The 72,089-nt window shown below is 34.7% G+C and overlaps 1 long non-coding RNA gene and 1 pseudogene across 1 annotated transcript; one reads left to right on the plus strand and one right to left on the minus strand.

Moving 5' to 3' along the window:
- Positions 1-30,335: 30,335 nt before the first annotated feature.
- LOC149561632 (uncharacterized) lies at positions 30,336-56,782 on the minus strand. Its single transcript, XR_016363455.1, has 3 exons — positions 56,479-56,782; positions 55,652-55,768; positions 30,336-30,570 (listed from the first exon to the last, which is right to left on the minus strand). It is a non-coding gene; the product is annotated as an uncharacterized LOC149561632 (long non-coding RNA).
- Positions 35,270-36,065, plus strand: LOC149561633 (protein DMP3 pseudogene; annotated as a pseudogene).
- Positions 56,783-72,089: the final 15,307 nt, after the last annotated feature.

Genomic DNA, 72,089 nt, shown 5'->3' on the forward strand with positions numbered 1-72,089 from the left:
CTGGAGTGAATCTTTTTAGGGTTTTTCTTGAGCTTCTCGGTGAATTTTTTAACCTTAACCCTAACCACACTATGCATGAGATCACTGATATGGATGATTTGCAAGCAAGATAAGATGCATAAAGAATATACTTGAGGACAGGGCCATTGCAAGAGCATGCTGCTAAAGTTGGAACCTTGTCTGTGATTACTGCTAGCACACCCGAGTCATTACTGAAAAGGCATTTTAACCCTAGGGCTCAGGCATTATATATTTCTCTTCGTAAGATTTTTGGAATGGATGAAGCCGAGCAAATCCCAAGCTCAATTGTCCTCATAATGGCTCAAACTCTTCAATTTGGGATGAGCACCATTCTAGATTTTGCTACTTTTCTTGCAAAAGAGATTCACAACGGTTTGTTGGGGATAGCACGGGGAAAAGTGGATAAACCTTTCTGTTGGTATTCATTGCTCATGTATGTATGTTTGTATAAGGGACTTGCCTTCTTTTCTAAGGGTATGGAGCTGGAAAGAACTGGGAATGGAGAAAGGAATTCAATACAATTGTGGAGTGTGGATATGACTTCAGAAGCCACAGATGCCAGTTATGTGAGGTTTGACAGATATTTTGCATCAAAGCTTAGATTTCTTTTGAGAGGAGACAGCCCTAGAATTCCACAAGCACTGTTAGAATTGGTCAGACCCAAGGACCATGCAAAAGGGCTACAGGTTAGTCATAATTGTGGGGATATAATTCCCTATAATGTTTCAACAGTAATAAGAGTATATGGCTTTTTGGAAAAGCCTCATGTGCTACCATTTCATTTGCCTCTGAAGATAGGAATAGCTGAGCTGTTATGGCAAATAGGCACTATAGATGAGAGGGAGTTGCCCAAGAAAGGCACATTTTTTTCAATTGTTACTGTGGCACATGATTTTGTCTTTGTAAGGAAAGGGTGGAAGCATTTGAATTTGTTCTTAGATAGATATAACATGGCAGAATCTCATGCCAAGTTTATTGATCTTGAAGGATTCTATGACCTCTTAAGAGAGAGAATAAAAGCTTCCCGCATGGTGCAACAAGTTTACTATCCAAAGGATGTGATTAGAAATGTTTTTACTTTGCAAGAACAAGAATTGAGGAAAGAGAAATGGATAGTATTTAGCAAAACTCTAGAATTTAATAATGCTTTTGACCTCCATTATGATCCATTGAAAGAAAAGAAATACTGGGGAGCCAAGATGCAGGCATTGATGAATAATTTTGCTGTGATAATACAAGTCATGAATGAGAAGAAGGATGCATATGCCAAGGCTTATCCAAACAAGGCTGCAGAGGTGCAGAGGAGAATAAATAATAGAAATAGTGTGTCTCCAGGTCAGTACACTTTGCAGAAAAGGGCAGGATATGTAATGATCCAGAACGTGCAACAGGTTCCTCCTCAGTAGAGACCAAGGCCAGAAAGCCCATCTACAGCCAGTGCTCCAAAAAGAAAAAAGTTAGAGTAAGGATCTTCTTCTCAAATGGAGCAATATTCCCCGAGCCAGTCTCCCATCAGAATTGATGATGAAACATCTCTAAGAGAGCAGCTTAGACAAATTGGTGGAGAGGGAGATGTAATTGTTACCTCCACAGATTTGGAGATTGGAGAGCCACGAGAACCACCTACACCTTCCTTGGATTTAACTGTTGCTGATTACCAAGGTAAGGAAATTGATCCAATAATTGCCCAAGCCTCTGAGAGGTTTATTAATGATGAAAATTTTGTGAAATCTAGGGCATTTGCTCAATTTTTATGTAGGCTAAATATAGGAAATTTTGAGAAGACTTGTGAAAAGATAAAGGAAGAAAAACCCGATAAATCAGATTCTGCTATTAAGGAGGAGATAAAGTCTAAATTTTTGAATGATTTTTCTCAATTTACCCCTGAGGCCGGTAGGCAAGTAGTTAGACAGTCAGGAGTCCTTATTTTACCTGAATGGGATATAGTGAATTCCATAGTTTTTGATTCAGTAAGGAAACAAAATGACATCCAGTTTAAGAGGAAGAGATATTACAGGCTCATAGGGGAGTTGAGTTTAATGATGACCACCAAGCCCTTGTTATTTGGTCAATTGAAAAAAGAGACAAGACCAAAATGCAAGAAATCTCTACTGCATAGTATACTGGTGCATTGATAGTTTTCAGGGCTGGTGAGGTAAGCAGTAAGCAGATAATAGGAATGGCCTCAGAAATGTTAAAATTTGGTAGTGTTGTATCTGGCCAAGAAGAAGATAGATTTGCCCATCTCAATGCTAGGTTTGAAGAAGTTTTGAAAGCATATGAGGAGAGGGGTATGCAGATACAATCATTAGAGAACAAACTATCTCAAATGGAGAAGGTACTTGGGAAGAGAAAAATAGAAGAAACCAGTAAACCAAGGATTATATACCCTCCACAGCCACCTATTGAGCCTTTTAAATCAACTCCAATTGTTGAAGTACCAGATACCCCAGAAAGGCCACAGTTCTACACTACAGAGGAATTTGAGGAAGAAAAGAATAAATTATATGCACTGCATGTGGAACTAAATGATCAGTATGAAGAAAAATTGAGGCAGGGTGTCATGTATTTGGTAGATAGAATTGAATGGCCATCATCTTTTGATTTGTTATCAGGGATTGCAACCAATGAACTGAAGAAAAATGAGGGTAGTTTCAGATCCCTTATGCAAAAATGGACAGAAAGGAATAAAGATATCACTATTATGTGTATATCTGTCATTCAACTACCATGTCATCAAATAGAACAGATCTTTGATTTGCTAAATAAATCGCAAGGTTTTGATGACAAACAAGATTCTTTTCAAAAAAGATTAATTATTTGTTTTTCCAAGTATATTGCAGAGATGTTTGATTTATTTCCTTATGCTTTAAAGACCATTGATAAAGTGAAGGAAAAGGAAGAGTGGAAAAGAGAATTAGATGAAATTCTTTTTGAAAGGATGAATAAAATCATTAATGAGATTGGTCATTTGTTGTGGGCAAGGACAAATGAGAAGCTGGTAAAAGTACAGTTATTTTACAATGATGCTAGGAAAAACCTTGTTGATATAGAGGCAATTGCAAATTCTTTGATAACTATGCATAGAGAGGTTCTAAATTTTGATTGGCCAGATGACATTGCTTATAATGAGTGGAAAGATAAGTTCATGTCCATAGAACAGATGTTAGAAGATGACGAGGCAGAAGATGATGCAAGTGTAACTGTTACTTTAACAGTTGATGATGAAGACAGAGATAATCCCCAAGTGAAAGTAAACTTGCAGGTAACTGAAGAGGACACATCACTTTCAAGCCTCATGGTCACTTATTTCGAGGAATTAGGTTGATAGAAGAATCAAATCATTGTACTTTGCCGATTCCAAGGGATGTAACAGAAAGGGGCCCACAAAAGGAATTTTTGATGTGTAAGTCTTTCTGTTACTCACATTTTTTCATTTTGTGATAGGTGTATGTAAATATCTCTTGTAAAGGATACCTGTCAAATTCTCTTAGCTTGAAGCTTGTTGCATCTCACATTATTTAAGTGAGATTTCAGGGCTAGAGAATTGTCCAATTTTCTAATGCTTAAGTGATATACTTAGTCTGTTTTCGGTTCAATGTTTGGAGCAAGTTTTATGATGTATTATCTCTGTTAGTTCCTGAGAATACATTAATATAGAATAATCTCTGTGTTTTTCCTAAGGTCATTCTGAGTTTACTCCAAATGTATACAATTTTCAAAGAAAATGAATACAAATTATGAGCTGTTCCCATATCAGTTCTTTATGAATTTTGTCTTCTTTTAGTTACTTGGTCATCTTGATATTGTATGAGTAAAGGCTTGTGCAATTGAATGCAATTCAGTTAGGTTGTATATCTGTTCACCACTGCTATTGGTTCAATGGATTAAGTAAAAGCTTTGATGAATTTGATAAGGTTGTTACAGTAGTAGGAAGGATTTTTTGAATGATGAATTCTGATAAGAATTGCTGATAATATTTGTTGTAAGGCAACAAATTAGATCAATGGATTTGTAGTAGACTCTGAACCCTAATGGATTAGGCACTTGTCAAATTGATTCAGCTGGAAGAGAAATATGTCATAAATGGTTTTCAAATGCAAAATTATAATCAATTTTACTTTTATTTTCTAAAGATCTTCAAAGTTGGCCGGTAATTGTTTGCATGGAATGTTTTAGCTTCAGTTAGCCACTATTGCTGAGAACACGTGTAGATCTATAGAAGAATTGTGGCCATATCTTTTATATGGAATGTGTTTATCAAATTGTCAAGAATTATGCATGTATTTGAGGATTTGAGATGAGAATCAGAATGAAACTAAAATAATTCTCATACAGTGTTTCCCAGTCTTGAATCATCCCTGGGTATACCCACTCTTGTTTTGTAGAGCCTAAAGAGTAGAAAACCACTCTTGGTTTTGTTGAAGTTGGGTCCAAATGGTTTGCACATATAATTGTTAATAGGAATTGGCTAATCTTTAGATTGTGTTAGTGATATCATTTTGGTATTGAGCATTTTGTTGATTCAATAGTTTTAAAACACCAACAGACTACCTTATCTCTTATTAGCGAGCTAGGCTGAAACCCTTGTGGGAGTCTCATTTATGTCCACTCGCTAATCAGAGCCATGTTGTTTCTCGTGAAACTAACTAGTTAGAAAACAGATCAGGGTTTGGGTTTAAAAATGTGAATGCGTGTTTGGGTTATAACGATGAGATATGCTGGTCATTGCTTAGATACATTGAATCTAATTCCATCTTTTCATATGATTGCAGGATTTGGTGTTGGAATGCAGGAAAGCAAGATCATGCATGGCCAAAACGAGCAGCAACATTGTCAATCATTCAGGCAATGACTGACCCCTATGACTCTTATGCCCTTTCTTTCTTTTCACATATGTATTCATATTTTTTAAATTAAAAAATTGAATTTGTTGTTTAGCTAGTTTCATAGCATTTGTGAACATTTGAACATATATGATCAATAAAGAATTACACTTTCAGAAAAAACTCGTAAGATTTGGTATTGTGTGATGCTCTTCTTCATCAAATGTAATGTTTCAGCTTCTTGTTTTACATGAAATCAAAGCTCTTGAACTCGGCAAAGCACAAGCACCTTTGATCGGCATAACTATGGCTCTACCTGAATTTTAATCAAGAGTGAAAATTTAGGTAACATGCACAATAACATGCTTTTGAGAGACAAAAGCACATAAAAGAATATCCACTCTTTAAAATTGTTTCCAGTCTTCAATATGTAAAATGTGAATTAAAAGGCATAATAACGGGTTTCAAAGGAAAAAACATGTGCTTCGGGTTCAAAATATCCACCATAGAGATTTTTGAATGAGAACTTAGTCAAAACAAATAATTATGTGCTTTTTAGAAGCAAAAACACATGTATTTTTGTCTAAAAAGCCACTTTTTCCTTTAAGTCATTAAAAATGGGCTTCTAGAATCCAAACACTTGTCTTTGGATTAAAATTTCCCACTACAAAGCCCTTAAGTTAAAAAGGTTTATAATAGCATGCTTCTTATATACAAATGCATTTCAAAACTCCATTTACACATGCAATTATATGTTTTAAACTTAGAACATGTATTTGCATTTAACAAGTCCATTGTTTTGCTTTTGGGACTTCAAATTTATTGATAGTGGGATTTTAAAAGTGACTTGCATGATGATGATAAGCAATGTGAAATGAAAGCACCATTTCATTGCATTTAAAGTGTCTCATGCAATTATATTTATATGTAACTATAGTTTTTAGTATAATAATATACAATTGTCCTAGTAAAACCCGCCTTTGCATTAAAAGATTCATAACTATACTCAAATCATCTTGAATTTAGAAACGACATAGATTTCAAATCTAGACTCGATCCTCTTTAAATAAATGAATTTTGGAATCAAAATTCATTGCTAGACAAATGTGTATCATAGAGGAATAAAATGCATAAAAATAACAACCGTTTTGAAGCATTCAAACCTGAAAAATATTTGAATATATTGCAATGTGTGTAGACAATTGAAAACAATATCTACGGCATCAAAATGAAAGTTTTATGGATGCAAACAAGCTAGAATAAAATGTTTTTACATTTCAAACCCTCCTCAACATCCAACATTGAGTTTGCAAGTTTCAATATCCTCTCTATGGGCCATTTTTGGTCAAAATGTGTTATGATCCTAGTGAGCGGCCTTCACTAGCACCTCGGGGTTTTGGTGCAATGGTTCGTACCATGTGGTATTAGAGCCTCCGCCCAGGTCCGAGTCTCAGAGCAGGTGGCAATGCCAGCATTGCAGTGTTCGTTTGAGGCTCATACGGCTAAGGAAAGGCCCACTATATGGGCGCACATCCAGCCAAGAGTCTGGACTACGGAGTGTGGTGGGATGTTATGATCTTGGTGGGTGGCCTTTACTAGCACCTCAGGGTTTTGGTGCAATGGTTCGTACCAAAATGTGCCCTAGGACAGGCTGTTTTGGGTTTGAAACATATCAATCTCTTGGAAAATCATCCCCCAAGAAGTAAGAGGTAAAATGCATGAATAAAGAGAGTAATGACACGTTTTATGAAAGCAATTACATATGCAAACACCTCCAAATCCAACATCCATCTCAAATGCCCAAGGAGAAGAGAGGAATAAAATGCAGAACGTTGTGTTTTCTCTTTCAAAATCACCACCCTTGTGTTCTTTATTCAAAACATAGAAAAGAATGAGTAAAGACAGGCTTTCTATTATCAAAATATGTGACTCCCAAATTGCAACTTTTCCCTATTATGCACAATAACATACTTCTGAGAGACAAAAGCACATAAAAGAAACATGCACTCCTCTTTAAAATCAATTCCTAAAAGATTGCAAAAGCGAAAACATGTGCTTCAAGTTAAAAATTGCCACCATAGACCTTTTTAAATGAGAACTTAGTCAAAACACATAATGATGTGCTTTTTAGAAAGAAAAACATATGTGTTTTGGTCTAAAAAGTCACTTTTGCCTTTAAGTCATTAAAAAGGGGCTATTAGAATACAAACGCATGTACCTTCGGATAAAAATTTCCCACTATAAAGCCTTAGTTAAAAAAGTTTATAATAGTATGCTTCTTATATGCAACTGCATTTTAAAACTCCACTTACACGTAGTTATATTTTTTACACTTAGAACATGTATTTTCATTTAAAAAGTCCACTTTTTTGCTTTTGGGACATAGAATTTATTTATAGTAGGATTTTAAAAGTGATTTGCATGATGATGATGTGCAGTAAGAAATGAAAGCCCTACTTCATTGCATTTAAAGTGTCTCATGTAATTATATTTATGTATAACTATAGTTTTTAATAAAATAATATGCAATTGTCCTAGAAAATCCCACCTTTGCATTAAAACATTCAAAAATATGCTCAAATCACCTCAAATTTAGAAAAGACATATAGATTACGACTCTAGACTCAATCCTCTTGAAATAAATGCATTTTAAAGTCAAGATTCATTGCTAGACAAATGTGTACAATAGAGGAGTAAAATGCATAAAAATAGCAACCATTTTGAAGCATTCAATCCTGAAAAATATTTGAAGAGATTACAATGTGTAGACAATCAAAAACAATGTCTACAGCATCAAAATGCAAGTATTAAGGATGCAAACAAGCTGGAATAAAATGTTTTTACATTTCAAACACTCCTCAACACCCAACATTGAGTTTACAAGCTTGAATATTCTCTCTATGGGCCATTTTTGGCCAAAATGTGCCTTACGAAAGGTTATTTTTGGTTTAAAACCTATCAATCCCTTGGAAAATTGTCCCCCAAGAAGTAAGAGGTAAAAGGCATGAATAGAGGGAGTAATGACACATTTTATAGAAGCAAGAACATATGCAAACACCTCCAAATCCAACATCCAGCTCAAATTGCCACCATAGACATTTTTAAATCAGAACTTAGTCAAAACACATAATGATGTTCTTTTTAGAATCAAAAACACATGTATTTTGGTCTAAAAAACTACTTTTGCCTTTTTGGTCATTAAAAATGGGCTTTTAGAATTCACACGCATGTGTCTTTGGATTTAAAATTTCCCACTATAAAGCCTTTAAGTTCAAAGGTTTATAATAACAGGATTATTATATGCAAATGCATTAAACTTACACATGTAGTTATATGTAGTTATATGTTTTAAACTTAAAACAAGTATTTGCATTTAAAAAGTTCACTTTTTTTCTTTTGGAACTTAGAATTTATTGATAGTGGTATTTTAAAAGTAATTTGCATGATGATTATATGCAATGGGACATGAAAGCCCCACTTAGTTGCATTTAAAGTGTCTTGTGTAATTATATGTAAATGTAACTATAGTTTTTCATAAATAATATGCAATTGGCCTAGAAAAACCCACCTTTTCATTAAAACATTCAAAAGTATGCTCAAATCATCTCAAAATAATGTGAAATTTGTAAATGGGGGTCAAAACCCATGTTAAATATAAATAACAATTATAATTCGTGCAATTATCAATAAAATTCACACTTTTGAAGTATTTTTAATAAGATGTGTTGTCATGTTGGGAAACCCCACCTTTCACTCAAAACCTTAATAACTTGAGCTAGACAACTTTGTTTAAGGCCTAAAGATAGCTTGAAATGAGCATAATTTCAAGGGCTATAATCCTAGGACAAAAAAAAGATTAAAAACTAAACAAAAATGAACAAAGAAAAGACTTGAAGGTTACCCAAAATCAAGTGCTTACAAGTTGAGAAGAAAAACTCATTTTGACAAGCATTAAGACAATTAGCTTGATACAAACCTTCAAAAGCAATGTTCTAAAGACATGAAACTAAAGCCAATTCAAGGGATGACGAATTACTTTTATGATGCATCACTCAAAACATCAAAGCTCAAAGGTAACACCTACAAATCCACGAGAATATTGAATAGGGTTGCCTCAATTTTGTGATATCAAAATTGAGGAGTACATTGAGGATGCAGAAATCCCAAATGTCAAGCTTAGATTATCTTGACTATAAGCAACATCTTTTGGAAAATGCATTTTAGTCAAGTCACACCCCCTTATGGTGGCTCAAACAAATGGTATGATCCACATTTGCATTCTCTTGGATGAGGTTTCTCATGCGACACAGTAGAATACAACATTATGCCATAGTAATAACTTTTGCACAAAGATATAATTTTCATAACCCAATGTGGCAAAACATGCAAAATATGGTTGAATGGTCTGATTTAAGAACCTCAAGAGGACCAACTTAGAGAATATGATTCCCTTGTGAAAAGTCATCTACATGGGCAATTTTTAACAAGTCCAGTTCGAAGATAATGAAATAATGATTGAAATACAGGAATTATCGATCAATATGATTCACAAGGAGTTATGTCTTGGTATTCCCTTTATGAGAGAATATCATTCCTTGTCAAAAACCAAATACCAACCTAGTTATACACAGACTGCCATTTTCATAAACAAGATCAAGACTAAGGTGTATGGATTTGGCATCACCAAATCTATGAGAATTCATCAAAAATGACGAGTCATGCCTTGGACAGTCGATGGAAGAAAGATTAGATTGGGCGCTCACATCAATACCACTGTCCTCTAATGAAAGGTATGATGAAAGAAACAATTATGACTATTCAAGCTAGTGGATCACAGTTGTTATCAACAGTTGTTATTGTCATCCACTTTTGAAAAATGATAGCAGATTGATCCACAAGTTTAACGGTCTGCAAACCCACTACAATAATGTAGGCACAAGTTTGAATCTCATGATCACATATTCCTTGTAGTATTCACTTTTGGTTGTGAAGTGACGCTTCACGTGTAGTGGTCCCATACATTTGTCAATAAAAATGAATTGTACAAAGAGAGTCTCCACTACTTGATGCCATTTCTCTAATGTCTTTCATGTGTCTTCAATATGTTGCCTCAAACTACTCCTAAACTATATATAAGGATCTCAAAGGCAAGAGGAAAGAGATTCATAACTTAGAAGAATCTAAGTATTAGAGAGTATGCTCTATTTGATTTTCAGATATTAGACATCAGATCGACATTATTTAGTGTGTGTTTAGTTTTTTTTTGTTTTCAGAACTAGACAATTATGAAATTTCAGGCATTTGGTAAGCCCATGCTTTACCCTTTTTTCATTTCCTGCCCTTTCCAAAAGTTGTTATCAAAGCCTCAAGCTTTTTCATTGTAACCCAAGAGAGGGATTGGACACTAAACCATAAAGCCCTACCCCTAGTCAATAGGGAGAGCATCTAGAGAAAAAGACAAATTCAATATTCAAGAGAATATTTTTGAAGACAAGTCCATGGAAGCAACTAGTACCCCTAGACATCCCATAGGCTTACCACCCACTCCACAATGAAAAGAGAAGAAAATGTACTTTGTCATTGAGAAGGAAGAGAGCTGTGGGAGTGAGAAAAATGAAGAAAAAATAAGACAAGAAAGATGAAGTAGAGGGATCCTGAGCTTGAAGGAAGTTTGCAGACTATGGAAGTAGGATGTGAGTAAACCAAGAGCTACTGGGACCTATAAATACAACCAGATGAGGACCTATGTTAAGTTCAACACAGCCACAATTAAGCTAGACAAGATCAATGCTAGTGTGCTTGAGCTAGAAAGGAAAATTGATAGAGAATATAAGCTCATCTTGCATGTAATGTGTGATGGTGTTTTAAAGGTCAGCGGCTACTATGACAGGAGTCATAACTATGGGCTGCTTGAACTTTCCAAAACCCAGAATATGAGTACCTACAAGGACCAAATCAGATGTCATTGAGAGGGTAGGTCGTGGGAATAGCAACGGTGTTGTGGTAATGACTTCAACTTCATCATCCTCCATATCCCCTTCCTCTTCATCCATCTCATTGATATCATCAGATGACATCTCCTGTCAACTGCTATCTATATTCCCATGTTCCAACCCTACGTCCAACTCCTTCTTGGGTCGCTTCTGCCTAACCATGGCCTTCTATCTGCTTGGTGTATCTAAATGTTTCCACTGTATGATGGGGGGCTCACCTCGAGCGAGTGGGCCAGGCTTGACCTCCAGCCTGTCAAGGGAGATCATTCGTGTCGTAACATCAAGGAACAACCCAATGGCATAATGGGGCATGTAAAATGTCCTGTGTTGTAGTATCATGAACTCGTACATGTGTTATGCAAGTAATGCAGCCCAATCATACACCTTCCTGTTCATGATCCCATTCATCATTGCTACCTGCGAGAAGGAAATATCAGACGAGTGGCTCGATCTTGTAAGCCTACTCTTAACCAAGTCCATGAGGAAACACCATTCTCCTTCCTAAATATTAGACTTTTTCAGTCCTCTGCCTTTAGAAGTGTCCATCAATGCTTCTTTTTCTAGCTGAGATAGTTTATCACACACGAGTTCTATCAAGTACACCTTGGCCTTTCGACTTAATTTCTTCGGTTTGCCATCAATATTCCTACCTCCCTACACATGGCCAGGTATGCCAAATACCCTAGTGAAGTATGTTGCTCTGAAGGAAATCACCAAGTCTTGCCCTAAGTAGGAAAATGAGTTGGTTGGGGAAAACCTGTCATAAGTGTCAATCATGGTGTGCAAAAAGCCCTCATACTCTAAAATAGAAAGACTGGCATTCAAATTGCCCATTCTACTTATGCCATTCTTATGTTATTCTTTATTAGGTGATTATCGGGAGTCTTTTGCGACCATTTCTAACGCATTCAGGCCTTCAAAAGGTATTTTTGAGGCGTGAGCTGCACTATTGCAGCCACTGCCTATGCTTACTATTTGCCCTTCTTTTTGCTTGTGCTTGTGCCTCCTGCAATGTAGATGCTTAAAGGCAATGTCTTCACATTTCTATTCATTCTCTTACTGGTAGCCAAATCCTCTTCCAACTTTTTCTTCTAGGCTCCCTTTTCAGCCAGCTCCATAACTACCTTCTTGTTTGTCTTTTTGTGTGCAAAAAAATGATTAGGGCATTTTGCTTCTCTTCTAAAACAACTCCACCATACAACTCCTCCGAAAGGCTCTTGCTGGCTTGGACAGTACAACTTCTTCAACGCCTAAAAGTTTGTATGGTACCTTTGACTTCAAGCAAGTTGCAATTAGAAACTTGTTTGTGATATTTTTCTCCTTATATATTTTTTTTTCTACACAATCCATATGGCTCGGAGACTCCAGCTATGACTCCCTTGGTGACCATACTGTCCGTGCCTCTCTCCTTATCTCTTCCTAGATGGCCATACGATTGTACGGTATACGCTAATGTTTATCTGTATTAAATCTCTATGCCTTTCCCTTTGTTGACCATACAGCTTCCTTTCCCTTTGTACTGTCGTATGGTGATCTTCTTGTCTTAGTCGCACTGTGTTTGTTTTTGCTTTACTGTACAATGTTCGCATGGATGACTTTATGTTATTCCTTTCCTAGCTCTCTTATGACAATACGGTACTCTGGTTTCATTTCTATTTTACCCGCACGGCCTCTGTATAAAAGTCCACCCTATTTGTCCTCTTGCAAGACCGTATAGTCCAACTCAATCCCTTATCTTGCTTGAGTAATGAGAGAAATGAGAGAAATGTAACAGTTATTGCTCTGCAATTATAACTTTTCCTTTGAATGTTCTCTGTCATGTGTAGTGGTATTATATGCTTTCGGTGTTCTTAACATGCCGTAAACGATAACCGTACAATGTACGGAGTTGTGCTTTCCTTGGGCCGTACAGTGTAATCATGTGATGGTTTCTCAAGATCGTACGATGCTTGCTAATGCCATACATTTCTTGCTCCCTATTGCAATTACCTCAATGTCACACGACATCTAACATTACTATACAGTGTGCTTCAATTGACTTGTTAGCCTTCTTGTTTTGTACAGTCATATGATACCTACTTAGTTGTGTGGCTCTTTAAATTTTACCTCTTTTAGTCATACAGTACATTTTGAACTCCTTTGACACCATACGGTTTGTGCTCAGAAGTGTGCATGCGGTCTCTAGTTTCCTCTTATGGTGTTTGATATATTGCCTCAAGTCATACTTTTATATCGTAATGCCAGCAACCGCTTATAGTTTTTGTGAAACATGTATATATGTTATTATTATTATTTACTTACTATTATTATTAATTATTCACATTCGATCTAAATCATTCGTCTAGGTATCATCATTTCCCTAGGCTTCATTCCTTTCATGGTAAATTTTTAACTTTGAGCCATTTACTAGGTTGGCCATTTCCTTCTTGTCCAACATCCAAAGTTTGATAGCTCCATTATCACCAACTTCACGGATCTTATGTGGTCCAACCCACATCACTTCGAATTTACCAGGTTTACTCTCATTACGCCCATTATATTTTAATACTAGCTGGCCTTGTTGAAATTTTTTTAGTTTTAAATGCTTGTCATCCAGACCTTGCGCCTAAGCTATGAAGCTGATGTGGCCCATTGTGCTTGTAGTCTCCGTTCGTCGAGCTTATTTAGGTTATATAACCTCTCCCTAAGACTCTCCATGTCTCCCAACTTGTTTTCAATTGCTATATGTAAGCCTGGTACCATAAACTCTATTGGTACTACGGCCTCCTGACCATACATTAATTGAAATGGAGTGTGTACCATGGTGACCTTGTAGGAGGTATGGTAAGCCCATAACGTTGATGGTAACTTCCCTTCTCAATCTTCACCTTCAACACTGCATGATTTATATATCACTAAAACCAAGATTTTATTTGTTGATTATGCATATCCATTCACTCTTGGGTAGTACGAGCTTGAAAGTGAATGGTAGATTTTAAATTTCGTTGTAAGTAGTCTAATGACATGGTTGACAAAGTGCCCTCCTCAGTTGCTTGTCAGCTGATATGGTATGTCGTACCTTGTAATGATTTGTTCATAGATGAATCTCGTTGTATTGAGTGCAGAGTTATATGGTAGTGCCCAAGCCTCTACGCACTCTATGAGGTTCTCTATTCCTACAATGATGTAATGACATCTATGGGTTTTGCTTACCTTCAAGGGTCCAACAAATTCCAATCCCCACCGTTTGAACTGTTCTTGCGCATGTGAGGGATTTAGAGGCATAAAATCCCTTTTCGGTGGTTCTCTAGCTCTTTAACATGTGTCACATCCAACGAATCACTCCCTGGCGTCATTGTGCACGGTAGGCCACCACAATCATGCGAGAAGTAGCAGTTGTGTCCAACCCCATATGTCCGCTTGTGGGCCCTTCATTTGCTTCTTTTAATACTCAGTATTTCTTCCTCAAGAACATATCGCCGAAGGATATGGTCAAGTCCCATCTTGTATAGTAGCCCGTTGATCAATTGGAATGTTTGGCTTCTCAGTATGAGTTTTTGTCTTTCATTTGTTTGCATTTCCCTAGGGAACTAACCCATTGAAAGATACTCTCAAATACTTGTGTACCATGATGGAAGTGTTACAATCTAAAACAACTATGCATCTGGAGAGTCATCATTGACTCCCTCAGGTGGTTCCCCTGACCTGGTTTCAGAGAGGTGGTCTACACTCACATGGCTTTTTCAGAGCCGTACTATAATCTTAAATGTGAATTCTATAGGAGAAGTAACCATCTACTTATATGTTCCTAAATAATTGGTTTATTTGCCAAATATAGCAATGCCTAATGGTCTACATAAAACACGAACAGGGTTGTCAATAAGTAATGTCTAGACTCTAAACTTATGCACAACATACACCATCGCGAGAGCTTCCCTCTCAGTCATGTTGTAGTTCCTTTCTACTATTGACAAAAGTCTACTTGCAAAGTAAATTGGGTGATCCAATCCATGATCACCTGTCGATGCCAATGTTTCTTCGATAGTGAAATTTGATGCATCAACATGTACGTGGAACTCCTTGTCCTAGTGGGGGTAAGCTAGAATAGGTATTGGGGCTAATCATGTTTTCAACCTCTGGAAGGCTTCATCTTGCTTTGTTTCCCACTTGTAGGATTCTCCTTTGCAAGTTAGTCTATCGAGAGGGTAAGATATTTTGGCAAAATTCTTAATGAACCTTCTATAGTACACAATGTGTCCCAAAAATGAATTTACTTTGGTCACATCTATTGAAGATGGCATTTCCAGTATCACTCAGACCTTATCCAGGTCCATCTTCAAGCCTTCCTTGCACATGATGTGTCCCAACAATTTTCCCTGGGGCACCATGAATCTGCACTTCTTAGGGTTTAGTGCTAGCCGTACCCATTTGCATCTCTCCATACACTCCTTGAGTGCAGTCAGGTGTTTGTCCTCCACGCTGAAAATTGACCAATCGTCTAAGAAAGCTTTGAAGTTTCCTACTGACATCTTGTCAAAGATGTGCAGGATGATCCTTTGAAACATTGATGGGGTGTTTTACAGACCAAACGACATTTGGTTGTAGGCATAAACTCCATCTTCAACCACAAAGGTTGTTTTCAGCTTATCTTCCTTGCTGATGGATATCTTATTGTAGCCAAAAAATTCATCCATGAATGAGTATATTTCGTGCCCGTCAACTTCCTCCAAAATGCTATCAACAAATGGTATTGGGAATGGATCCTTAATTGATACTATATTCAAACAATGAAAATCCATGCATATTCTTCAACCACAAAAAATTGTTTTCAGCTTATCTTCCTTGGCGATGGATATCTAATTATAGCCAGAAAATTCATCCATGAATGAGTATATTTCATGCCTGTCAACTTCCTCCAAAATGCTATCAAAAAATGGTATTGGGAATGGATCCTTAATTGTTACTACATTCAAACAACGAAAATCCATGCATATTCTTATTTGAGTGCTATCCTTTTTTAGTGAGATTACAATTACAGATACCCACTCACTTGTCTATACTCGAAATATAATGCTTGCATCGAACATTCAATTAATCAAGTTTGTGACCCGTGCGGCATAGTTTTTATTCATGCAGTATGGTCGCTTCCATACAAGCACCGCTCCTTGTATCAGTGGGATCCAATAGATACATAATTCTAGTGGCACTCCCTTTAGGTCTTTCTACATCCATACGAAAACAACTTTATACTCCATGAATATTTTGAATGTCATTGCTTTCAGTATAGGATTCTAGTCATCTCCCACAAAAAAGTTTCTTGGGTTAGCCCAGTCTCCTAAGTTCACAGTCTTCACCTTAAGTTCTTCTTATCCAATAGGTTTCTCTTTGTTGAATGTGTGCGCAGGTCTTTCATCTATTGATTTGTCCTCTTCCTTCAATTCTCTATATTCCATCTAAAATTCATTCTTTTTTCATCTTTCTTGCTTCCTTCTTCCACCTCTAACATTTGACAACTTGGGATGAATTCATAGTCCTCCATTTGCCAATGAAGTAGATCATTCAATGAGTCCAAGTCATCATCGTCGGATCCTCCTTCCACTTTCAGGATTCCTTCTTTTTTGGGTTCCATTCTTTTCTTTCCTTTGTCATCTCCTCCGCCTTTAGAGTCTGACGATTCCACATCTTTGTGTAGGTCAATTATGAACCTACGACCCCCTTTTTCCATGTAAAGAGTGTTCCTTTTCCTATCATGTTGTACCTTTTCCTATACCAACCAACCCCTTTTGAGGATGGTGTCATAACCTTTCCTTTATAGCAGAATGACCACAAAGTCGAGTAGGAGGGGTTGTGTCCCGATTGTTACAATTTGCGCCATTAAAGTCCCGAGGGGTTTGATTCCACATTGGTCGGCACTGAGCAATTGGAATGTGGATGACCATAGAGTTGGTTGTCCCAACTTTTTCCACGTTTCCTCAGGTGATACATTTACGCCCGACCCTCCATCTACAATGGTGTCTGTTAGGATGATTCCAAGGTTACCCATTTCAACTACTGCAAGGTGTCTTCCTGTGTTTAGTGCGAATAGCATTGGGTTTTTTGTGGTAGCTTTGCTTCCACCATGGGTGTTCTTCCCTAGCTCATTCACTGCCTTTGGGGATGGTGTCATATTTAAGATTGATGTCTATAACGAAGGCATTGCAAGATGAAGGTCGATTAATTTCATAGGAACCTCAGCTTGCACTACCTATTGTATAGTGTTTTCTTCTGCCTAGTTCCTCCTTGAGCTACCTGCAATGTCCTTCAATTGCATTCTTTCGACCACAATCTCTTCTTCTATTTCTGCTTTTGCATGTTGCATCCTTTTCTTCTCCTCTTCACGATCTGAGTATGTTGCCTTTTTCACTTGTGTGTGAGTGATTGCTAATGTTTCTTCCTCACATCTTTCTATAGTCAACACGTTCACCCTGAGCTAAAGGCATTTCGAGTCATCATGGTCTCCAGGACCAAACCAGTTGCACAATAGTTGTGGTGTGCCCTTCATGGTACAATCTCTAGCAAAGTGGCCCCATAGGTTGCACATGCAACTTTGTATCACTGGTCGTCCAGTTGGATCATATTGTATCCAGCTACAACCCCCGTTATTGTTTTTGATGTTGCCTCCTCTTTCGCATCAGTTGTTGTTTCGATACCCTCCTCAAGTTGTCGCGTCATTGTTTGTATTTGTTCCTATAGCTCCTAAGGTGGACACTTCTTGCATCAATAGCACTTGTCGGTGACCTTTTTTTCCATATTGAATGGGCATTCTTTGGTGGAATGTCTGACAATCTGGCAGATATTGCAAAACTGGTTCTTGGGGCAAGAGCCTTTTGTGTGGCCCTCCTCCTTGCAGTCTGTACACCATAGTTCCTTTTTTCTATTTTGGCTAGGGTCCTTTTCATGTTTTTAAATTCTTTCATCATACGGAGCATATTTTTCTATAATGCCTAGACCTTTTTATTCGATTCCTCATTGCTACTTTTGGAGGATGAGTCTTCTAAATCTGAGGATCTTTCTTTCTTCTTTTTCTTGGATTGTGTCCTCTCTCTAAGTCTGTTGTGCAGTTATATGCATCAATGTACCATGTCAAAGGTACTATTTTCATCTTTTTTCTGTAGTGTTGGTCGTAGCCCTTCGACAAACCATCGTTTCTTCAAACCATCAGGTGGTGGGCTTTCCATCTTTCCCAACAACTCCTTCAGTCTCCTCGTATATCCACAAACTGTCTCATTCTTTCCTTGCTTTGTACTTCATCCCTGAGTAGTCGGAATTCTACTGTAAATTCTTTCTTGAGTTCTGCCCATGTGGTTAGCTTCTTGTGGTCGATTTTTGAAAAGCAATCTATTGCTATGCCTCTTAAGGTAGCTAGAAACTGACGAATCCAGCTATCTTCATACGTTATGCCATCCGCAGTCCATATCCTTCCACACATTTTATAGTGTCGAACTGGGTCAACCATTCCGTCACCAATAAATTTAGGTAGTTTCTCCTTCGGCCTTGTCATCGTTAGCTTTTGTTTGGTTCTACTTGAATTTTGTGCTTATTGTGCACCTACGTTGTTTTGTGCACCCGCATTGCGTACCGGCATTGTTCTACGTACCCGTGTTGTTGTGAATAACTGCATTACTCTGTACAACTATGTTACTCTGTGCTAGTGTGATGAGTTCTTCTAACAACCGAGTTGTTCAATTATCAAATTGTATCCGTTCATCTAGTGTGTCGGGGACAAAGAGTTCACCCCATGCTCGTGCTCCTTCAACACCTCGAGCAATGTTGGTTCCTTCTCTTGCTTCCAGATTCTTCACCCTTGGTGTATACAACTCCAAGAATTCCATCCTTGATTTTTTTGATCAACCTCAATCTTTGAAACTCTTCCCTTGTCTCTTCAACCAAATTTAACCTTTGTTGCATCTCCTCAAGCAAGTCCTTCGTATTTCTCGGTTAGTTAGGTGAATGCACTTCGTCGATCAGTAATCCTGTGGCACCATGTTTAGCTTCAGTGACACCACCTCAGTGCCCATTAGCGAGCTATTGAATTTTTTGCCTTTGTTAACCTTGTCGTGTGCGAGTTAATACTTCCTATGTTGTGTGTACATCATCATTGTCCTTTCTTTTATTTTGATCCTTATTAAGTTCAACTTCAATTTTTAAGACACGCCTTTTAATACTAGATTTGACAAGCAACGGTGCCAGATGTTTACCGTACAGGGTAAACAGATAGTTATTGCATTCATAAACTAGAATATGACACAAAACAAGATAGTACTTTATTTAGATAAGTAGAATATACAATCATGAGTATTATGATGATCCATAGCTCCATTGGACATTATACATATATATCTCGAAGGGGTGACTCAACCATCACACAACCTTTTGGATACTAACTAATCATGTTGGTTGTGCTTAGAATTCACCAATAACACACATTACATTATAATTATTTGTAAGCTAAGCTGCTACTATGACATGAGTCATAACTATGGGTTGTGTCATGTCCCCATTTTTAAATAGAATTTAAAAGTTAATCATAAAAATATCTTTATAAAAATAGATACATAATAAAGCAGAATAGAGTAATGATGAAATATATAAAATATTAATAAATGAATATAAAAACGATATAATATAATATACTTAATCAATATTATCATTATAATATATCTAAATAATATAATGATAATATTACTATGATATACACTATAAGCACCAAATATTAATTATATTAATTAATACATTATTGAATGAAATTGATATATTAAACAAAGATTATTTAATTATGCTATAATGTGAATATCAAATAATCATGCATTAAATTCTATATTAAATATATTTAATAAATTAAAATTGATATGTAATCTATACAAATCAAATCCTAAATTGTAAATTAAAAGGTCACGACTTCAGAAAGGGTGTCGTCGGTAAATATTGAGTAGCCGATGGGTTGATGTCATCGGTAATTGTTATGTAGCCGACAAGCCCCTTCGGGAAGGTTCTTGTTAAGTAGCCGACGGACCCCTTCGGGAAGGTTCTTCGGAAAGTATATGTACACCATCCAAGATCATTGCAATGATCATCAAGCATAATGTAATGTATGTGGCATATGCGAATAATAAAAGGAGTACTGTTGTTCTTGTCTATTATCTGTGTGCATTAATCTATTTACCCATACGGTAAACAAAGGGCATGACCATTCGATGATGCAAAGTATATATGCTACCACTAGTACATCTGACCTCATTTTTCAACCAACCAATTGGTCGAAGTTTTTCTCGTCGAAATTTCGACCAACTTACTAGTTGGTCGAAATTTTGACCAATCCATTGGTCAAAAACTTTCCAGAGCCCTGGTACAATTTCTACCAGGCATTGGTCAAAATTTTGACCAATGCTTGGTCAAAAACTACCAGGCATTGGTTGAAATTTCGACCAATGCTTGGTTGAAAACTTCTAGGCATTGGTCGAAATTTTTGTTTAAGTTGTGATTGTCCTGGTAGACATGCATGCAAAATTAACAATATCAGATTTCCACAATCCATTTGTAATGCAAGTTCGTTTTGGATTTGATTGTGTGTGTTTTTTAGCATCATCATTTCAGATCACTCTCTGTAATCCATCATCAGGATGAGAGAGTGCAGGATGCATGCAAAATGTCAAATCATAGGCAAGGCATGTGAACTGTTTTATAGAATGCCTCAAAGAAATGTGGTCTATTTGCAAGCCATGATTGTAGGATACACAAAAAATGGATTAAGAACTCCTCCTGACTGATTAACAAAGATTGTTCCTATCTATACATAAGAGCACCCCCTCTCCCATCACAGATAAAAGTCCAGCCATTTTTTCATCACTCACTGCTTGTCCCTTCCCATGGCAGGAGCTATACAAATTGTTATGTTTGGTAGCTTCTGCCAAATAACTCTATGGTTATTCATATAATTATATATGAGATATATTATTATGTGAGATATAAGCTTATTATTTGAGATATATATATAACATAATTAAGTTTGTATTATTAATTATCTGTTTATTGAATAGACATGTCTATTTATTCACCCATGCTTAATATAAATGAGAGGATGTTGCATATGAAAAACATATACCTCAATACAGGCAATGCTATTACACATTGCAGCAATCCAGAAACCTTAACATGGTATTAGAGTAGGTTTCAATTCTAAAACCTATGATAATAATGAAAGTTCTCAGTTCTACACTTTGTTATTCATTAAGTCTTTCTCAAGTGGAGATATCTAAGCAACAATGATGATCACAAGGATTTTGAACTTTATATATTCAACATTGAGCCCATTTGAAATCTCGCTCGATTTGGACTATCTACTTGGTGTTGTCAAATCTGGCCAAAGACGCATGCTTGGCACTCTAGATGCAATGGAATCTTGACTGATAAACTTAATTCAATGGAAGTTTAGATCGGATCTGCTAACCTGTTCTATGTGTGGCATTTTTTTGATATGGAAGGAAGGAAAGTTGGGGTCTCTGTCTTTAATGGTTGGGAGCCCCCATTGTATTGGACGTTCCCTTTAAATGTTGATCAGGCATCATGTTTGAATGTCTTGATCAGATCTGACCAATGTTTGGTGCAAATGCCACTTGAATGCTCATATAACTGATGATCAAAATGCAAGAGGATTTTGTGAGAATTCTGACCGTTGGATTCACTTACCCTTTGCTAGTTACAACTCTATTGGTTTTCTTCTGCCTAGACTGATAGCACAGGCTACGAATAAGATGGGAAAAGGAAAGAACACGAGGAGATCTGACAAAAGCGTGATAGCCCCCAATACACGTGGTTTGCTATTAAAAGAAAGGAAAGAAAGAAGAAGGGAGTCGTAAGGACAAGATTGGTGGTCTCATTTTCATGTGCAACTCGAAAACGAAGGATTGTTTTTGATATGGCATATTTGGATTTCCTGCAAATAAGAAGGATCTGGTGGAAAAGGTTAAGTTGGGGATGAAATTGTTTCTGTTTGATTAAAAGGAGACAAATGATACTGCAAGACCAACTCAAACAACGCTTGAGGTAAGTCGCCAAATCCCCACAAGGAGTTTGATGTACATATAAAAGGTATGTGTTCACATGTTAAATTTCTATTTTAAGTAATTTCTATTACTTCATAAGTAAATAGAATTGATATTTAAATTTTTAATAATCAATATCTATTAATATTATAAAGAATAGTATGAGATTTATTAAATTGATAGATTTTATTAATTAATTGATATGTGGCAAGATAGCTATATTATTATTTATCATGATATTAGTTGAGATAGATTTATAAGTAGGCATACGTGATTATAATATATCAATGGATATATAATATGCTTATGAAAATAAATCATGATGATATATTAATAACTACATCGAATATTGAATAAAATAAAATTAGTAATGAATAAAGAAGTCATGTGAAGGAGATTATCTTTTGACTACATAAGATAAATTCACTTTTGAGTAAATTTTTCATGTACTCTATAGTAGATCTCTTTTCTTATTTTATTACTATATGAGCTATTTGCCTTGATCTTTTTCTCTGAAAATATTCTTCGAGGAAAAGGAGGGAGATTAAGATTCAAAGGGAGAAGACTGAGGATGCTATTTGGTTAACCTTCAGTGAACCCGATTTTATTGATTAAGAGGGAGTAAACCATGTTGAGATGGTTTCTATAATGATCATTAAGTTGTCATGGTCAAGAAAACTGTGACCATGTGACTTTTATATGGGCCTATCCCCTGTATACATCATGAGGAAGTGACGAATTCCAAATGATCATCACTTGTATTTGGAGAAGTTGTTGTAAGGTGACAATCTTACAATAAACTTGTATTATGAGATTAAATAAATTGAGTAAATGGTGAATGTCTTGTATCTCAACATTTTGGGAGGCCATTACTCTTAGAGTACTCGGTGAATATCATTGATATGTAGGAGGCCAATACTCTTGATATCAAATGTGATATCTAAATGTTTTGAGTAAGTGGTAAATATCATTGATATTCTGGGAGGCCAATACTCTTGATATCAAAACGTTTTAAGTGGTGAATATCATTAATATTCTGGGAGGCCAATACTCTTGATATCAAATGTGATATCAAACCTTGTTTTTGAGTACTTGATGAATATCAGATGTCAATATTCGAGGAGATCAAGACTCTTGATATCAAATGTGATAGCATACCCTAGTTTTAGTAATTGATGAATATCATATGTTGATGTTCTGGAGATCAATACTCTTGATATCATATGCGATATTAAATTGTGGAAACGAGGGAGTGTTAATGTTTGGTAGCTTCTGTCAGATAACTCTATGGTTATTCATATAATGATATATGAGATATATTATTATGTGAAATATAAGCTTATTATTTGAGATATATATATATATAGCATAATTAAGTTTGTATTATTAATTATCTGTTTATTGAATAGACATGTCTATTCATTCACCCATGCTCAATATAAATGAGAGGATGTTGCATATGGAAAACATATACCTCAATACAGGCAATGCTATTACATATTGCAGCAATCCGGAAACCTTAACACAAATATTATCAAGGATTGAACTGAAAGTCACCGTTCATTGGACATATCATACACATTTTTTGAGAGATTAAGGTGACATTTTCTTCATGATTTTTTTATAGTCCATTGGATATAGTTCAGCATAACCTCTCATACATGCTAGATGTAAGGCAGGTTGGCCCTCAGCATTGCGGCCCTCTAGAAGAGCTCCAATTGAGCTTCCACTCTTTCCAGAGGAAGCTCTTGCTAATAAATCTCTAGAATATAATGGGTATTATAAGTTAACAAACAGATCGAAGATGAATTATAATATTTAAGTAAGTATTTTGCAATAATTTTAATCAACTAACCCCTTCGATATCCCCTTCTGAGACCATGCAATGAAGAGCATTTGGGGTATCTTGTGCAAAGTCCAGGACAAATGAAGGAGATGGCTCTATACCAGTAGCCTCAAAATCCTTGGATGGATCACTGCCACAAATAACCATGCTCCCTCTTAGTTAGGAATGCCCGATAACATACTCTCCATATTTCAAGAATAGACATTTTCACTAACAAATGACAAAATCTACTTCCAACTTAAATCTTTGCATACAAAAAAGATGAAAATACAAAAACCTTAATGACCTAAGATTTTTAATGATCATATTAATGGAAGAGCTATCTACATTATGCTATCTATATTATATAAAGGTATAGCTGATCCAACTTCATTTTGAGGAAGCTACCATAAATGATTGTGTTCATTTCATGTGATAATGCTATTTTGCAAATTTTATTTCTACTCTTAAAGCAGAAGAGGTAAATAGCAATAAGTGGAACTTAGTACCATGTTCAAGAAACAAGCACCTTAAGCGTACAAAATAATTTCATTATGCAACCATTACCAAAGGAAAAGTATAACAATTAAATCCAAAGAAGTTTTCTACAAAGTTAAAATGAAAACTTATCTTACTTCTCTGGACTTGTAGGAGGTGTAAGGGGGATCTCCTGCAGATGACGCAGAAAAATAGATAAAATAGCATTAAAAGTAGGCCTTTTTGAAGGTTTGAACTGTAGACATTCACCAATCATCTTCCACAACTCTCTTGGGATGCCCACACCAACTACACTGGCATATTGTGGCAGTTACCTCCGTGCCTTGACAACAGCCCTGTAGATCTCTTCTGAGCTTAATCCTGCCCACCTACAGAAATAACCCAGTCAATTGTGCAACACAATTCTCCAAACTCAAGGCCACTATGGTCAATATGAAAAGCAATTCAAAATCAAGACCTAAAACAACCAATGACTAAAACAATAATGCAATGGCTTACAGAATTGCTCCAGTGCACATTTCAACCAATAAAAGCAAGTATAATTGTCAATCGAGAGTGCCCCAGCAAAAGATGTAGTTTGCAATATTTCCTAATAAAAGCAAGTATAATTGTTTATTTCCTAATTATTTGGCCAGTCATTTCTTATGCATTGTAATTGGTAATTTCCTATTGGTTGCCATCTAGTATATACCAACAAGTGGTCATCTTAACTACCATTGACCTACTATGTATTAAATCATTGATTCATAGTTGAGGACTCATGGCCAACTAGTAGACTAACAAATGAATTTTGTAATCGTTGCATATCAGTTAATAATAAAGAATCACAAAGACTGATAATGGTGTATCTGTCAAGTACTACTGTAAACGTATAATTGAATTGTTTTTGTAATTCCATTTTCTTCAGTAATTGGTATTGTTAGGCAATAAACATTTGGTGCCCTTGCTGACATAAATCCTAGGAAATATCAAAAACATGAAGCATGGAGATGTAATGGACCGACCTTTATAAGAATCGGAAGCAACTTTTGGCAACTTTTTAAAGCTAATTCAACAGAGATTCTTGTCATAAAGCATTGGTGCTACCTTAAATTGGCCATAGTTATGAGATAGCAAATTCAATTAACTAGCTAGACATAAGTATGCACTATATGAAATTGAATAGACTTGCTTTTATATGTATGGAACAAATTTGCACAATTACATTTAGTTCATTGTGAGTAGAATGTGATGATGGCCATGTTCATGATATTATCTACATTCCATCACCTAGAAATGTGCACCAAAATCCTTTTCAATTGACATGTCAATAGCCACAATCATGGTGATGATACATGTTCAAGCCCTGTAACAATATTTTTAAGGCCAGCAACATACAAGAAATTGATACATTAATCATTGGGTAAGACAGCATGGATACATTAATCATTCATGATACAGTAATAAAAAAATTCAAGATGATATCCATGAAATGCACATTTACAGTCAAGCCCTAGAAGCATTCTAACAAGATCTTAGGACAAAACTTCAACATGGATGATTGCTGATCGTTTATCTCATTTCATGATAGCACTTTGGAGTTAAATGCAGGTTATCCAATGTCATTGTTGGAGGATTGGATGTTGAAGAGGGCTCTGAAATAGTTAGAAAATATCAAAGGCATTAAATTTCATGGTGCAATTTCTGCTAATGGTACTATTGCTGCTTTGATGGAAGTTACTGATGTCTCAAAGAATGAAATTTTTTATGGAGTTTTGATCGATCAGAACACCTCTTGGTATAGGTCTTTAAATGGTTCGAGTTTTTGGGTTGTGCTCCTGTGCAGCATGCTGCTTCCATGAGCTGTGGGTACTATCTTTTAAGGCAGGCTTCCTGTTTTCTCTGTAGTTTCTGAGTTTGCTAGATTTTTTGACAAAATTACATTTTTTTTCATGGAGATTGTACATCTGTTCATATTTTGGTATGGCTGTCTGTAGTATTGCATAGAGTGGGAGTTATGGGTTCTATGGCATTTCTTTAGTTTGTAAGGCTTTGGTGGTATGGTTGTAGTGTTAATTGCTCTGAGTGACTTTGCTATTGGCATAGTTGCTACTATAATACTGTATTTTTTTCAAATGTTGCTGGGCTGGGGCCACATATGTATTCACATTAATATAATTTTAAGGAAAAACAATGTGAATTACACGGGATACAAGAAAAAGGCCATATGCATTATTAATGCAACCTGATCAGTTACTATTAGTCTTTAGAATATAATCAGGAACATTTTAAATTTCCTCTACATCAGACATTTAAAAGCCTCAAAATCCTTGAATTAATCATGATGTATTGGACAACATCCACTAATGCCATAAGAAATAAATAAAAAACCAGAAAATTAAATCATTAAAACAGTGATTTCATTAAAAAATTAACATAGTTGCATGGAGTTTCTTAATGGGGGGATGTGGGAACCAGGGGGCCTAGGGCCTAAATTTGGGGGCTGTGGTGGGATGCTATGGAGCACTGGGGGGTGGTGGTGTTGATGTACAAATTGAGGTGAATCAAAATCTGCAAGGAAAAATCTGTAATATAACATCTTTGTGAGTACACCAAATGAGCTTTCTGAAGTTAAATATTGCAATTAGCATGTAATGGAATGTGCCATATAGCAAGAAAACTAGCGATATCCCCAGTGCAGGTGGCAAATGTCGTGGTTTTGTGGAGCGAGCCCAGTCTCCGCAACGTCCCTCTACAAGAGATGGCCATTTTCAAGACTTGAAGACTTTTTCTGAAACTAAATATGACTAAGGGATGCAGAAACATTTCTGAGACTGAGGGACTTTCCCAAGGCTAGTGTCGGGTTGAATCCTAGGTGTTACACTTCTAGAATCAATTGAATGGCATTATTTGGAATCACTTTGATAGAATTCTAAATGTTTGATTATAGCTCCATGCAGATTTGGAGTACAAGATATTGATTAAAGTTGTGCATATGCAAAGAATAATTGTGCACCAATTATGAAAACTAATCATGTAAAATCACTATTCTTGAAGTCCCTCAAGCTTTCAATCTGTCTTTTTTATTGAAATCACATTAAACTCAACGAAGGTTTATTTCCGTAGTACCTAGCATTTTTAACAAATGAAAACCTAACATGACACCATCTCCACACATAGGAATGCTAAATGTATTGCTAGTCAAGACAAATTTAGATGCTGTTCATTTAGAATTCAATTATAAAGAGAAAACCACCTTCCATCAAGGCTTTTTCCACCAACACCTTGAAACTTGTCTGGAGAATCCACTCTCAAGATGCTAACACCAGATCCAATATTTACCTACCATTAAAATTATAATTAAGAACAAGGTTAATAATCAATGGATAGATTGAGTGCAAATACATGATGTGGAATACAAAAGACACAGTTCTCAAATATTTTCAAGTTTATCTACATCATTATTCCAGCAAGGAAAAATGGTCTATCATAAGATAGGGGTACAAGTTTTGGCTTCCATATAACAATGCACTATTGCCATCTCTCTTAGGATGAGGGCTGTCTGAGACAGCTGTATTCCTTGGATTCTCTCCATCATCACACTTTCCAATGGCAGCCTCATTTGAATGAAGTTTTATACTATTCTCAACCCCACCATGTTGCCTTCCTTTCTACCTAAGATGACAATCATTCTCATCATCATCACTGCTATTTTCATGTGACTTCCAAGGATGTTCTATACGCCCTGCTTTATATGAGCCTGCAACACATTTTGACTATTATATTTCTTGTTAAGAATTATGCCCAAATTTTAGATAATTCTTGGTTTGACTAGGGTAAACCAGGTTAATGGAGAAAATTTAGGAAAAAAAGCAATTCAAAGAATTTATCACAATAATATTTATGTCAGCTTGAATATGTGTAAAATTGATAGGTAATTTTAGAGAAATGCTATACTGATCGTAAGTCTTTTCATGACATTGACATGCCATTTAGATCACTAGGATTGTAATTCCTCTAGCCCATCAAAATCCGATCTAATATCACTGTTAGGAAAAAATTTGAATTGTAAAATCAACTTTAGTCTAGCTTTTCTCCATACTTTTTTCCAACTACAAAACATTATCTGTAGACCCAAGTACAAGGTTAAAACACCATGTATACTCTCAATACTAGAAGCATAAAATCAAACCTATAAATCTTTAAATTTGAACCTAAAGACCCAATCTCCTGAAGAGGTAAGAATGTTTTTAGGAACCTAACCAAAATAAATGCTCATTTTGCAAATTTTAAAATCATATATTTAATCTTTTGAATTAGTAGCTCCTGGTTTAGATTGTGTATGAGTTTTTAAACTGGAAGCTACTAGTTCAAAATTAAAAAATGATAAACTGACATATTTAATAGTCTCATTCAAAATTCTGATGGTTTTACCTGTGAAAAAAAGACCAATGCAATAAGCTGTGGAAGTCCTATCTCTATGCATTTAGCCACCTGCAAATAACATTATAAAATGAACAGGAGACTTAATTTGACTTCATCGTATGGAAGTGTTAACATAAATAAAATCATGCAATTCAACATGGTTGCTCAATATTGTCTTCTTGTTTGTAAGATTCAAATAAACTTAAAGAAATGGAGGATCATGAACATCTCAAGTAAAATTTGATTTACTGTCCATATATTTCCAGTCCGGCCAATAGAAATATTAAACATTTATCAACTTTCTATTTAAATGGGAAGTTACACAAGGTTCCCTAGAATGTAATCATTTTATCTCTAAACTTTGACACAAATAAGAACATTCTGATAATCAGACATCAGAAACTTATGGTGTAAATATAGAAAAGAAAATTAGCACCTTAAATGAGTACTAAGCCGATCAAGTTAAGGAGGGGCCTAATTCAAAATAAAACTTACAATTTATCATTTCCTCAGCTGCTTTCTAGGCTTGAAGTGCTACTAAACATATACTCTAGATGACTCTTAAGGGCATAGACATTCCTCTAGAGTTTTGAGATTGCCAATGAAACATTTTATGGCAAATTAAATGATAAAATTATCTATAACTATGGATCACCGGGGGAAAGAAATGCCAGTTGTTCAAACAAGCAAGATTGCCTTGTCTCCTGCCTTGTTTGTATTTACATTCAAAAATTGAGAAGTGTTTAAAGGAAGAGAGTTGTAAAATAACATGAATGTTTATGGATGTAAAACAACAATGATCATGTTTAAGGGATTCTTACAAAAATAACATTCTTAAAGAACTTCAAAATTACAAGTTCATTTGTATATTAAATTGGAACTTTGGTGTCAAGAACAGATCAAATGGATTTGTAAAGTTTACAACTTTTTAGGAGTATGTATTGTACATTTTGCACATCGAAAATAAAAAATTAGCACCAAAAAATGAGCAAACAAATGCTCGTTGAGTTACCAAGTTCCATCTCTAATGTACAAGAATGTGAAGGAACTTCATGCACTAATATTGTTAGGCTTTCCCAATGAACACAAGGATCAACTCTAGTTTTGTGTGAGGTTAATTAACACTAAATGATGTGTAAAATACCTACTAAAGAGACATAAAACATGTTATCTTTTAAAACAAAATTACTATATGACTATTCAAAGTTGCATGATGTAATACAAGTTTACCAATTCTTACACTTAAAATAGCTAAGCACTTGGTAAAGTCCTTTATCAAAATGATAGTGAACAAAATAGGTAGGAGATTTTAATCACCCTTTAGATTTTAATCATTATGCTATTGCATTGTATGTGCTTATCACCCCCATTAGTATGATTAGCTACAAAAATTTGGTATGGGGAAAGTGAATCATGTTGATAACCTGCAAATTTTTTCATTGCTGTTTTGGTATTTTTCATAGCACACACTCAGGATCAAGAACCTAATTCATTGACACCTATATTGCAGCCAGATAAAATCCCTGTTCACTTGAGTTGGAATTACCAATGTCAAGCTCATTTAAAATGAAACTGATCCTAAGACCAAAATATCAATTTTGTGACAAAGGAACATAGCAAACTTAAAGGTGACAGGGCCACAATGATGTCTACAAACATATTTCCAGCTAGAATATAACTCTACCGATAGGTTAAGTATTTACCTTCCTGTCAAAACCATACCAAAGACTGTGTTGCTCTGACGAGTGAAGATTTAAGAGTAGAGTTGTATCTCGCACAACAAATAATGGAAATTGTTGAAAAAGAAACAGAGGCACAGTATTACTCTCAGACAAAGGAGCCCCAAGTGAGACTTCTGCCCTCCAATTGTCTCTCATTGCAACTACATAACTTTCAATGTCCTGAGTCTGACTGTTATAGATTGCACTAGCTAATACACTTACCTGCATGCAGCCACAAAAACCAATTAACAAAGAGTTGAGTATCCCTAAGTGAATGTTCCGTATGCAAATATAATTCCAAAAAGAAATAGCTATAAAGTATATTATCCATGGAGCCATAACTTATTTCAAATACCAGAAAAATGGTTTATCAAACCTAAGATCATTCAAACTTTTAAGAATTATTCATTTTCTTATCAGAAATAACTTCTTCCAAACATACAAATGAATGCTTCATACTATAGTAGCAAAAAACTTTCTCGAGACTGACTTGGCAAACCAAAAGACTAGATATATTCAACTAATTAGGAAAACATTGGGACTTTAAAAATATACTAATTCTTAAAAATAGAGAAAAAATATTGTTCTTATCATTTTAAGACAAATTGGGATTAAAGAGCAATTTCGCAGACAAAATTGGGATTAGATCCTGCTTTTTTTATGATTTTCTTGAGATTTGGGATTTGTACCCAAAAGTGAAGAACAAGGTGGCAATCTTATTCAAATAAGATGCTAAACACTTTCAAAGCAATGTTTAATTCAAAATATTCCCAAAAATTACTACTATGCATTATAATGCTCGACAGCCATTTTCCTGGACTTGTATATGTGTATATAAAAATTTGCTATAACCTACAGATCAAAAAAAATTGATATAACCTTGTAAACATCCAATCATTGTCAGTACTTATTAGGGGGATATGGATAATATAACCTTGCAAATGTTACTGAAAGTTCAAGTACTTTTTGAATTCACTATATATATAGTTGAGCTCCTACTCTTCACCCCTTGGATTGAAAGACAGAAAGGTCAAAGATTATAACAAATTTTTGACACCAATATTAAGTAGAGCATAAATTATGGTAGAGGTACAAACTTGAAATCAAAGACACATTTTTCAATTATTCATCTATAAAACAAAACATTAATATACTTATTTCAAGTTTGGCCCATGGGTCCTTTGAGATCCATGCAGATTCGTGCCCCATTCTCCAAGGCCTGCTTGAATTCATGCCGGATTCTCCAAGGTACAAGCAGATTCGTGCCAGATTTGCACAGGTCCTGATTTGACCCTATGGGTCTGTTCAGATCCACGGATCCGGACTGACCAAAAGGGTCAAATCGGCATGCTGTGCAAATCCGGCACATATCAATTTGTGAATTCTGATCCAATTTGTGGCCTGGGTACACAAATCCAGTAATGCAGATATATATATATATATAGACACACATGTAGGGATCATAATCGAAAAACAAAACACAAATTCGAGAATCATATTCTTGTACCTGAACCTGTCCCCAAATCTGAATTGGCAAATTAGATTAATATTACAAAAAGCTCCAGATATATGCAGTTTATGCAGCAAGATAATGATATTTTCATTACACTCCAAACAATCTAATTTATAAAAATTGTGTGATCTCTCTACCATAGAACTTTATACTTGAAATTTTTATCTTCCAATTAGAAATGCCTCAAACTAAGGAATCAGGTTGTTCTATATATTAGTGTAAATCAGAAGAGAGTTTAACTTTCTTATATACTAGAAAATTCATTTAGAAATCAGTTTTCCTTTCACCTGTCGGAAAGTATTTTCTTTATTCATTTTCGGTTAGAGAGTTTTTATATCAGACCCATATCATTTTTGCAATATTGAGAGCGTAAGTATAAACTGATAACTCTTCCAGTGAAAGCTAAGGACTAAGGTGTATCCCTTCCACCAAAATTGCCCAGCGGATGATTAAATTTTAGATAGGAGCTAATTGAGTATGCTTTTATTAAATATAATGTATGAATTTATGAATTGGTACTAGTACAGATAGGAGATGCAATTTTTGAATATATTTATAAATTTGTTAATATCATGACATTGAACTTTCAAAACAAGAAAACTAATTAACATTACCCTCAATGTTTAAATACAGTTAAACGAGTCAAAGAATTCAGACTACATATCTAAGATAATTATTACATATTGAAATTCAGAAATGCTGATGGCTTGATAGGCTGATACACAAACAAAAAACAAGTTTCAGAAATCTATCATTTACACCTATTTGTAATCCATATGGGTCCTCAGCTATGATGCTCACCAAATACTCATCAATCTCAGACAAGTTCCTCTATTGTTAGAACTGGGGATAAATCACTAAGGCCATCTAATTCAACCACTTCATCCACCATGGATGCAAACCACACCATCAGGTGAACTTTGGTCCAAAGGGTCCTCCTCATGCCCTGGCTCTACATAAGAGATAAGGCAACGTGAATTATGCAAGTTCTCTACTTTCCCTAACATTAATCGGTTCTCTTTTAATACATAAATAAATTAAAGCATTAGTACTCCAATTTCTCATAAGATAAAGAGTTGGTTACTTGTAAGAGCAATCTTATTACGAAATTCAAATGATTGCAACTCAATGGTTTTGCATTCATGGTTCCACCACTATTCTTTAGGGTTTTTCTTTGCGTGCATATCATTTAAAGTTTCTACAAAAGAAAAATCACCACGCCCACATGAACATGTATTCTATTGACTCCTCATAATTGAAGAATCCTCTCCTCAGCCATAAGTCTTTTTATTGCAGCCCAAAACCCTTTCATTACCTCACTTGTATATCACACCATTTAGTATTTAAGGCATAGGTAATACAATATAGAGAAAGATCTTAAACATTTATTATGTTTTAAACTCTTTCACACATGAAATCTTCTCCTTCATAAATTTCTCCCAAAGATAGTTTGTTTGAGTCCACAAGCTTGATCACATCACATATGAGCTTAGTAAAGTCCACAACAAATTTACCATAAGCCCAAAAAATTTAAAATAGTCATCAAAATCTGATACCTCTTACCACAACTGCAGTATGCAATGTAGATGTCTCTAAGCTGCCAATGCATCACTAAGTAATGTGGAACACAAGGGTCCTTCACCTTCACAAAGATGCTCAAGAAGAATAAAGTAAGAAACAAACCATCGATCAAAAAGTTTGAGAAGTTTCACTTGGCCAAAATTTTAATAAATAGCTTGTGTTCAGTGATGGTTACTTATGAACATCTGTATTTTTCTATCCATTTCTATGAGATTTAAAATTCTATTGGAACTTGCCAATATCTTTTGAGTTCATCATTCCAAATATATACACAAAGATGGTGTTAAAAAATCTTGCACCAACATACCTACTACTCTAAAAACAGGGGCAACATCTGTTTAAAAATGGGGGCGACATCAGTAGCAACTTGGACTGCAGTGATATTTCCCTTACCTCAGAATCATTTATGAAGATACTTTTTGCATTTTTTCTTGTCTAAACAATCTATTGCCTTCAAAACAGAAGGCACCTTTGTGCATTTACCATGATATTACACAGTTAACAAATTCTATCATCTGTCCACCCAGCCAATATAATATTGCATCCTTTTATAGACCACACTCTTTTCATAGGTGCAGCTCACTGCTCTAATCAAACTTTATTTTATCTAATTAATGTACTGCAAATCTTATCATATCCAGGTGATCTAGTTGGCCCATTATTAATAGTTTGGAACTTTGAACCATCGCTCTGTAGAAAGGTTGGCAAGCAGCATTAAATGGTAGTACATTAGAGTGTAATCATCACATCAACAACTACCTAACCTTGGACATCGAATAATCTTCCAATGGGGTTTGAGTTGCAATTGTGTGGTCGCTTGCAAGAATAATCTGCTTCTACAGCTTTTAGTGTCACATGAACATCTCTAGAAGACACATCCACCTTTGACACTCTTTTTTATCTCTGATTGGAATAGTTGCCTCTGTCATTAAAGCATGAGAGCACAAATTAGAAGCTCTCCCATCCATCATTTCTTGATTCCTCACAACAGCATATTGTTCTACCTCATTTGGACCACAATCAATACCCTTTCATGTATGTTAAGGAAATGAGCCCTCACCCTTGTGTAAGTAACTTGCCACAGCACTTCACAAAACTTAGATGTGATCCTGGCTGTTCCATTTGTACCCTCTGACCTTGGAACACCAGTGCAATACTTCAAAAATAGGCATTTACAAGCCTTCTTTTCCCCCTCATGACATTCTATGTTGAAAATCTTGTCATTTGTGTTAAATGCATATTAATGAGACTTCTATTGTTAATGTTGAAGGAATTCATTGTTTGAGATTGTCATTTATATAAATGGTCTATATTTGGTCAGGTTGAGGACAGTAAGAGTAAGTACAAGAATCGCGTAAAAGAAACAAAAATACATAACAGCAATTTCTATGAGTCTAAAGGCGGCAACAAATCAGTTTAGAAGAATGGGGATTAGAGTCTACATAACAAGCAATGATAATAGATTTAACCGAGGCCATTACATTGAACATAAGATTATAATTGTCATAGAAGGATGCAAATAACAAAATTTGAACCATTCGACTGTTCAGTAGTGTAAAGCAAAGTTTAAAAAAGGTGATCACAGGATTAGAAGTTTAAAAGCGGTGATCACAGAATTACAAGTGTTGATCTGTTTTATTCAACTCCTATAAAGAAATGAAAAGAAAATAGCTATTTAAAAGGAAGTAGCAGTAATAGTCCAAAGCGATGATCATTATGGTCAAAGTTATTGTGATCATAGTGGTTGAAACCAAAGTTTTATCAAACATGATTGTAAGAAATGAAGTGCTGATAGGTTACACTAGGTCAGATCTTCAATATTCATCAATGACTATTAGAAAGAATGAAAGTTTGAAGTTGGATCAGAAGTAGGTAACTGAAGATTTTTAATGCAACAACAAATAAATGCCTGCTGAAAAACCTACCAATCATCATGAGAAAGTACCCATAAACAAATATGATCAAGCTTCTATGCAAAATGAAATTGGGGTTATATAGAAACATCTACCAGTTTAAGCTCTGAAGCCATGGGAGTTGGCGCAAAACCCACAATTCTCGATTCCCGCACTTGTGCTTGTGTATTCAACCAGCATACGGCACCCGGGTGCGGTCAAATTGCAATGCCCTAAAAAGAGCAATGACACAAAAAGCCTTTACATACTCTGCCAATCTGGCAAACCTTCTTCCAATTGGTACCCTCCTTTCCTTTCAAGTTCTCGTCCCCATTTTCTCCAACAATGGGGAATGCAATGAGGGGATGCGCTACATGACTGCAGGGCTTCTTATTGGGTTTGGGCTTGCATGTTTCATGGCGTCTTTTACTGACAGCTTTAAGGGCTCCGATGGGAAAATATATTATTGATTGACCACTCCCAAGGGGTTGTGGATGTTCCAGTATGTTGAAGGAGCAGTACATGATTGTGCACAGTATAAGCTTGGTCTTGTGGATTTTGTTCATGCACTGATGTCTCTCTTGGTTTGCATTACGGTTGCCCTGTTCAATGAGAATGTGGTCAAGTGTTTTTGGGCTCACCAAGGAGAGGATGCAAAGCAGGTTCTTAGGACTCTTCCCATTGGTATTGGATTCTTCGCTAGTGTGCTCTTCGTTGTCTTTTTGGCATAACAATGAAATAGGGCGCGAAATCGACCTTTTTCAATTTAACATGATGAAGCCCGTGTTGGTCGAAATTTCGACCAACGCAAACATGGATTTTTAAAAAAAGATAGTTTTCCTTGCATATTCCGACCAACCTAAAACATTGTAATAGATGGTCGAAAATTTTGGTCTAAAAATGGGGTCAAATGTACTAGTGTAGAGGAGGAAACAAATTAGTGGGGGTGGAATAGAGATTAAGATTTAAGTATCCTATAGATATTTGGAAATGAGAAATCGCAAGTAATAGATACACAACTATTTAATAGAATTTGATGGGAGAACCATGGAGACAATCATCCATTATTAAGAGAAGTCGAACACTGCCAAGAGAAACTATTCTGAGCCATTCCAAGAATATATTAGTAGACAACGTAAAAATGGAATATACTACACTCAACATAGCACAGATGGCTACATTGCATGAAAATGTTAATTTGAGTCTTTTATAGTGGACCAAGTATAAGTGTTTTTGGAGTGAATATAACTAACCTCTAGACCTTACGCAGGAGAAGAGTTTTTTTTACTATAGTCAGTGAGTTCACTGGACGCGCAACTGAGATATATCGGCAATCTCAAATTGGAAACTCAGACACCAATACAAGACGGCTAAGGAACTTCATAAAGCATTGCAAAGATGATAACCAGACTTGTATTTTAGCATATTTACAATTCTTCTTATCGAGAATGGCCTCTCTAGCATAGTTTGAAGGCGGAGATTTAAAAAAAAAACAAAAAGACACCTTGTAGAAGCCACATCGCTATTGATAGTTAGAAATTCCATATTAGAGACAAAAACTATATCAAAGAAGGATACTTTACCTACCCTCTCATTTATCCATATCATAAATTGAGCTCTTATTTCCATACTTGATACTGTACGTGTTTGAGGAATGGTTATAATTGAGCAGATAGAATACTTGAGAAACAGACAAAAATTATCCTATTTAATTTAATAGCGAGGATAGGGAATCACAAAAATATTGAAGTCAATAGGAATATTGATCGCACTGTATATAGAAGGGAACAAGGAGCAAAACATTTCACAAGCGATGGTAATAATTACCAATACTCATACATAATCAGTGTCCAAGTATCTGTCGGTGACTATATCAATATTATTCAATACACATTTAAATTGGATAAGGAAGTCCTATCACTTGAGTCAGATCACCATCTTTATTACATACATAGAATCTCACCTTCGCACAGCAACACTGTGAGAAGTTTGTGCCTTATTATTATCAATGTATAAAGAAGATTAAACTATATAATTGCATCCCATAGTGACTCTATAACTCTAGCAATTTGTAAGGGTAATACTGATCATTATCAATACAAACATACATACCTAACCATCTTATACATACTCTCCATATCAAAGGTAGAAACAAAGTGATTGGGAAAGTGATATCTGGAAATTTAAGTTTTAAAGGGATTGTCCTTGTTTTTCACATTAGTTGGGACAAGGGACATGGTGTGGCTGCTGATTGGTTTTACCATTTACCATCACATATTATCACAAACTGGGCTACCCTCATAGCCAAGTTTGAAGAAAGGTTCAAGCCTCCTGAAGATGCTCATGCATTATTGGTCCAACTTGCTCAGTTGAAGAAGTTATCTCTTGTGCCTATGCGTGAATTTGTTGCTCATTTCAACAAATTGACATGAAGAATTCCAATTGTTTCTTAACCTACAATTGCCAATTTGAAGTGTTTCTTTGTCAATGCTCAAATTCTTGAAGTCAGTTTTCTATTGATGAGAGAAGTCTCAACTACTCTTGGGTGATTGAAATTGAAGATGATCTTATCCTTGCTAGGAATATAAGAATTGTAGGAAGTGGGTTTGAAGAAAGTTATTATCCTTCAAAATCACCTTCTTTCAGTATAAGGGCGGATCCTACAGTGCAAAGATTAGCAAATGAAATACTTGCCCTCAAAAAGCAAATAGCTCAAGGCATGTTCTTTGTTCCACATGAAGATGTACCAAGGAGGCCTCTTCTAATTATTCTTGATAGTTCTCTTGTTGGGAATCAACAAAAGTTAGCTTCACCATCTAAGAAGTTTGCAATTGAAGCACCACTAGCAAAGACAATAGTGAAGCATCTTGAATCTAAAGCTAGTGATCTTACTATTCTCTTCCAGGAAAAAGAAGAAGACATAGCTGGCGACTCTCATATCTGGTGTATGCAATCTCAGAAGGCCCATGATGAAAAGATGAGGAAGGAAAAAATTTCTTCCAAGGGTCAAGATGGTTGTGTCATTAAAGTTGACATACAAGCAAGTTCGAAGCAAGCTGAAAATGATATGTTTGTATCTCAAGGTCATGAACTTGGGAACACTTTGCATAATTGTTCTACCACAGAGCTTGAAAAAGAACTTCTCATAAACCATAAAGACTTTCCCAAGTCAGAAGTTTGTGAGCAGGCAGGCAGTACAATCATGTCATCACTAAAATCACATGAACAAGGTTTTCTTGATCATCCTGAGGTGTCGATGATAATGAACCAGTCAAGAAAGTTGCACTTGACATGAAAAATTCAGAATTTGTTCGATCAAGAGGATGTCCAATCCAATATCTTGCTAGGTTGGAGGCTAATAGAATGCTAGAGATTCCACATGTACCTGAACATGAAAATACTATCAAAGAAGATATCAAAAAAGAGTGTTCAGTTCTGGAGAAGTAGTTTCAATTCATGGACCTTTCTTGGAGCAGCAATACACATGATTCATCTCAAAAAGGTGAATTCTTCCATCTCTTCCAAAAGGTGCTCCAGTTGTTTGTGTTTCATCAATATGAAGTTGCATGTGAACATGTAAGGTACTGCAAGCTATTGAAAAAAGGTAGCTATTTTGTTGAACCCGTAAATGGTTTCATCTAAAATTTGCATTTTTGGCTAGTTTTAATTAGGTAGGTTTTCCTTTGTTTTCAATAAGTGCACTTGCACATTTTTGTTTTAGTAGATTTGCTTTGCTTTTAATTGCTTTAGATTTCTGTTTTTTTTTTGGTCGCCTAACTCTATAGCCCAATGGAGTGGATAAAGGCATTTAGAGAACTAGATTCTATGTCACTCTTTGTTTCCAAGAACAAAAGAGTAACATTCCCCAGACAAAGCCAGTTGTTGTCCTGCATTTTGTCACCACAAAATGTTGGTAACAACACGAAACTTTTTCAAACTAGTTTCATATTTCTCTAAGCTTGAATTTGATATTTAATTGTTCAATGTGGATCGATTGATCCATTTCAATTCAAATATCAAATTGTTTTATTGAAGGCCTTCGTCAAGTCTTTTTCGTTTTGCTTTCTGTCGAGCCTTTGCTTGATTTTTGAAGCCTTCGCTTTTTTGGTTTTGCTTGTTTTTAGTCCTTTGGTTCGATTCGATCTAACCTAGAGGTCAATCGAAGTTGTCAGTCAAGCATTATGCCCCTTTTAATGCCTCAAAAGTGGACATTTTAGGTGCAACAGCACGAATTAAAAAATGATGTTATATTTTCAATTTGACATTCACTTTTTGAAAAATATAACGTATTCATTTTTTGTTATGTTTTCAAGTTACTTTTACTTTAAATTTATAACTTAAAGTGACTATAGTGCACTTTATGTTATAATTTTAAGTTGAGTTACTTTTTAATTTTTCACTTGAAGTAACTAGATAGCTATATAGTTTCATTTTACTTTTTGGTTTTAAAAATCAAATGCTTATTTAAATGTTACTTTAAAATGATGTTTATGTATTATATTTCATAACATGATAAATAAATATTGTTTTTGACCCATTTTGTAACATTTTTATAATTTTAAGTGAATTAAATGACTTAAAGATTTCATAAGTGGACATTTTATATGCAATAACATGTAAAATCCATCAAAAGTGGACTTTTTACATGCCATTGCATATAAAGTTTACTTTGGTGGACCTTTTCGATGCCATTGCATATAAAGTTCACCCTAAGTGGACCTTTTTGATGCTATAACATGAAAAGTGGAGTTTTTATGCTTATGCATCTAAAAAGTGAGATGCATTTTAAAATATGCATTCCCCTCCAAAAGGTCCAATTTTCACTTGGAAGAACATTTTAAAATATGCATTGCACCCAAAAGGTCCTATTTTCACTTGATGCATGTTTTAAAATATGCTATGCATCCCAAAAAGTCTGCTTTTGAAAGGAAAGCATGCATTTGGCCTCCAAGAACCCGATTTTGCCCATAACTTAAGATTTCCTTGGTGGAATTGCATGAAATCTTCTCCATTCAAGACATTTTTCCTTGGCAAAGATTTTCTTTGCATCAAGAATGAATTTAACATGCTGAAAATTGTTTTTGGAGATCAATCATTGGGCACATTTTTGAAGGAAAACCCCAAATACCTTCATTTTTTGTTATAACTTAAGTTTTTCTCAATGGATTTGCATGGGATTTGTTCCATTTGAAACGTTTTTGGATGGCAATGAGTTTCCTTGCTTCTAAAATGGATTCATTTACCTCAAAAACGTTTTTGAAAGCTTCATAATGGATCACATTTTTGAAGAAATTTGCAAAAAAATCCATTTTTAATGCATGTTTTTCCTCCCAACCAAATCAATTTGGCATTTTAAGTGTTTGCCATTGCATTGTGATACACATTTTCAACTTTAGAAGCCAAAACATTTTTGTTTCATGTATTTTTTTATGAATCACGTTTTTGCTTAAAATGAATAGAAAATTGGGATTTTAATCCACTTTTATGCATTTTGGAATCACTTTTTTGCATTTGGATCCATGTATATCCATTTGGAAAGTCATTTTTGCATTCACAAGTCAAAAATGACACAAAAAATGAATTTTTTGGCCACGTTTTTGCAAAAACAACCCAGATTTTTGCATTAAAAAGTCTTGTTTTTGTTCAAAAAACTCAAAAAATAGCATTTCAGCCCATACATTTGGATCAAACGGGGTCGTTCTTGAGTTTTAATGCGTGCTCTTGTCTTTGGAGACCACGTTTTTTGCCTTCTCATGTCAAATTCGACCATTGAATGTCCATTACATGCAACTGTAGAAAAAGTCAAAAAGTTGTTTGAAAAGCCGGATTTAAGGGAGAATTGGTCTTAAGTTTATAAAACTTGCTATTTTGGCTCTTTCTGCTTCATTTTTGGCACTTAATTTTCATTATTGCTATTTAATTTGTGTTTATCTTGTTATTTACATGCATATTATTGCTTGATGATTGTCATTTGACCATGTATATGTTATAAAAAGTGTATTTTGCCTTTTAAAATGATAAAAACTCTCATTTTCATACTTTTGGAATTTCTCCAAACTCCAAAATCAAAATTGCATCTTGACATGTTTGAGTCTTTTGCCAAAGGCTTGTGTTTGTTTTGTGCTTATTTTTGTATTTTGCTTGTTTGCATTTCGATTTTTTCTCCATTTTGGAAGAAATTGCAAGTTTTTTCCCAAGAACTTGAGCACATTTCACTTTACTCCACTTTCCATTTCATTCGAAAGCATCATCACATTCCACTTCCATTTTCCATGCCACAACACTTCACATCTCATTCAACAAATGCGATTACATGTTTTCTATCTCATTCACCATCTGCACATGCATGTAATCCCATTTTTCATTCTCACCTCTCATATGCATTCAAGCCTCCATGAGCAAATACATGTTTTTCCACTTCGCATGTCATTACATGCTTTGCATCTCTTCCATTTGCACTTACACGTAAAAGCTTGTCCACCATCCACATTCGCATGTCTTCCCACTTTTTACTCCTCATTACATTTTGCACTTAGATGTAATCATTTTTCATGCAATGACATCTTGAAAGCCCAAGTCACATTTTGGAAATCAACAATCTCCATTTGCACGCATTCCCATATGCCAAGCACTTCAAAAAAAAGAAGTTAAAGGTGCTGATGGAAAGTTGTTCCGAGTGTACATCTGGACATCGTCAAGAAGGTTTTCAAAGTGTTAGAGAATCCAGAATGTGCCAATTTACAAAGGAGAATTCATGACAACTTGAGTGACAAAAGCTAGATCATGTCAAAGTTTTGAAATGACGACAGACAATTTAGCAAAGAGAGTTAAGTTATCAAAAGACGCAACACCATGGTTATCAATGTGAATGCAGCGGTACAAGGTATAGGAACTCTTGATCTTGTGATCATCCGGGATAGCATCACTAAGCACAGAGCCTTTCAGAATAATCCCTAGGATTGTTTCCTTCTTTTTCGTCTTCTTTCTTCTTCTTTCATATTTATAGTTGGAGAGGATGAATTACATGAAAAAGTGTAATTACATGTAATGCAAGTTACATATATGTAAAAGGATGTAATGCGAGTTGCATGTGCAGTTGCATGTAACCTTTTATTTTCTTCTGTAGTTAGACTGGGTCAAAGTTGGTTGAGTTGCTCCCACTTTTTCCTCCACCTTTTTCTCAACTTCTTTGCCTATATAAAGGAGTGCCCCCTCATTGTAAAATCATGATTATCTTTATGCAAAAGAGCTCTGGAGAAATTGTGCCAGCAAAACTTTTTTTGTGTGAGCACTATTTTAAGAGAAAGTGAATACAAAGGAGCATTTGAGACTTAACTTTGATTAAGTGAGATTGTTATTTGTGTGAATTGTAAGCTTTCTCTATAATTTATCCAAGTTATCTTTGATTCATATTATCTTGTGTTATTGGTAATTGTATCTCGTGAATTGAATAGAAAAGAATTAAGAGGCAATTGAAGCCAGAGCTTTGACCAAGAGCAATTGTGAAAGTGTATAGCTAAAAAGCTTTGTCTATAGCTTATATTTTCTTCTTAATTCGAAAAATAGTTAAGTATTCTTACTTTTAGGAGTCTTTGTACCCTAATTGTAAAACTTTTTCCATATAGAAGTACAATTGGATTTAGAGCCAAACCGGTACATTTTTAGCTAGCCTTTGAGTTAGTAAAAGTTTATCGGTATCACGGTTTCCATCTCTTGATAGACGTGTAGTTAGAGATTCACCCTGCCCATGACTCGCGCCACGAGTAAGTGGATTCTTTCTTGAAAGATAAGAAGAAAGGATATTAATAAGACACATTTTATAAAAATCTCTCGACTTCTTGCTTACCTTGAGTTGATCCAAGGAATGGTAAGAAAGGGGAGCCTTCCCTTTAAAGTAGGAGAGACTTTGTCTCACACGCTGTGGCTGATATCCTATTTTGCGACTGGATTTTTACCCAAAACTGTCAATTGCAAAATATCCACACAACACGGTCAACAAAGGGAAAGGCATAGAGATTTAATACAAACAAACATTAGCATATACTGTACGGTCGTATGACCATCTAGGAAGAGATAAGGACCGAGGTATGGACAGTACAGTCACCAAGGGAGTCATAGCTAGAGTGTTTGAGCTGTACAAATTTTGCAAGAAAATAAAATATATAAGGAGAAAAATATCACGAACAAGTTTCTAATTGCAACTTGCTTGAAGTCAAAGGTACCATACAAACTTTGAGACGTTGAAGGAGTCGTATAATCGAAGCCAACAAAAGCCTTTCAGAGGATTTATATGGTGGAGTTGTTTCAAAAGAGAAGCAAAAATCCCTAGCTATTTTTTCACACAAAAAAAGACAAACGAGAAGGCAGTTATGGAGTCGGTTGGAAAGAGAGTCTAGAAAAAGTTGGAAGAGGATTTGGCTACCAGTAAGAGAATTAGGCATCCACATTGCAGGAGACACAATTACGAGAAAAAACAAGGGAAAACAACAAGCACAAGCGGCAACTGCAACAATGCAACTCACGCTTCAAAACATACCCTTTGAAGGCCTAAATGGGTTAGAGTGTAGGAAATGGTGGCAGGATACCCCGATAATCACCTGGGAAAGAATAGCATAAGAAAGGCAAAGGTACAATCGGAAATCCGAATGCCAATCTTTTGTATTCAAGAGTATGAGGTCTTTTTGTGCACCATCATCAACACTTATGACAGGTTTTCTCAAACTAGTTCATTTTCCTACCTAGGGCAAGATTTGGTGATTTCCTTTAGAGCATCAGACTTAACTAGGGTATTTGGCATACCCAGCCATGCGTAGGGAGGCAGGAACATTGACGGAAAACTAAAGAAATTAAGTCGAGAGGTGAAGACGTGCCTAATAAAACTCATGTGAGATAAACTATCTCGGCTAGAAAAAGAAGCATTGATGAACACTTCTAAAGGCAGAGGATAGAAAGAGTCTCACATTCAGGAAGGAGAATGGCACTGCCTCATGCACTTGGTTAAGAGTAGGGTCACGGGATCGAGCCATGCATCTGATATTTCCTTCCTACAGGTAGCAATAATGAACGGGATCATGAACGGAAGGTGCATGAATGGGTCGCATTACTATCAGAATGCATGTACGAGTTCATGATGCTATAGTAAAGGACATTTTACATGCCCCATTACGCCATTGGATTGTTCCTTGATGCTACGGCATGGATGATCCCTTTTGACAAGCAAGAAGTCAAGCCTGGCCCACTCCTAGGTGAGCCCACCAAATGTAGTGGAAGCGTTTAGACACACTAGGCGGACAAAAGGCCACTGTCGAGTAGAAGCGACCCAGGCAAGAGTTGGATGCAGGCTCGGAACATGGGAATACAGATAGTGGCCTGCAGGAGACGTCATCCGACAATACCTGTGAGATGAACGAAGAGGAAGGGGATATAGAGGATGACGAAGAGATTGAAGTCATTAGTGCAGTACTGTTGCTATTCCCACAGCCTACCCTCTCAGTGACATCTCATTTGGCCCATATAGGTACGCATATTTTGGGTTTTGGATAGTCCAAGCAACTCATAGTTATGACTCCTGTCATAGTAGTAGCTCAGCCAGTACCCGCAGGGATCCCAGCCATTCTAGAGGCAGTGGCTACATTACCACCTATAGCAGTACCGAATGAGGTGATGGAGATACTAGCGCAGGAGGTACTTGAGCGGTTCGACTGAAGGTAGTTAATTCAAATGTTGTGGTCACCATAGATGTTGTGTTATTGGCTACCAATGAGGGCACTAGCAGGGTGGGTACAGCACATGATTTGAGTGCACAGGACTTGAGTGCGTATTTGAGTTGAAAGTTTAGCATCAGACCAGTAGCATCGACATCTAGTATTCTCTCGCCTATGAGAGAAGTATCCTAGGAGGTGGATCCTATAGCTCCACAGGAGAAGGAGAATCACCCCACTGGTACAATTGAGCTACCACCTCCACCTCCAACGAATAGCATTACTAAGAGGATGTTAGAGGTAGTGGAGATAGCGATGAGCACACAAGAGCAGCCTACATCAAGTCCCTCGATAGCCATGGGGGAGGATATAGACGCATACTTGGATGACATGGGGGCTCGAGGTCGCCAAACGGTGATTTCTGCACAAACACGCGCACTAGAGATAGTGGTGCAGGAACTGGAGCAGGTTCTATCTTTCATGCAAGTCGATTGCCCAGTTGCCTTTATAGTATGCTTCGAGGCACGAGGGTGGCCTAAGACAGATTCTTTGTAGATGAATTAGGAGTAGACTGCTAGAGAACCAGTAGTAGAGAGCCAAGTGGAGAACCTGACACGGGATATAGTACAAGTGTACCAGGATGCATACTATGCCTACGGAAGAGTCTGGAAAATTAGGTAGCAGCAAAGAGGGCTCAGGAAGAGACAGCTACCAGATTAGTGGCAGTAGAAGTCTATTTGGCTACGCAACAATCAACTTGGGAGTCAAAGTGGGCAACACTCATTGTCGAGTTGGAGGTGGTTAAACAAGAAAGAGAATTAGAGAAGGCAACATTCTTGTCTCAATTGGAGGAAGCAAAATAAGCCAACAGTTGGCTACAAATGGAGTCGGATACAAAAGAGGTGGAGCTCCAGAACATAGAAGAGATGATGAAGAGTGCTTTAGAGATTCAGATGTAGGCTAAGGCAGATCTAAACACCTAGACCCAACAGGTGCACGAGTTACAGGCACAATTGAAGGCTACTACACCCGCACCACCAAGGGCACACCCTTCTTCTTCTTAGTCTTGTTTTGATGTATTTAGTTGTCTCTATTTTTTTGTCCAGTGACAGCTATTCATTTGGGGGGATGATGTTATCAACAAAGTCTAAACACAACCGACGGGATTAGTAAGTATCTAAAAGTTTGTGTGACAGTTGAGTCACCCCTTCAAGATATATATGCATATCGTCTGATGGAACTATGGATCATCATTATACTCGTGATTGTATATTCTGCTTATACGAAGTATTATCTTGTTTTGTGTCATATTCTAGTCTCTAAATGCAATAACTATCCATTTACCCTGTACGGTAAACATAATGCATATATCTACCACTTCCCTATGTCTTCTTCAAAAGATACTTGGTGTTGATGTTAGTGGCAAAGCCAACTACAAGGAACTTTTCAAGTTGTGATGGAGGAATCACCTAGTGTACTACAAGGGGGATGTAAATTCAAATAATTCTGATTGGAACTAGGTCCTTGTATTTTTTGGATTTGTTTTGTTAATCATCCATATATGATGTTATGTTAAGACTTGAAAAGCTATTTATTTATTTTAGTTCTCAACTTAAGTAGTTTAGTTATGGTTCTCAATAAGGATGGTCTTAAGTGGCCTTTTTATATGAATTATGCTAGTATAGAAGATATGCTGGACAAATAGTATATATAGACATAGTTTGTTGTTTACAAGTTGCCACTATCTTTTTGACTGACTGTCCACACTTTGGGTTATGATGTAGAGAGGTAGCACCCTAATTTTTCTTACTTTTAATATCAACTAAGATGACCATTATACAATATTGCAATATTATTTTAAAACATCCCTTCATCATTCCTTCCCTTTGAGAGAGTTCCAAACTTTTGTAACTACAATCTTTTGAGAGAATCACAACCTTTCAGCACATCTACCCCTTGGGAGAGTGACAACCTTTCATAATTATCAACTAAGATGACCATTATACAATATTACAGTATTATTTTAAGACGTCCCTTCATCATTCCTGCCCTTTGAGAGAGTTCCATACTTTTGTAATTACAACCTTTCAGCACTTCTATACCTTGGGAGAGTGACAAGTTACAACCCTTTTGATAGAGTCACAACTCTTCATAGTTCTTCCTTTTGAATGAGTTGTTTCCATATTTTCTTCTCTATTGATTCTCTCTTAGTTCACACCTTCTCATTTCTCTTCCTTCTTCTCCCTTATACAGTATTTTCTTCTCTATTAATTCTCTCTCAATTCACACCTTCTCATTTCTCTTCCTTCTTCTCCCTTATACAATATTACTGTATTATTTTAATACATCCCTTCATCATTCCTGCCCTTTGAGAGAGTTCCAAACTTTTGTAATTACAACCTTTCAGCACTTCTATACCTTGGGAGAGTGACGACCTTTCATGGTTACAACCCTTTTGATAGAGTCACAACCCCTCATAGTTTTTCCTTTTGAATGAGTCATTTCCATGTTTTCTTCTTATTAATTCTCTCTCAATTCACACCTTCCCATTTCTCTTCCTTCTTCTCCCCCCTTGAAATGAAATTCTCTTCTCCCTTTTATATCTCATATTTTTCTGCCTCTTGAAGGAATTGGTTCCTTATTTTCTTTTCTACTTTTTCTTTCTTGGTTCATACCTTCCCTTTTCTCTTCCTTCTCCCTATACCAAATGAAAATATCTTCTCCCTTTTATATCTCATATTTTTTTGCCTCCCTTTTGAAAGAGTTACAAGCCTTCATAATTTTCCCTTTTGAATGGGTTGAATGGGTCACTTCCATATTTTTTCTCTATTAATTCTCTCTTGGTTCACACCTTCCCATTTCTCTTCCTTCTTCTCCAAGGGCACTAGTACAACACATCCTTTAGCTGTGATCGCAATGGCCCAACAAGATTTTGAACCTAGGTGGGGAGACCACTCTAACTGGTGAACTTCCATTTTTTTCTCTATGAATTCTCTCTCGGTTCACACCTTCCCATTTCTCTACCTTCTCCAAGACACTGGCACAGTACACCCTTTGGTTGTGATCACAATGGCCCAACAAGGTTTTGAACCTAGGTGGGGACAACAACAACAACACTACCACTTAACCAACACACTAAGTGGTGAACCCCCTTATTATTGTTTACTATTAAATCTTATTTCAGAAAGGGGACATTCCATGCACTTGGGTTTCTAGATGAATTTGTATGGTATTGTTTCTGATGATATTGCTTGTTGGCTGCTGCTGTTATAGTTACCAAGAATTCTGTTTTGGTGGCTGCTAATTCTATTGTAATCATTGTTATTCTAATATTGTTAAAATAGTCTAATTTATCTCAAGCAGAGTCCATTTAGATAAATAATGTCTTTGACTGTTGAACTAATTGACTTCTAGATACTATGTAGAGGATGCCAAATTTCACGCTTAAAACTGAAAGTGTTGTAGAGTATGCCACCATATCTAACTAGAATAACTGACTCAATTCAGATAATTTAGTCTAAACAATCACACTTGAATTTGAGGTCTACCTGACAAGCAGATCTTGTTGATTGTTGACTGTCTGAAGGTCACTGAGATCAACCGCAAGTATAGAGTGAAAAGAATTTGGAGAGAATGGTTTCTATCATAAATCAGTCTGCAAGCTCTCTTGTCATGGGAATATTGCCTTCCCATGACTTGTCTGTCCAATAATATTAAGGAAAAATAGTATAAAATATAAAATCTAAGAAATCTAAGAAAATAACAAAAAAATGTATAGCAAATATACAACATTAGAATTCGTAAACAAAATAAAGCTAAAGAGGCATGTCCATGCCAAAAGAGAAAGAAAATGCAGTCAAAGAAAACCAAGAAAAAACATTTCAAACAGAGTGAAACATCCAACGTTCCAAACATCCATTTAAGTCACTGAAGTGGTTCTGACTTCAGCCACCAAACCAAGGATAAGCACATTGTCTTATATCCCTACTGATAATCCATAATATTTTTTCAATAAGCCTATTTCATTTAAATCTAGCAAGGACTATGTCTTGTGAGACCACACCTTGACCAGACATTTTAGAATAAATTAAATAGAGATGTGGAACCATATAGCTGGATGCTTTCCTGCTGAATTTCAGAACAAAGCTGTGTCAAAGAAAAATGGATTATTTTTCCTGCACAGAGACCGTAAAGGCAATCTAAGCTTTCAATTTAATTTTCAATGAGTGGTAAAGGACCAGTACCCTTTAGTATCTGTTCATATTTGATTTCATACCTCATAAGGGTTGGGAGTGTTCGTCTTCTAGTCCAATAGGTCCATCAATGTCAAATACATCACCCTTCAGCTCATCTTTCAGGTCAATTCTCTTCTCTTTAAAATCGATTGCATTTTGTTCACTCATTTTACTTTGAAGGGCATGTCTTTTAATTTTTTTCAGTCAGTGGAATCCTCGTCTGCCCAAACATAGAACAAGTTTCTCTTCACGTTTGCAGCTGCTAATTGATTTTGCATTTTTTGCCTTGGTCTGTTGCCTATTCCTTAAGATGTGATCATCAATCAACCCCTTCATCAACAGTGTTACATAGAACCTAGAATCATCATTGAGATCAGCAAGGATATCTTTAGGACTGTCTTAAATATGAGTTTTTATTTCTCTAGTAATTACAGCTTGTGAATGGCAGATTGGGTTCAAGTGTGTCAAATCCTACCCAGTAAAATTCTTTCTAATGGAAAAGCTCTGATTCTTAGGGAAATTTATGCCAATCTTTGTGTTTTTGAGAACTCAGCTTTCTCCAGTGTACTATGAGGAATTCATTGACTGTAAGGTAGTATGCATAATCTGGAATCCATTAACTTTTGAAATAAAAATGGCAAGGTCTAATTATTATATTAAAAATGAGAAGGCACGTGGGTTTCAAACAATGCTTCTTCGACAAATTTTAAACAGGGTGAAAATTGTTTAACTATGCCCTACATGATGCAATTGATTACAATGACATACCTATCTCTCATTATTCATGAGAGATAGGTAAGTCATTATGAATGGACCAAAGATTCAAGAAGATTAAAAAGGACCATAACAAATATTAATATCACAGCTCTCAAAGAATAAAGAAGCTAAGCAAATGAATGACTATAGAACAATTAAACTATATATTATTTTGGGGGGATTATGCGTAAAAGGGAGATTTCTAATGAGATTTAAGTCTTCCCTTTGTTATTTTGCATAAGTAGGGAATTCTAGTTAAACATAATCAAATTTTGGATTGTTGTTATCATTGAGAAACTAAGTCCCTTTGTTTATGCTGGTTGAATGAACAAGATCCCACTATAATTAAAAATTGAGAAAGTTATAATAGATATTGTTGATCTTTTCTTTCTCTAAGAAATCTTGACTATGCCTTCTTCGAACAAGCAGGTCCAAGGTCAATGACTATAAGTATGGTACAATACCTATACAACCCAACAGAGTTAGTAACTAAATACAAGGTTTGGTATACATAGAGAAAGTTATAATAGATATTGTTGATCTTTTCTTTCTCTAAGCAATCTTGGCTATGCCTTCTTCAAACAAGAAGATGCAAGGCCAATGACTATAAGTATAGTACAATAGCTATATTGTAATGTCCCCATTTTAGCAATTGACCAAGTGTGTGTGCGTTAGCCTTGTTCTACATGGTCTCGAGGGCTAGCGAAGGGTTTAATGGGATCTTGGAGTGTTTTGGCCTAGTCATTTTCAGTTTGGGCCAAAACGAAGTTGATATACTCATTTAGGCATACTTACTATTTTTAGTAAGTCGGCAGGACATAGTGCAGGTCAATTTTGGTGATTGGATTTGATACTCCTCGGTGAGAGCTTTCCGATGAGCTATCACTTGCATTATTCGGAGTCTGATTGCTAATACATTTTAATGCCTGAACTTTTATTAAAGTAACGTCTAATTTAATTGTAAAATATTAAAGTGTTACTTTAATATTTATTTTATGGGGATGTGTACCCAAGGGAGACATAAGGGGTATTTTAATATATGTTTTATATATTACACATCTTTTATCCCACATTGCCCATATGAGTTGAGCGGACCCTTGGAAATAGAATAAAAGGAAGCATTTGTGACTTCATTAGACAGGTTGAATATGAGAAGAAATTGGTGTGTGAGTTGTAGCTCCCTTCTTGGCATTTGAGGACGTTTATCCTCTCTTGTAAACATTCTAGACGTCATTCCCTTGGGGTTTGGCTTTTGGAATTCTTTTTTATCGGCTTCATTATCAGGCAGTTTAGTTGCATTTCCAGCTACAGGCAGATTTGGTATTTTGCTCATATCTTCTTCACTACTTGTCCGACGCTTATGCCGCTTTGAGGGAATGATATTACAAAAGTAGTGGACTGATTGAAGGACAAAGTACTGTAGCAGCACTATTCATGCGGCACTGTAGCAGCAAGTTCGAAAGCATGGGCTGGAGTATTATGTCAATAATGCTGAAGTAATTAGTGAGTTGATAAATCTGCCATGAATTTGGTTTTATGAATTCTGAAAATAACATTTTATTGGCAGCAGTTCATTTCCACTTTGCATATTATTGTAGTTTCTTTCTTGTTTATGTTGTATGATACCAATTCCATGCACAAAACACAACAAACAAATAAACGTTTGATTTCCGGAGTTATAAGGGGTTTAAAACATTAAACGGAGAAATAAGAGGTTGAATGCAAACTGTTTAACATAATTCCTTTCAGCAATTTGGTTTAGTTTTTTGGGACATTCAGGGGTGCCCATTACATATACAACCCAACCCAGTTAGTAACTAAATACAAGGAATGGTATACATTGAGACCATCACCAAACCACATCTATTGTTGTAAGGAATCACTCGTTTAGATCTACTAACAGCTCTATCTCTTGACAATGTGTTTCAAAGTAGATCATTAGAATTAAATTATTAATTCTATTCAGGTACCATCCCTTAAAAAATATGTAGTGTTTTAATTTATTTGTTTCCAGACAACTCAAATCAGAACAATGTATGTGGTAGAACCAATAAATTAACAAGATACATTTCATATCTCTATCATTACTTATCATCTCATCCCATTACAACTACATTATTAATTCTATTCAGCTGGCATCCCTTGAAGAACATGTAGTGTTTTAATTTCATTGTTGTCTGACAACTGACATCAGAACAATGTATGTGGTAGAACCATTCTTAAAAATATAAGGGATCCTTGAGATTGAATTTAAACGTAAAGCAAACAAAATTTAAAAATATACTTGCACTACGAGATTTCAGGGGAGGATTTACATAAATGTAATTATGTAAATAACTGTTTTACCCTATTTGCAAATATCATATTGCCAATAGTTAAGACCTAAAACTAAGCTTTCAGATTTAAGGTGGATGAACTGACAAGCACAAACACAAACTTAAATTGGGTAAAGCAAAGATCAGTGTTCAACAGCAGAATGGATTTGAAAGAGAATCAGAAATAAACATAGATTACCAATTAAACCAAACACCATGATATCTACAGACTACATCAGCAAAAAAATAATAGACAAGAAAACATCAAACATGTTAATACATAAACTATATTCAAAGTTGAAACTCAATAGACAGCTTTCAATAATACAAAAAGTAACTCAAAACAATCTACCATAAGAATCTTCCATGAAATTACGAAAATGACATCAATGGAAAAAAATTAGAGAAATGAATCATCAAACAAGTTAAATAATTAGCCTACATTGGCAGTTGCAACTCAAATAGCCAGATTTCAATACTTGAAAAAGTGACTCAAGACAATCTATTGCAAAAATTTCACATGAAATTACACACATGCAACCACATTACAACGACTTTGACTAAATAACCACATTACAATAACTTTGACTAAATGACCACTTCTACAATGTAATAGCCTAACTTTGACCAATATTCATTAACTTTCAAAAAATATAAAACTTTCACTAACGATCTCTGTAACATAAGTCTATTCTGAAACATTCTTAAAAGCGTGATTTTAGGAACTTCTGGGAGGATTTTCCATTGTAGGAGCAACTCATTTTATGTTTTCTGTTTGTTTACTTAGTGGTTGACACATTTTTTACGAGGTCCTTGCCACGTCATTTCCTCCAGCAGAGAAAACTGATAACTTAGTCACAGAAGAAATGTGTCAACTTTCAGCTGCCCACCTTTTTCTGCTAGCATTGATTACCCTCTTGTTTACAATCTTTTGCTGACATTTGGCAGGATTCAAGAGAATTAAACCCATTTAAAAGTATACCTACATTTAAATTTAAAAGTACAGCTAAATTTATAGTGTTGCTAATTGTTTAATACAATTGTCTTTTGCTGACATTTGGGAGAGTTTCATGAGAGTTTATAGTTTAGTGTCTATCCCTATTGCTGTGTCTGCTCTAGCTGTTACATCCTGTTGATCTCCTCTTCCTTCTATGACATTTTTTTAATAGTAAAAGACTTGATATTCCATGAAGAGTTTTACTCACTATGTTATCGCCTAACTATCACAGCGCTTTCATTTGTTTTCATCAATATGAACAGCCAACCAGCTCATTATTACCAGGGGTTCTCATCATTATACCCATATAGCACAAGTCATGGGTTCCAACTTCTAGGCATCATCTTTTCAGAAATACACATGACATACAAATAAAATCATCCCCGCAGGTAAAAGACTTGATATTCCATGAAGAGAAAATTTCTAATCAAGGTGTATGTCATTTCCTAACTACTACCCATCTTGTCAACTTCATTTTGTTTACTGAAGTTATAGAGCAGCCAATTGTAGTGTGCATTAGTCTATAATTAATTATAGCAGCTCCTTAAGTACACTAGAGGAGATGATTTAACCACAGATATTCACTCTTCATTTGTTATGTTATGAAGCACATTTGTTACACACCTTAAATCTCTCATAGGCAAAAACATAATCTGCAAAAGTAGCGTCAACTTGAAGTTTCTGATTTGTTAACCTTTGGGGGCTCTTAAGCCACTGATACTGGGGAGTAAATTGTCAATTTCAGAAGTAAATAAATATCACAAGCCATATTTAATGGAGTTTCAGATTTGTTAATCTTTGCAGGTTCTTCCTTCAGCTACTGATACTGGGGAGTATATTTTCAAATTTTAGGAGCAAAATAATATCGTGAATTCCTAATGTCCATATCCAAAGTTTATATAAATTTGTGTCCAACTCTCCCATTCCTATTGTTGAGCAAGGAATAGTTGTCTAAATAATTAAAAACTCCTAAATACAAAACAGTCTATCCTTTTGTCTTTAGATAATGTTTAAAGGTCCTGTTTGAGTCAAATGTCCGACCAAGACCTCCAATAATAACAAATGTATATGCCATATGGTGTGCCTATTGGATGTATGGACTACTATTTTGGCTTATGTTAACTCTATTACAATCATCTTTGTTCTAATGCAGTTAAAATGGTTCCATTGCTCTCACGATGAGTGTCATCACGTCTGGCTCTGCCCCATGACCACAGAGAAAATATTAAATGGTTAATATATAATGCCTTTGAGTGTTAAACTAATTTTCTAAATATTATGTAGAGGATTTCAAAATATAAAATGATGTAGAGGATGCCACCACATCTACCAAGAATTACTAACTCTAGTTGGATAACTTAGTGTAAATACTAAATAATCACTAGGCTTTGAGGTCTACCTGAATAAAGCCAGCCTCCTGACAAGCAAATTAGATTTGTTAATTGCTAACTAACTGGATATCACTGAGGTCAACCATAAGTATAAACTGAGACAGAAATTTAGGGTTAATTGTTTCTATCCTAAATCAGTCTTGAAGCCCTTCCATCACAGGAATTGTGCTTTTCCATGACTTATTTTAATCTATAAACTATATAAGATTGCTAATAAAAGTTTAAATGAAGTATAGGAATACAAAGAAAAAACATATGACAATTACACAAAATTAGAATTTATAAAACAAAATGAAATCAAAAGAGGCATGGCCATGCCAAAAGAAAAAAAATACAAGTAAAAAAAACCAATTAACATTTTAAATGGATGTTAGAAAGGATTCAATGAAAGTTTTCTTTCTCTTGATATTGTTATGCTTGTTCAAAATGCAATCCCTGCTATTTTGTCTTACTTTTCCAGGCCTTCTACGTTAAGATATGATATGACAACAACCAGATTGAGGTTGAAAGTACCAAAAAGAATAAGGTTTGGATCAATCCAATGTGGTAAGGAATATCATGACAACCAAAAAAATAAAGAAAATCAGACAACTGGGTTAAGTTGTATCCTTTCTTCTAGAGAAGCAGCTGGGTTGAGGCATGTGTATCCTTTTCCCATATCCTTAAAGTATTGAACAGTTTATATAAAGGATGATAAATCTCTTAAGGAAATGTTAAAATGAAAAAACCCACTGACTTGAAATTACTTTTTAAAGATATTATATTTCTGGTTTGAAAGAGTCTCATTGTCATCAAGCCTAAACTGTCCTAACAAGATCCATTATCTAAAACATACCAAATATTTCTGGGTATCTCTGCTTGTCAACACAGCATTAATTTGAAAACTAAAAGAATCAAAGGTTAACGTAATTGGTCAACTTACAATCCATAAAAGAGTTAGCTATCCAAGGAATTCTCCAGGGAAAAACTTATCAACTGCCAGCATCAAACCATCTGAAGTGTGTGGCACTTCTTTCTTGCCACCTTTCTCAATGGATGTCTGTAAAAGACCAAGATTAAGATGAGAATTCAAGCACCCAAAACAAAGGCATAAGTCAGACAATCCATAATTACTATTATAGAAAATACAGAGACACCCAAAACAAAGACACAAGTCAGACAACTCAAAAAAAGAGATGAATTACAAAGAACCAAACTAGGCTTTCACTTAATTGGATTTGCCTTTGGCTACCAAAATAAGCTTTCACTGCCAGGGCATCAGCATAAGCATGGTCAATTATATCCATTTCCCCACTGAATAATTTTTTAGGTGTTGTGTGTGTGAGAAAAGATATGAAGAGTGCAAAAGCAAGTAGAGTTGGGCACAGGAGGAAGCCAGACACTGAAAGCATTTTACTGATATTTTGCGGCAGGAAGAGCGAGCCATTTAGAAGACCGGGAGTCTTTTTATTTTAGTAAAAACTTGTTTACAGGGACCCAACTTATTACCCTTTTTTCATCGCAACATGGCCGTGGAACATAAAGTAAAAACAAATATATACGTTAAAGTTATGTAACAGTCTCAAAATAAGGATTCTGACTACAATTTAGTCCATTGAATACCTTGCATGATTGATAGGATTTACTGCTAAATTTAATGTTTACGCCATTCAACTTTATACCAAACTCCTTAGTAAATGAACTACTTCAAGTATATATATAAATTATTCAAAATCAAGTGAAAAAAAGAGAACAGAGTATAAGATGTACTCGTTATTTTTGTTCTTGCAGCTGTCCACCTCTCCAATCAGCCACTCCAGAACGTAGAGTTCTTGCAGCTATCCACCTCCAGGCCAAGTAAAAAATGACCACCAACAGAAACAACAAAATACGCAAAATACCAACTAAACTGGAATTCGAACACAGAAAGCAAAATCAAAGAATAGAAAGTAAACATTCGAAGCAAAATCAAAGAATGGAAAGTACACATTTGAAACAAAAACTCAGAAAGAGGCATGGCCACGCCTAAAGGACACAACTGCAGGCAAATTAAGCAAAAGAAAAAGGGGAGGAACAAGCTACAATCTGCCCTGCTTCACAAGTACCCCGCTATTTAAAGGAAGTGACCATTTGCTTTTTTCGGCATTGAACGGCTAGTTTCAACAGCCATTCCGACTGTAATTTGAGTTCCTCTGAATACCGTTATTCAATAAAACAAAATGGATTGAATCCTGATTTTTCAAACGGCCCTGTTTTTTTCATGTTTTTTTGAACGGTTCACTTTTTAAGTTTCCTAAAATAGGTAGTAGTTTTATGTTTGTTAAACAGTTCCATTGAATGCCGTTCTTCATTTTGTTTTTTGAAAAACATTTATTGAGCACGCTGGTCGTTAGTAATGTGACCAACTGGACTCAAAACTGGTTTAATTTTCACTTTACACCTAAAAAATTATTGAATATTCATTTTGCATAGGGGAGCATACGAGAGCATGTCAATTGTCTAAATATAGTGTTACCTAAATTTTAAATATAGTTTTAAATAAAATATTATTATAATATTTTCCTGATTTATTTTGTATATAAATTTTATTTATGATTTTTTCATTTTAATTGAGGGTTTATTATTATTATTTTCTTTTTCTAATTCATTATATTGTTTTTATTTTTTCTAATTGTATTGACAATAGGAATTTAGTTAGCAGTTGGCTACATTTCAAACATAGTCTATAACAGCATGGTGTATGAGTAAAACTTCATGTCTAGTATTTGTGATTCACTACTATAAGTATTTATGTAGCAAAGTGCTAAGAGAAAAGAAATTGAAACAATAAATAATAGATTTTGTGTGATGAGTAATATCAAATTTGAATGCGAAGAATTTCATAACAATGACATATCTACATAAACCTCTTTAGAAAGTTTTTATCAAGCTCAAACATGAAGGTATTCCAAATTTGATCTCCCCCTTCTATGTTTTCCTAGAAGGAACATATTTAAAATATCAAAAGAATATTTCAATCATAAAGTATTTATCATCATTCCAGTAGCCTTGTCTAATAAATTTAATTGAGAATTAATGTAGGATTTTTATTTGCTATTTTAAGGTATTTTCTCCTAAATAATATATTACATATGATGATTAAGTCCTTTTAATAAGTCTGACCATGCAAGCATTCAGACAATTGGAAATGTTTAATTTTGTCTTTTTAGTAAAACTGAATACTATCAAATGAATTGGCAAATCCATCTTTTGCATAATACAATATCTTGGCCTGGATAAGTGTACTACTCAAATGAGTAATGAATTCTCAATTATTTTCCTCATTCATTTCTTAAAACTTATGTAAGTTTGTCTTTCTCTATATTCCACATTTTGAGGTTGCAACATAGTTCAAACAAATAGTATAATGTTAATTGCAAAAACTATATGATTTAAACCATTATAGCATGTGTGAATAGAGTTATATAGACTGACACTACAATTTGGTTCTCTTCCTTAGGGTCTTGGTAGAATATCAAAGTAAGTGATCGCTCACATGTTTGTTATTCAAGGTTAGTAGTGAATTGCTATAGTCCACTCCAATTAAAATTTCAAGAGATATTTTCTATATTTCCCTTCCACGACTGAAAATTGCATGTTATGTTAATTAAAATTAGCTCCTATTTTCTATTTTTCCTATTTACAATTCACATTCTTCAATTAGCACATATTTAAATAATTTTTAATACAAAATTTCTTAGGCTAATAAACTAATCCTACAATTTTTCTGCAAAGGTTGCTACAAACAAACCAAATTTGTCAAAAAGTTTGATTATATTAGAAACATAAAAATCATGAGACCAACCATAAATGTTATCAATTGATGAGTCTTTGGACAATGCATATTAGTCTCGAATTAACTTATTTAGCTAAGAAGTTGGTGATTACTTAGTTCATTGTAAACATACACCTAATGAACTACATAATGGACCTGTCAATCATTTCTTGTATTGTCTTTAAAATGGTTATCCTACATCTTTGAGCATTTTAGACCGTGAATTACACCCAACAATGCTTTGTGATTTTCATAAGGTACATGATGATAATACATATATATGTTGAATGAGGCTTTTAGCAATAGAGGCCAATGCCAATAATGTTGTTGGGCTCTAGGGTAACACATTTTGCATGCAATGGTTAACACAGTGGGATATACCCATATGAATTTGGTCTTTGACATGAAAAAACCCATATTTTCATTTCAATAAGGTTCATGTCATCCTACAATATCAATCATTTTCCATGATGCAAATCTAACTATCAAACACTATGAGCTTATATTTTAAAGGGTAAGCATATTGAATTGCATTCAAAACATGCAATCAAAATTCACAATTATACATTATAATTTTGACTATATGGAGCACAACTGCAAATGCATTTGATACGTTTGGACTTTGTCAACTTAGTACATTTTCTTTCCAACGTAGTGAAAGCATGTTTTTGTTGTGCCTTTAGTCATTGATGAATGATTTGATGCAACTTCTTTATGATTATTTATGGTGCAATATTTAGACTATCCATTGAGTGTGCAAAATAAATTTTTGTTTTCATGTTTTGGAATGTTTGAGTGATTTATTATATTAGACAACAATTACAATCACTCATATATTATATCAGAATGTTGTAAAAAGAAAGAAAATTTGAAGGTTCTAAATTTTTCTTACCATTGCTCTTACATATTCCATACAAGCATAAATGTATTGAAAGTATATCCATAACCAAAATCAAGGTATATAACAATTGCATAGAAATGTGAAAAAAATGTATTGACTAAATTATCCTTGAAGACAACTTATGCCATTATCATTATGAACCTCTTCAGAAAAAACAACAATTATTACATGAAATGCATACAAAATGACTTACTTTGGTACAAGTCAATGCAATTACATATACATTTGCATCAGCTCCAAACCTTAAACAAAATCCCAAATAGTCACCAATGATATGAATCATTCAATCAAATAATTGTAGTCAATCAAATGAGATTGATTCATGGACTATTGTGACAAATAATATAATTGTTGCACTTGAAACAAGCTCATTAACTCAAAGAATTACATATTTCCCCAACAACAATTGAAAGCCCCATGCTCAATGTAAAGTCTAAAAACTACAACATGTGATAAAAGTAGCCAAGAAAAAGGCATAGACAACAAACACATGGCTAAAACAAACAATAGTGCAAGTCTAGCAAGAACAAACGCTCAGATTATTACAAATTTAGCTAGCACAAACTTGAAATCCCCTCACTCATTGTAATTATTGAAAGATACATACATAGTAGACATAAGTGACAAAATATATAACCAATAAACATATACTTGAAATAATGAACATTGAAAATTTGTCAAGAACAAGTTTACAAAGAAAGATATTTATAACTACTACGAAATAGAAACTTCAAACAATCTCAAATGCTAAATCTATAATAAGCACACATTCTCTATCTCACAATTTACAACCTAAAAGTCAAATAATAAAGAAAAAAGAGCGATCTACCAAAAAACTAATGCAATAAAAAATCTATCTAAATATACATGCAAAGAACCAATGGCATGCCCTCAATCATGCTCTGTTTGTGAAATGCTTCATTTTTATTAAAAAAAAATCACAAAATAGAAATTGCATTTATTGAGGTTTTCTATTTGCTTTCCATTACAACTAACAAAAAGACAATTGAAATAGGGTTGTTCATTTGCAAATAGTATATAAAATATACTCAAATATGGAAAAGTATATTATTTTATTGCACAATGGAATATAAGATGCAACATCCAAATAGATAATGTCTATGCATTAACTTCTCTCAAAAAAATACTTGTATCATTGTGTATTTTTTTGAGACAAATAAGACAATTAGAATATAAACATATTAAAATGGCATAAATAGAAAAGTCATGAATGTTCCTATAGGCTTTGATAAGATATAACAAGCATTGCCTAGACAAATAGACGAAACTAGAACAATTGTGGTTAAGCTAAAATGAAAGTTGCAGTACAAAAATGCTTATGCATATGGCAGTGTTAGGCCTACTTGTGTAATGAATTATTTGACAAATTTATCAAAAATGTCAATGTATACAAAAGATAACATCCTCGTAAACAAAGATTAGGAAACTTTACCTACAAGTAAAAATTAACATATACATATTGAAGTGGAAATAGAAATATGTGATAGCAATAATAAACTTATGAAGATTTCATAGTTGAATAGTGTATCCATTGGTTTAATGAGCCAATTCAATCAAAGATCTTGATATAAATATAATTAAAATTACACCATAAAATTTTTTTAAGCCTCTCGACATTTTATATGGATTTGTTGACAATTTGACATTATTAAAAATTTATCATTTCAAAAGATAGAAAAATGGGAGCTCGTGCATAAAAATGACAACTTTACAAAACATATAACAATTTTTTTTTTCAAATTCATAAAAATTATTATGGACCACAAAATTAAAAGGTTAAAATTTATTTTTAAAGGATATGACTAGTGCTATAAATTTGGAGAAAATATTGGGATCTCTATTAGGATTTAGATTATTAAGGAGCATACATGCATCTCCAAATAATTTAGAAAACACAAGGATAATATATTAATAATGATTAGATAATTAGGACCTCTAGATTTCTTTGTAACATTGTAAAGTGTTGAGCACTCTTGGGAACAAAAATGAAAAGCATTGGAAGATGTCTGTGTGCGCGCGCGTGTGTGTGTGTGCGCATACATACATACACTGAGAAATGCCCCAACCATAGTGAAACTATAAAACAGAAGGATTTAAATTGACAATTTTAGAAAAATATAGTTATTTTCAGTTGTTGTACTTTATAGGGTCAACAAATTTTGTAAAATGGTGCTAAAAAATTATTATCCATTTGACAAAGTGTTGAAATACTTATTTTCCACAGAGTTCCAAAATTGAAGAAATTAACGTGTACATTTTGTGCTATTGGTAAAAGATGCAATCATATATGAAAAATGTAAAATTATAAGATATAATTTTATGTGACAAATATATTTTATGTGATTCTTAATTGCTTGATGTAGACATTGTCAATATGCAAACACATCATCGTATAAGGGCTTCTAGAAAATACAAAACATTCAACTATTTATTTATTTTCCTCCCATAATCTAAGAACAACAACACTAGAGCCTTTGTCATCTTTTCATACTCCTGTGAAAGATGGAGCAAGAACTTTCTTCAAGCAATTGGAAAATAAGTACTTACATAGGAAATTATATTTGACAATTTCTTGCATGAATGAATTTGATTACATTGCAATGTTACAATCAATATTGTCAAGGAGAATTGTTATGATGAAAATGCATCTAAATGATATATCTAGGTAAGTGCATTTGTAAAGCAAGTGTCATCTCTATAGTATGCAAATACAAACACACAATTCATAGTATATGCATGTGTTGTTGCATCTTATTTTAGTTCATATATGATAAAATAAGATACAATGTTCTCTTTTTCATTTCACCAACTACAACAATAATGTACTCATGTTTATGATGAAAAGACACACTTCATATGAAAATTTGGCAATGCAATACTTAACTATCAGCAAGTATCTATACTCTAAGTTATTCACATTATTTTGTTATTGCTACTACATTTTTGTTCAAGTATAATTATTTTCATCAATACTGCGCTATTAGAGAGTAGACTTTTTGAATTGAAAATCCCTTAAGAATATATAAATAAAGGAATGAGATAATTTTAAAAACATAATATATGCATTTGCAATAGAAAAATGCACGCAATGATCAAAATCGTTTGGAAAACTAACACGTGTTGAATACAGCAACGGAGCAAAGATTTTTTTCAAATGCAAAAATCATGTCATGTAAGATATAATCTACATATCAACCATGAGAATTATTGTAGAGAAAAAATTGTGTTATAAGATATATTATGTCATATGTCATGCAAAAATCATATGTCATGTAAGATATAATCCACATATCAACCATGAGAATTATTGTAGAGAAAAAATTGTGTTATATGTATCTTTTTAGAATTAGTGAAAAAATATTGTTGGTTGGTCATACAAAGTAAAATGCAATATTCATTGCAAAAAAATCACAGATTGTAAATACTAAAACAATATTCAATGCACAAATTGATTATAGATGTTGATTGGTCAAAAAATATAGAGTGTGTCATTCAATGTAACAAAACACGCATTGTAAATATTGGAACATTGCTCAATGCACAAATTGATCATAGGTGGGTTGACATACAATAAGCTTCCATAAAATCTAACATTTATAAGTATCTGATAATAGACATTGAAAACAAAATTGACCAAAATATATAAATAAATAAAATAGAAAAATACAATATTATAATTGACCTAGTGTATGCAAGAAATACCACATCCACATGTGTTAGTTGTAAATCATTGTATTTATAAATCATTCATCCATTTATAAGTAACCATGAATAATTCAATCTACAAAGACAATTGAATGATGAACAACAATCAATAGTTAATGATGTATTAATGATATAGTGACATGCACCCCAAAAACCACTATTCTTGTTCTTTACAAGTGAAGCTAGTTTAGAAAAGACCTTGATGGCTAAATTACTCCTTGAAGAAATGGTGTGATTCTATGATAAGAAACTAGATAATAATATACTCAAGTCTAAAGGTGTTAATGTTACTTCAATAGGAAAAGTTTCATTTAATGTAATTTTTGAAATGCTCCATATTTCATATTCCATCTATCATGCAATTCTTTATAAATGTTACCTTTGGAATCTAACATGCTTGAAAATGTAATCAAAAAGCTTGATCGATTGCAAATTCTACTTATTTGTGGAGTCTTATTGATTAGATCTATAATGCTACACAATATTGACAAAAGACTTCCTCAAATCAAACATAGTCCAAGAAAACCCTTTGGTAATGTGTGTATCATATTTTGAGGTGATTTCTACCAACCACAACCTATATGTGATGCAAAGATGTATCAAGGAACCTGTTGGGACTCAAAAATGCAAGAGAATTTTGAGTATCATTTGAAAACTTTGCAAATCGGACCATTATAAATGTTTTTTGTGCGTATGTGTCGAGTTGACATTTTGAGTCATAGTCCATATGTTTCAAGTTCTTATTGCCTTTCATTTAGTACGTGCATACATCTCAGGTTTTCATTTTGAATTTTTGAGTCATCGTGTGAAGTACTATTTTGAGTAGTAGCTAAATTTGCATTTTTGCTTCAGTGTCAGATTTTGGAGAGCTAGATTGCATTTGAACATCTTACACCTAGTTAAGTCTCATTACTCAACACTTTGGGAATGTCTAAAATTCATATAAGAGAGCCTATGTTTAAGATTTCAAGTTGTTTCAACATTTTTGATAAAGTTTCAAGTTTCAGTTGTTAATCTTTGTCTTGTTGATGCACTTTACCTAGAAATCTAGGAAGCCTTGTTTGACCTCGAATAACTGTGATCCACTTGACTAAAATGACAAAATTCCTTAACCGTTGTATTATAGGGGTTAGAGATGTGTTACATTTCAAATTTGAGCCTATAACGAATCTATTTGTTTAGTTCTCAAATGTGATTCCGTTTATAATTTCTAACATGTTGATGCAGATCAATTTCACAAATTGATTGGTAGCCCTATTCAAGATGTTATACCATTAAATCCCTAATGGATGAGCCTAAAATATTTCCACCATCGTATTCCACTCTAAAAATACTACAAGTGTGCCAATTTTTAAGTCGTGACAAATTCATTTGCATAATTTCCTAAAGCCATTCTGTATGCAAAAATCATTATTTTGATAGGTTAACCAATTCTTCAAATTTCAATAGCGAACTTTGGAAGTCTTCCAAATGCACCTTTTCATTTATCATGAATTAAATATATACCTTCATATTCTCCATATCAAAGTGATGTTACACTTTAGGTTTTAGTCTCCATGCGTCTATTTAGCTCATTTTTTAAGCTGATTCTGGATGCACATTCTTGTTTTTGACAAGTTGTTTGTAAGATAAATTGAGATGCACAATTGTAGAGATTGATGTCTTCTGACTGGAAAATTGTCATGAGCTAAGAATTATAAGAACAAATGATTGGGGAACAAAGAACAAATGTGCCTAGTGTTTCCCCCCAATTAGGTGTTTTTGTTAGTTTTTTAAGGCTAGCCATAGGGCCTATTAGCACAATTTTGAGAATTTCCAAAGAAGTTAAGAATGAGTTTTAATTGATCAACCTTTGATCCATTTTTAGACAAGTCACCACAATAAGATAAATCAGAGAATTTTCAAAGGATTTGGGTGTTTGAAAATGAGTTTTTTTTAGTCGAACTCAATGTGGGGCCCGACTAATTTCATCATATTGTTAAGATGATGTTCGACGTGCAAAGGTGTCTTAAGAGATTACAGTGATTCTAATTTTAAAATATAATGACGTAATGGTGATGTCAATAGCAATAGTGTGTTTATGTTAGGAGGATGAAATCATTTTGATTAAAGGTGTGGCGTTGAATATGCACTCATCATCATTCAAAGATCAAATGAGTGTGTTGTATACATATGGTGAACATTACAAGGGAAAATTGAACATTTAATAGGGTTTCCAAGGCTCACATTTGTTAAGATCCAATTTCCTAAGGATCGTTCATGTGAAATTGTTTTCTAAGGTTTTTCTCGGGAGAAAGTGTGTTACAAGGTCTTTGTTAGAGGATGGGACTGGATTGGAATGGGACGTGGCATTATTTTTTATAGAGGCCTACATTTTGGTTGAGGGCATTGCTTTTCTTATGCATGCAATGTAAATACACACATATAATTCAAAATAGGTCTTTGTTAGAGGATGGGACTGGATTGGAATGGGACGTGGCATTATTTTTTATAGAGGCCTACATTTTGGTTGAGGGCATTGCTTTTCTTATGCATGCAATGTAAATACACACAGATAATTCAAAATTGAAGTCATATGCCAATATGGAAGTTGCACAATAGAGTGGAAAATGTTTCTTTTGATTTTCCCATAGTATTGGGCTCACGGATGATGATAAAACAAGACCGAGAAAGGATAAATGCCTTAAAGTGAAACTGAGGGTTACCCACGCTGCAAGGAGACTGATAACGTCCACGTCAAGATGGATTATTGCAAGTGGATGTCGCGAGTGCAATTTGTTTGAGTTTCTTTTCTCTCTGTCTTAAGAGAAATCATTTTGGACTAGGGGTTATTTGGGATACTAACTACATTATGTTATAGAAATCTACGTTGCGTTGAGTGATATGTGCGGTTTGAGACTGCTAAATTTTTAGTGGGAATGTTAAATAGCAACAAATTTAGGATTGGTGTTTAGATAGACACAAATCAAAGTTTATATCCTGCAGGAGATTTTTTTGGCAAAGACCACTCAGACTCAGATCAAAGCTAAATGTGGATGAATCCTATTGCAAGTCTCGTCGACATAAATCAGAGGATAGAAATGGAGGATGCTAATTGTTTATGTACCATGAAAATTCAAAGCATGAGCATTTGTTGTTTATAAGGAGAATGTGGGTGTTTTAATGAAGCAAGGTGGAGTATATTATTTCGCACGTAGAGTTAAGACATTCCAGTATTGATTGTCTTCCTCGGGTTGCTCGATGACACAAGAAAACAAGTGGTTTGTTTCATATCATCCTCTCCTATGAACAAGCGGTCAACCTAGTCAATAAGGAAGCCCATCATTTTTTACTATGGAAATAATTGCAGATTGAAGTGGAGATTGGGCTCTATTCTAGTTTGATGATTCCATGAAAAAATCATATTTTGCAAAGGAGACATCAAGGGGCATACTGCATTGACTCATGTGTGTAAGGAGAAGGCCTTTGAACATCTATAGGGGTAGATTAGGCAACACTTTCCATGATTTGGTAATGGGGTTTGGGACGGGAGTAGTTGTGATTATTTTCATTAGGACTTCAACCAAGTTGAGAGCCTCTGCATTTTAAATCTTTTCCCAACTTCCTTGCAAATACAAAAGGGACAAACTAGATTGTTTTATTCTTTACTTCAGCATTTTGTTGTTTAATATGTGCGACTTGGAAGAGGAGGTACAACGACTTTTCAAGTATACTAATATAGCATATGTGAAATGAGCATAGGAATCTCGATTGTATTAAGAAGGTATTTTCAAATAGTATGAATGTCATATGCCTTGCAAGGATCTACTTAACCAAACACATAGGACCATGTTCGAGTGTATATGGCATGATTTATTTTATGGGTATATCCCACATTGTTTGAGGGAAGGTTAATGTTTGTATGTTTATAAGAAAATGTGCGAATAGTTAGGGTTAATAAGACATGTGCTTATAGACATAGGAGTTGGAGCTCACGTGTAGGTCCCATCTAAGTAATCGTGGTGCCATTGTAAATTTTGGACGACGTCAATGATGAAGCCAATGTCTATGCCAACATCAAATCGACAATTTATTGATTTTAAAAATTAAATTTAAAATCATTTTAAAATTGTGTCATAAATTTAAATTTTTTTAAAATTTGTCGTTTTGATGTTAGCATAGATATCGCCAACAATGAATATGAAATGATATGGATCATGTCATGGACATAATTTGGAGAACTTGATGACCAAAAATAAACTACCACGTGGCATGTGTATTAAGGCACTTAGTTGATGACCAAAAATAAACTGCCATGTGGCATGTGTATCAAGGCACTTGGATAACCTGATGACCAATAACACTACCACATGACACGTGTATCAAGGTGCTTAGTTGGATACATGCATTGCATGTCACAATGATGCTAACAAAAGATGGCGTGGCATACCTAATGAAAAATGATGCTAATAGAAGATGGTGTGGCATACTCGATGACAAATCAAAATGTGACACATGGCATCCAGGGAGTCGTGGTGATGTCAATGATGAATCATAAACGACAAGGACATAATCTGGAGAGCTTGATGACTAATGAAAAACTACCATGTGGCATGCATTTCAACGAACTTAGTTGGATTGGTAGAGCGATGTTGATAGAAGATGATGTGGCATACCTGATGACAAATTATAATGTGACCGCTAGCACACACATCAAGGAAAGACGAGGTGGAAAAAATGACACATGGTAGAAGGTTGCATTGTCTTGATCGACATGACTAGGTGATGATGTGATGGCTTGAGCAGACCAATGGTGATGTGGCATGTGGCATGAAGTTCAAGATGGTGATGTGGCCAAGGTGGACAAGTGTCACATTGTCACTATGTCGCTGATGATGTGGCAATTCCTAAGGTGGCATCATGACAACACACTAAGTGGCACATGTAGGCCCAAGGTTGTAGGTGTGTAGATCAACCAATAAGAAGGCACCATATAGCATTGATGTGGTAGGCACTAAGTGAAGGATGAAAAAATAGTGACTAGGCGATGACAAGACATGAGCAACCAATAGCAAGTTGACACATGTCATATCAGTTGACTAGGTTTAACCAAGGTGAATAATTTGGTGGGAAATTACAAAGGTTTGAAAATTAATAAATATCCCTCACAAAGTTGAACATGCATTCAGGAAAAGGACATAAAAGAGGTGGGCCCCATGTGTAAGGGGAAAATTATATTTTATTCCACTCAACCGATCAATGCAATTTGTGTTTCCTCCTCAAGCCTGTATGCATTTTTTAATGGGTCTACATTTTATCATAAAGTTGGAACTTTATTATAAATGATATATTTTAAATATTCAGAATGCCATGTTCCTTTTTGTGGTCTACAACTTCAATTGGCTACTAGAGGCATGATTTTGATCCAAACATGATATATTCTATACTGTTGGAAAGTTCTCAAAGTGAATTTTTCATTTTTGCAATTAGATCAAGTGTAGGAATCTGTTGGTAGAAGGTATTCTCATATTTTTCTAGCAAGGGCATTTTCTCAAATTGTTTTATCTTGGCTTTTTCCTTGGTAGTTCAGATTCAATTTGTGTGCAAATGATGATTTGGGTTGTCTCTAAACTTGGGAGGGTCATGCTATTAGTGATAATTTGCTTTCTAATCCTTTTGATAGGCATTTTAGAAGAGATTTTGGAAGCAGGTCTATTTTTATTTCAAATGGGTTTCTCATTATTTTAGAGAGATATTTGGCAAGTTTATTGTGCCAAATGATGAGATCTTATTTTGTTTTCAGTTGAGGAGAGAGGAGAGAGGTTTTGCTTCAGCAGATGATGATGAATCAAGTAGTACTTATAGATTAAATCCAACCCATCTTCATTCTTCTACTTATTCTCTTTCTTTCTCATTGTAAGGGTTGGTTCCATCTTATTGAGAAAGTCTCTCTACTATGATTCCACCATTCTTCGTCATTTTTCATGTCTTGAGTGGCATATTGTACAACTTCTTGAGAAGATTAATTTTATCATGTTGAGTCTTTATAGGGTTTCTTGCATTTGTTAAGTTATATTTCCTTGTATGGCAGAGATAGCAAGGGTTTTAAATAAATGAAATATTATGGTTTTGATCTCTCTAGTGTATTTCTTTATCAAGTTTCAAATGAATGAATCAAAGATTTAGCTCATTTGGTGTCTTGTTGTGGGATATGTGTCTCTTTGTTTTACTTTGATTCAATGGATCAACTAAGTTGTTTAATGAGGGAACATAGATTGATGAGGTATTTACATGGATTGTGATAAGTAGGTTGAATTGTTAGTGCTGATAAAGAATGTTGCAAGGCAATACATATTAGATCTAATACTATTGTTGAAGTTTTGTTATGCAAATGGTAGGATGTCTTATATTTAAGGTGTCTAGTGAAGCTAAGGCACTTATCTAAATTGGAGACTTTGCATCTATTTTATTGTCTTTTTTCCATGGTTCTCGCTGAAATCATTTATAATAAATCTATTTTCCTTTTCTATTTGTAGAGCTAAAAGGATTACCTCCACTTCACTTGTGAATCTCTAGGTTATGTTTAATTAGCTACTACACACCTATTGTATTGCATAAGTGTAGAAGAACAAAAGGTTTTGTCTTCTTTGTATGGATTCAAGAATGTGTTAGCACTAGTCATATTGTAAGAATTCAAGGTCTACCCACCTAGGTTTTGTAGAGCCTGAAGAGAAGAGGATGGTTGCATTATAGTTGGACCAGGTTCTATTCATATGCATCCATCATAGGAATTAGGTACCCTTAGATGAATTTTAATTTAGCTACATATCTATTCAAACACTATTAAATCAGGAGCCAACGAAATAACTACTCTATTGAGGACATGGTTGTAAAAGGCGTTGTAAAAGGTGTTGGAATCTTTGTTCCGCCTTGTTCATTTAAATAGTAGCTTTGAGAGTTGGGCATAAATTGTATTGTAAAACTAAATTCATCATCAATCAGTTCAGCTATGTGCAAAGTGTTGTTGTAAAATTTAGAGTCAAGAATGATCAAGTGTTTCTCTCTTTGTGAAGTGTGTAAATCTTCAAAGGTGGTTTTATGATCTGTAAATTTTCCATGAGTTGAAAGGTTGGTCCAGATTTCTCATGTAACAAATTATGGTTAAAATTTCATCTCATTGGTATGAATGGTGACTCTAAGATCTCAGCACCAGTTGCAATTATTTTATTATTGAAGACTTCAAGGACTTTCAACATTTTGTTGGGAAGATCTGAAACTTTTTTGAGTAGTTCTTGGCAAGAAAAAAGTATTCATAAATTCTTGATTGACGAGTTTGAGTGTCATTCACTTCTGCTGATCTTATGGAAGTTAAATGTTGAAAGTAAATCACATATGTGATTTCATTTGCCCTCTTCAAGAGGTGGTGGCTCTACATAATTCTAATGTGTGATGTGAAGGATTTCATGCCTATAGAAGTGCCCAATCCATAGATTAAGTTTCAACATCAACACTTAAAGTATTTTTATTTTCATGTGTTTTATTTCCATGAGAATTAAGTGGTAGAAATGATTACCTCTATTTAGTGATTTCAGCACTAGGAGTAAGAGGTGTGAGTTTTAAAATATATTCAAAGTTTAAATCTGAAAATAGTTTACCAAGTTATGAAAGTGTGTGTGAAGACATTGCTATGTTGAGAAAGGATCTTTGTAATCAACTCATTGCTTTCATAATAAATGAAGTAGGAAGTGTACAAGGTCAAAGTGAGATTCACGTCTACATGAGATTTAAATTAGCACTCGTAAATCTCCATATTTCTTTAAGACCCAAAGGGTCATCATGGCCTATTGTTTTTATAGATGTTTTCATGTCTGATTCTACTAATTGGTCAGCATATTTGAGATTAGATACTACATTGAATCTTCTGATAGTGATAGTGAAAGTGTTGAAAAGCCTAGTGATTGTGATGGATCTCTTGATGATAGTATGTCTTATGATTGTGAATATGAGATATCACAGTATGATGAAATGAATGAATGCAACCAACATGTAGAGAGGATAAGCATGTGACTGGTTTCTCTTCCTATAACATTAATGAAGAAGAAGATAAATGTAACAACATTAAGGTTAGTTATTCTTGTGACAGGTATGAACATGGTGATGTGTCAAGAGTTGAAGATAAGTAGAAGGGAAGAAACATATTGTGGTAGTGCCTCTAATTTTTCATATTGTGGTACTAATGATCCTATTGTTATAAGTATTCACATCATTCGGATTATGTTCACATCCAAGGATAAAAGACTTGTGATGACATCTTACTAAACATTGATAAAATTTCAACACTATTGGCTTATGACTTTGAGAGTTATGCATCAAATGGTGACTCAAAGCTCTTGTTAATAGTATGTGTGAGTTTTTATGAAAATGAAAGGAATAGTTCTATGGAAAGGTATGACGCATACCTAGATTTATCTCCCCTTCATTTTCAACATGTGTATTGTAAAGAAACTTTGCGTGAATATGAAGTATTACATAATGTTGACATGTTTGACAAGGATAAACATATTGTTGTAGTTACCAATGAGCAATAAGATTTGATTGTTTCAAATAGTAGTGAAGATGTATATACATGTGTCAAATTTGATTCCACTTATGATGAAATTACTTCCATATTTTTGGTGTATACCCAAATTCTTCTCATTGTTCATTCCAACATGATGATTGTGAGCTTGAAACTCTACATGAACTAAAACTATTGTATGATCAAGATTTAATTGATAGAGATACCATTTTTGTTGTTCCTAGTGATATAGAATCATATTTGAATGCTTCAATTTTACTTGAAGACATGTTTACATGTGTTAATGCTGATTTACTCCTATTCAAGTTGCTTTTATGGTTGAGAATGTTGGATATGATGAGGAGTTGAGTCATTTTTTGAGGTGTTGTTTTGACCACTTGTCA

This window comes from Cupressus sempervirens, chromosome 4 (genome assembly GCF_028749045.1).
Source record: "Cupressus sempervirens isolate cs-2001-9-10 chromosome 4, ASM2874904v1, whole genome shotgun sequence".
Classification (NCBI taxonomy): domain Eukaryota; kingdom Viridiplantae; phylum Streptophyta; class Pinopsida; order Cupressales; family Cupressaceae; genus Cupressus; species Cupressus sempervirens.